Source organism: Labeo rohita, chromosome 11 (genome assembly GCF_022985175.1).
Source record: "Labeo rohita strain BAU-BD-2019 chromosome 11, IGBB_LRoh.1.0, whole genome shotgun sequence".
Taxonomy (NCBI): domain Eukaryota; kingdom Metazoa; phylum Chordata; class Actinopteri; order Cypriniformes; family Cyprinidae; genus Labeo; species Labeo rohita.
The window spans coordinates 7096375-7168463 of record NC_066879.1 but is presented as its reverse complement, the minus strand read 5'-3'; the positions used below and the strand labels follow the sequence as shown (position 1 = coordinate 7168463).

Below are 72089 nucleotides of genomic sequence, written 5' to 3'. Positions count from 1 at the left end.
TTTCAGATTGTTATTGTTGCATGCTTGTTTGGAAAAAAGGATTAATCAGAATATGGACTTCATTTGGAAAACTTGCTTGTAAACATGGCCATTGTTCTCTGAATGGCCCCTGAATGGATTCATTTAAATACAGCATGAGGTTTAGCTCTCCAGGCCCGTCTGCACCTGTTCTCTGATTTGCTGTGTGTGGTCAGTCCTGTTCTCCTCAATAAAGCCTTTGCCATCAATGCAAAACAGCGAACTCTGTGGTTTGTGCATTTACTTCTATTGTTGTGGATGAGAAGGAACAGGGATACAGACAGTGTTTCCAGGATGTTGTTAAATAAGGACCGGTGACTCAGAGGGTAGAGTCTGATCCTGGACTCATAAGGAAAACGTTATGAGGAGAAATAAGAAATGTGTTCCTGTTTTGCGAAGATATTCTGAAAAACAATATACTGATTATGTGAGCAGTCATAGTACAATATGAACAATACAAAATTCTGTGCAGTCAGCTGTTGTTGTGAAACACTAGATTTGGTAATAAACCAAGAATAGGTTTGGTTCTGAATTGAACATTTATAAATACAATTTGTAATAGATTTCTTGAACCATATGGTACTTCTAGTAACACTTTACAATAAAGTTCATTAGTAAACATTGGTTAACTACATTAGTTAAAATGAACTAAGAATAAACTATGCTTCTACAGCATTAGTTAATGTTAATTTCAACATTTACTAATGCATTATTAAAATTGTTTTTGTTTGTTAAAATTAGTTAATGCACTATGAATTAACATGAACAAACAATAAACGACTGTATTTTTATTACCTAACATTAACCAAGAATAAACAAATAGTGTAATAAATGTATTGTCCATTGTTCATTCATTAATACATTAATAATGTTAACAAATGACACCTTATTGTAGTGTTAACGGTTTCATTTGTGAACATTAATTTTCTATATTATTGAACATGAACAATATTTATATAGTATTTATTAATTTGAGTTAACATTAAGTTAAAAACGTATTAATACCTTATTCAAATTTAAAGTTTATTTGTTAGCATTAGTTAATGTACCGTGAACTAACGTGAACATAAATGTTTTTAATATCTAACATTAACCTAGATTAATAAATTCTGTAAAAATGTATTGTTCATTGTTAGTTCATGTTAGTTAATGCATTAACTAATGTAAACAAATGAGACATTATTGTAAAGTGTTACCTCCAGTCTTTTTATTTTTTCTGAAAATCACTAAAGGTAAATCATAATCTTTTCAAAAATGTTTTTTTAATAGAATAAAATAAAATAAAATCTCTCTTGCTAAGTCTAATTTCATAAGTAGTACTATTCTAAATGCACACAATAAAATATTATGATACTTACCTTATTTTTAATAATCAGTCATGCTTTCACTGTCCTTACTGTAATTTCTTGGAAGAAAAAAGATTATGATGCATTTTTATTTTTTAAATCTGTAAAAATCAGTCTCTGGGACAAGAAATAAATAAAACATATACATAAACACCATGAAAAGTAGCAAGTTATGAAGGCATGCAAAAGTTTCCAAGGCAGTTTTAATACGACTGTCATATAGTTAAAAAAAAAAGTGTGTTAGTTTAAATAAAAATGAACGCTTAGGGCAAAAGCCAGTGATGTTATGCAGGTGTCACACTGTGTCACAAAATCATTAAATGAATGATTCAATCATCACTGAGTACTATTATCAAATTAATGAAGCACTGCCATTTAAAAATGGCTTTAATAATCATCAAAACCATCACAAGTGTCCAACCATTCATAAGTGTAAAATAAACGATTAGATTAAATTAATCAGTAAATCTGATTGTTTCCATAAATTAATCAGAGCCATTTGATTAAATTGACCTGGCAGTGGTGAGACTGCTTTTAGCTGTATTAGCTGCAAAGTGCCGGCTCACAGATTGCCTCTCTTTATTCTCTCTCTCTCTCTCTCTCTCTCTCCCACCCACTCCTCATACTCCACCCTCCCTTTCTCTCTGCTCAGAAAGTCGTCTCAGTGCACAAGACTGTCGACAGAGTGAGCAGAACAAGACAGGGCAACCTTGAGCAGGTGTAAAGGACACTTTGAAGAAGGACACAGGCTCCTGTGTGTGACCTATCGTCTGTCGCCCCGGGAGAGCGGCTCTGCTTTCGGCCAATGCGGAGATCATCTATCAGTTGCTGTAAGTAGCTCTAGAGTTCTTTTATGCAGCTCTCAGCTGTTCTTATGTCCTGTTATGGGACCCTCAGTTGTGCTTCAACCTGCTGCCTTGTTACTATAGATGTTTATGGAATATGACACAAATGGACATGACATCTTTGGTGCAGTCTGTATGGTGTCCAACCATTGTTAGAGAGACCGTAGAAGCCCTTAATAGAAAGGAGACAGGAAGTAAGTGTGTTGTCTTCTGGTGCTAAACTGATATCAGTTCACAGCAAAATGTGATATATCATTGTTTGTTTACAGGTTTTTGTGTTTTAATTACACAAGATTATGATACAAAAAAGACATTCAAATTCACAGTGTAAGACAATGCAATACATATAACATTAGAACTATGTAAGTGACTATTTAGGGACTTCTGCGAATACCATATATCATAATATATAGCAATATCTCTTCAGAGATTTGCATGCTGTTATAATAAGATGTTTGTCACAGCATTGTGTAATAAAGGATGTTAAATAATCCAAGGACTGTGCTTTAAAGATTTAAAAATAAAGGGGGAAAAAGTATTTTTTCATAATGACAGTTCACCCAAAAATGGAAATTCTGCCATAGCCAAACCTGTTGTTCCAAACCTCTCGTTTTTCTGCCAAAAACACAAACAGATATTTAGAGAAATATTTATAACCAAACATTGGTGCCTACTGATTTCATTGTTCGCTTTGCAAAAAATGTTTATGTTCCAAAGAAAAAAGAAAATGTATATATTTTGAGTTTTTAACAACCTGTCCCTTGAAGACTTAAGGTATAAGTCATGTTAAGTCATATGTCTGCCAGCTTGCCCATTACCTCCAATTAAAATGACCGGATATTTGGACAAATTTAAAGTCAAAGGGCAAGAAAGTGCACATCTACTGCTGTGTGGCAAAATTTACATTTGTTGCTATCAGAGTAGGCCGCATTAGACAATGTGCTGGTTTTTGTTTTTAGAATTTTGCATTTTCTTTGTGTCATGTGCAAAATGTTTAAAAAAACCCATGGGTACTAAAATGAGTGATAAACATTAAGGACTTTGTTCAATTTGACAAGTGGCATCTTGTGATGATGCATTAAATTGATCAAAAGTTCTTTTGAACTTTATCTTAGTCTTAGAACTTATCTTCCACAAAAAGCACAACTGTTTTCAACATTGATAATAAGCACTAGATTTGATTTTTGAAGTGTCATGTGACACTGAAGACTGGAGTAATGATGCAATTCAGCTTTGTTATCACAGGTATAAATTACATTATAAAATATAATAAAATTGAAAACAGTTGTTTGTAGAAGTTGCAATAGTTATGTGGCTTTGTTTATCCAACTGTACCGAAAGCAAAAGTTACCTGGAATATAACATTTATTTCCTTTTTTAGTAGACAACAGTAAAAGCAAAGCAGATCAGCTGATTACTTTTATAAATACTGATGTCATTTGATAACTTTGACCTTTTTAACATAGATCCCTGCCCAGCTTATCAGCACATATCGTGTTTTCTTTTTTAGCTACTGTATGATTGTTTATGTTTCTCATATTTCTGGTCTAATATCACTACATCATCTTTAAGAAAAAAGTTTAGAGGAAAAACTTTAATGAGCCACAATTTATAACCTTTTATTTGCAGAGCTCAGAAAAGTGCCTCAGTTCAGCAGCTAGGAGGTATTATTCATGTCCTTGGGTTAATGTGTAACATGCACCCAGTCCACTCTTTGTGAGGTATGATTTAGATTGAGGTAAAACCTGAACAAACCTCACATGGGAGAGAAAGGGAGTGGCTGGAGAGATAGAGATGATGTCATATTCACGACTCTCAGCCGTTTAGTCTTCAGATGGAGTTCAGAGCTGTGTGAAAAGTCAGTGTAGTGTTTTAAGCAAATGAACTTCATTGTGATCATCAAATCTTTTTACTTCTCAGAAATATATTACAGCAATTTAACTGAACGTAAGTGTAAAGGAACGGTTTGACCTCTTCCAATCCTTCCAAATCTGTATTCTGTGATGTTATAAGTAGAGATTTTTTTAAATAAGCTTAACACAGACATAGTCACTACACTGTAACTGTATGGAAAAAGTCACAAAGATACATCAACAGGGTTTCTGCAGGTCTTAAAGAGGTCTTAAAAGTCTTAATTCACCCTTCCACAACTTAAGGCCTTGAAAAAAGGCCTTAAATTTGAACAGAAGGTCTAAAATTCATAAAGTCATGACATTTAATGTTGCATGTACTGCATATGTTCCTCAGTATTTTGTTTTCTAATACAAATATCTAAACTTCCTTAAATCAAGGTACATTTACATAATCAAGGTTAAAAATGAGGATATGAAGTCTCAAAATGATGCAAGTACATGCTTAAAACAAGAACAAATATATCTCAGTGGGGTATGAAAAGATTTTTTTGAAGCCTGTAAGCGGATATTTCTCCTTTGTTTAATCAGAAAATAACTTAATTCTGTTTAAATTTCCCAGAAAGACTTTTCTTTTCAAGTTAATGCATCTTCTTGATTTAAGAATCATTTGCACAAGACAGAAATATGGAATAAGAATATAATTTTTTTTCACTTTTTTTTGCACAGTATCAGAATTTAAAGAAAGAGTTAGTTTCATATTTTAGTGGTTGGAAGCATTTTTTTCTACAACCTCTGTTAGAAGTTGTATTTTCACTCTCTGAAGTGTTGCTAACGCAACTAATTAAATAGACTTAGATATAGATGTGCTGTATTCCTTTTAGTTTATTCCTTAACATTTCTTTGCTTGGTCTTAAAATGTCTTAAACTTACCTTAATAAACCTCTGTTCATCTATTTCCACTTTTCCTTGTATAAAATAATAGCATGTTGGTTTGGATCAACAGGTTTCCGCAATGGTGCTTATTTCAACATCTTATTGCATGCATTGTAAAGGTTTATTCACTGTATATTGAGATCATAATCTTATTAATCCGGCTCAGGAGGCTGTTGTAGATTTATGATTTGTTTGTGCCTTTTTAGTCAGAGAGAGTGTGTGCAGGACTGCTCGTAGGCAATGGGGTTGTTTGTATAGTCGGCACACATGATCAGATACAGCGGCGATAGGAGAAACTTATCTATCACCTGAGGAACAGAGACAGAGGTTCTCTTTTAGATCCCTTTTGGAAACACCTAATCTTGTTTTTAAGAGCAAACTTAACATAACTTGCGACTATACAACATATTTGAAAAAAGGAAATTAGCTGTTTTCTTTTAAAGGTTGTGGAATATCAAGCAGAAGGTAATGCGTTTTTTAAGTTTGTGCATCTCTGCATGATGAAAGAGGGCTAAAGTCTAGTTCTTGACGAATGTATCTTTCGAAACTGTAATTTAATGTGATTTTAATTGTGCAGCCTTAATATTCTTATTATATCTGTATCCAATCACACCTTTGTTGGTCTGAGTCGTCATAGTTTATTGCCGGCAATCAACCTACCTGATCTGGCCGACCCAATTTATAGGAAAAGGTTCTTGTGACTGACAGTATTTTACAGAAATTGAGTTTATAGTTCCTTATTTTTCTGCACTGATCAATGACTCAGGTTTTTTAGAGATATGAAAAAATCTGTTTGACTTTCTTAGATATTGACAGATTGATAGGCCAGGCTGGTTAATTTGTTGACATTTGATCTTTTTTAGATGTTTGGCATTAGCCGATATGTCTGTTTAGTATATTGCCAAAAGTGTTACTTCTCCCAGTTACAAAAATCTATCAATAGCCTGTATAATACACATGCACTTTTTAAATAGGCCTATTTTTTGCCTGTTGTCATCAGCCATTGTATATCTGGATAATTTTAAAGAGTTTTTTTTGACAAATTATTCAAAAAGGCACTCATAACAAAAGGTACCCAGAGTGGATATAAATTTTAATATTATAATTATTCAAATATTTTATTTGTTTCTTTTGTCTTATATGCTATAATTAAATTGCATTATTGAAATACTGGCATGATATTAAGTGCGTGAGATATTGGCATCAGCACTGGCCACTGAAATCTCATATCAGTCAACTAATCTGTTACTGAAGGTGAAAGAGTAAGGGACAACTACATTAACCTTGACATGGTTTATCAGAAAAAACTGTGCATATGATGATTTTCCCATTGAACTGTGAGTATAATCTTCAGATGGCTGGTTCTCTTTGAACAGCTTGTAGGAAAGAACTGTTTTGTGGCTTATAGTTCAAGTGTGGTCTGTAGAGCGAAGAAAAAAAACTGAAAAAATAGATTAGGCTCAATTTCAAGTAGGAATTATGTTTATTTCAGAACTAATTCTTTGTGACTAAGGGAATTAGTGATAATCTGTTCTTTGTGATTTTTAATTACTACATTAATAAGAGTGAGAATTCAACACTGTAGGGGCATTTAAACTTTCTAAACTTTAAAAACAAGTTACTGGAGTTCAGTGGAACACTGTATACATGTATATAGACATCCGTGTGTACGTGTTTGCGTGAGCCCATGCCCATAAAAGCCCACTGACGGATGCATCATGTGACCAAGCCGCACGTTCACAGTCCTCAGGTCTCCTAGGAGACGACCGGTTCAGAGTGCATGTTTCTTTCAGCCGAGCACATGCTTTTTTGAACATTGAACTTGCCCCTCCCCCTGACTTAAGCTGTAATTCAAGTGTATCCATTCTGATAGGCTGAAAAAAGACTTTCTTTGTTCCTCCTGTCTCTCACTCCCACTTTCACTTGTTTTATCACTCTCTCTCTCTTTCTATTGGCCTCTCTCTTTCCCTGAGATGAGGAGAGCCCTAGAGGATATGTGAAAGGACACACGTAGGCACCTTGGTTGGCAGTGAGTCTGGTATTGTGTATAGTCACCTTGAGCTAGTTCAAAATCTCTGCCTGAAAGTAAGAGTGACTTAAGAACTTGGTCAATATTTAAAAACCAATAGCAAATATAGTGCTCAAATTTATTTTGGAATGCAAAGTGCTGTAGTGTTTAGAATTGTTTTTTTAGGCCAACACGGAAGCTAGCATCACCCTAGCTCCCTCGACAAAAACCCAATAGGATTTTTCCATTGGATTTTGGATTATTGAAGAAAGTAAGCTCTGTGACCAACAAAAGTTTACGTTTCTTACAAGCTTTGTAAGAATCAGTACAAATGCCAGAGGTAAAACAGAGGTAAAAAGCTAAAGATATTATATAACAATTATTGTTGAATTATCATTCCATATCTCTAATAAATATTATCAGCATGTCCAAATAAGGCTTATCTGTTCTCAGTGGCTGTGAAAGTTTGTGTTAGTCCAGTGCTGATTCATAATTTCTTTGTAGAGCAGATTTGTCATGTTTTTGTGTTTTTTCTTTGCAAAAAAAAAGAGGCAGATTAAATGCTTGGTAATTTGAAAACTTGATATATACATAAAGATATATATATATATAGAGTTCAGATGCAAAAGACTCTAAGTGCTGTCTGAAATTTTCTTCTAATATTAACATTTTTTAGAGGAGGCTGAGAAAAATGATAATTTTAGAAGAAAAATTCAGATGGCACTTAGATATATATATATATATACAGTGCCTTGCAAAAGTATTCAAACCCCCAATTTTTTTTTCCATGGTGTTATGTTTCAGCCTTATGTTAAACTGCTTTAAATAACTTTTTTCCACATCAGTCTAACCTCAGTACACCATAATGTCAAAGCAAAAAGATTTGTGACAACTTTGCAAATTGATTAAAAAACAAAAAAAACAAAAACTGAAATAAGTACATTGCATAACGTGGTACTTAGTTGGAGCACCTCCAACTAAGTCTTTTTGGGTAAGACGCGACAAGCTTTGCACATCTGCATTTGACAGTTATCTGCCATTCTTCTCCTCACCTCTTCACTTCTCAAGCTCTGTCAACTTGGATGGGAGTTGGCAGACATTTTCAAGCCCAGGCTGTGGCTGGGCCACTCAAGGACATTCACAGAATTGCCTATAAGCCACTCCTGCTGTGTGCTTAGCGTCATTGTCCTGTTGGAAGGTGAACCTTTTGCACGGTCTGAGGTTCTGAATGCTCTGGACTGGGTTTTTATTAATCTCTATATTTTGCTGTGTTGAACTTTCCTTCTACTCTGACGAGTCCCTCAGTCCAGAGTTGTTTTGGTGCTTTGCTGCAAATTTCAAGTTGGTTTTTATGTGTCTTCACTGAGGAGAGTATTGAGTTTGGTATGAATACTTATGCAATGGAATCATTTCAGTTTTTTAATTTTTTTATTTTTAATACATTTGCAAAGTTGTTACAAACATGGTTTTGTAGTTTGTAATTCTGGTGTATGGAGTGTAGTAGGTTAAAAGAGAAGTTCACTTCCAGAACAAACATTAACAGATAATTTTCCCACCTTGTCATCCAAGATGTTTGTGTCTTTCTTTCTTCAGCTGAAAAGAAATTATGTTTCTTGAGGAAAAAATTCAGGCTGCATACATAACAAAATGTGAAAAAAGAAGGAGTTTGAATACTTTTGCAAGGCACTTTATATATTACAGTTCTACATTTTGCTAAAAATCTGTTCACTGTTTACCAAAATCTTTAGTTCATTTGTATTGGATGTTCTATGACAAAACAACAGTAACCAAGAAAGCTGGGCTTAGCAACGGATTGTTACTGTTGAAGGATTGTTATTGGTTTAATTATATTTTAGCATAATATCACCTTTTATTATCATAACACATCCTGTATCCAAATATCCTTTTAAACATGTGATATATTCTCACCACAGAGTCTTTGCTTCAGAACAGGTCATGAAAAGTCATGGATGATTTTATATTCCACCAGCTGAATTATTGAAACATGTATCATAACATTTGATACCGGATCTGATAAGCATTTTCACTGCAAGACATTAAGCTGAAAGTAACACTGCTGTAGTTACGTGAAGGTGTATCTAGTTTCACATCAGTAGCACAATATCAATGGCCTGCTTTCAACAAACAGTCTGTATCCTGAGCATCAATGTGTCTTTTTCATTTAACTAGAAACTGATAGTGGAGTTTCCGTAATACAAAAAAACTTTTTTTCTGTCCCAACTAGGTCACATGAGGACGTGTGTCTGCCTATTCTGTACCCATTCTTTAATCCAGCAGGGTGCAGCACATCCGTCTGCTGAAGGCCTCAAGCATCCATCACCCTGAACCCCAGCAGGCTTGTCACACTGTCTCCTTCCCCTGATTCTACCTCTTCTCCTCCTGTGCGCACCCCTAAGCCCTCTCTGGAGACCCCAGGCCACCTCATCCTCAATGGAGAGCAGGGAGAGGGATGCAAGACCCTCGCCCAGGAGAACTGCCTCACTCCTGGGAACGTGACGGAGGATCCTCTGCCAGCACAGGGCTTTCATGATGTCTCAACTCTCACAGGTAAAAAAATGGTTTTGTTGGTGTGTGATTGTTCCCAGCAAACATTGATATCTCGGTTCACTGTATGGGCGTCTATATGCTAAAGCACTCTAGCAGATACACTCCTGTTCAAAAGTTTGAGATCAGTAAGATTTTTCTTTTAGAAAATTGGGTTTTATTTCCAAAAATACTGGTAACTCATCTTGCATTAAGATTTTGTCCAATTAAATGCTCTCTATAGTTTATACTAACTTAAATAGTAGTTTGTTCTCTTTCTCAGACATAGGTTGGTAGCTATTTTTGTATTTCAAACTGCCAAAATTTGCTAAGTGAGGTTACTATTGTTCACAAGTAGCCTTCTACATTTGTTCTTTACCACCTGCAGTTCACTGATATGAGTTTGTTGTGTTACCTTCATAACAGAACAGAAAGCAGACAAAGGCAGGAAAGGTGGAACAAACCACATTAGCTAAGGAAGTACCTATATGTGTGCTGCTTTCTAATTATACTCCATCCTAAAAGCTCAGAATATGCATTGGAGATTCATTAATAGCATTCAAAACTCGGATATCTTTCGTAACTACCAGACATAACCTTTTTTAGTAATAACTGACTGATTAATAACAAAATTCTGGCTTGTTAACTTGAAAATACATCTTGCATATAATTCTGTGGCTGTTTTGGACATGTTTTAATGTTCACGCTGTGTGATTTTAGTTTTTAGTTATTACATTAATGAATGTGAGCTTCTACATGATGATATATATTTTCAGATCATATGTTTAACATTTAGAGCAGTGACAGTGAATGGTTCTCTTTGTGTTTATCACACACAGACCTGTGCTACAGTGTGGATCTGCCAGAGGTTGAGATCTTCAGTTTGCTTTCAGAAGAATTGCCCAAATACACTCTGCGGGCGGACCATGTGTTTGGGTACGAGCATGACGACTGGCTGCACACACCTCTGCTGCCACCAGAGGCCGCTTTCGGACTTACACAGGAGCAGATCGAGGAGACACTCAAGTACTTCTGTAAGTCCACACGGTTCAATCTAACTATACAGCTTGGACGTTTCTGTTAAATCCAACCACTTTCAAACTTTGCAAAAGCTTGGGAGTGAAAAGAAAACAATGAGTTAAAGAGGATTTTTATACAAAATCGATAGTTTCACAAACTATATGTGACCCTGGACAACAAAACCAGTCTTAAGTAGCACAGATATATTTGTAGCAATAGCTAACAATACATTGTATGGGTCAAAATGATCTTTTTTTCTTTTATGCCAAAAATCATTAGGATATTAAGTAAAGATCATGTTCCATGAAGATATTTTGTAAATGTCCTACCGTAAATATATCAAAACATATTTTTTAATTAGTAATATGCATGATATGCCTCAGATTTCAGATTTTCAGATAGTTGTATCTCAGCCAAATATTGTCCTGTCCCAACAAACCATACATCAATGGAAATCTTATTTATTCAGCTTTCAGATTGATGTATAAATGTCAATTTCAGAAAATTGACCCTTATGACTGGCTTTGTGGTCCAGGGTCACATATATCAGTGGTGTTTTGAAATGTGGAGGCAAAGTCCTCAAAGTTTTAACAATATATTTTATTTGTGAACTTACGTTCAGCTATTGCTCTTAATAGTTAATTTTTAACTAAGTAAATCTACAGACACAGAGATTTACTTTTAATTTCACCAAACTGATTACTCACTAAAAACTCCCACAGATTATGTTTTCATGTCATTTTAAGTTGTAACAAAGTGGTTATATCTAAGTGTGTAAGTTGTTTACTTACTTTTTTAAATTAGTCTTCCCATTAACGCAATTATATTGTTTATTCAGACAAAAGCGGAACAAGCACAAGAAGCAGGATTTATCGCATGAACCAATCACAGCCGAATATAACTAGTCATATCCAATCATATCATAGTGGCGTTGTTTTATTTTTGTACTACTTTTTTCTCATCTAATATTTTGAGGAGGCACTGCCTTCCTTGCCTCCTCAGAGGATACACCCACACATCTGTATGTACACATCTACCCTATAATGATAAAAATCCATGCAGTGGTTTTTAATTAAAAATAACTGTAAAAATAATATCCCCTTTGGCGTCACACTGACAGAGGCCGCTCCCATAATAGTTGATTGACATGAGCGTCTTGCCTCAGATCAGCTGTAACAGTCTGACCTCCATTGTTTCGATGCTGGAGCAGGGATGTAAGTTAGACAAGAATATGTCCGATTGAGCGATTGAGGTGTTGTGTTGCTGGATGTAATAATGAACATAGTGGTCGTCATTTACTCCAGACATCTGAGCCGCTGAAGATGCAGTGAATTACGTTTGTTTGTGAATGGAATGCACCTCCCGATCTACATACAGTCATGTGAAAAAGTTAGGACACCCTATTGAATTTCATGGTTTTGTGTATCAGGACATAATAAAAAATGATCTGGTCCTTGGCAGGTCTTAAAATTTGGAAAATAAATCCTCAGATAAACATCATCACATGACATATCACACTGTGTCATTATTTATTTAACAAAAATAAGGCCAAGAGGGAAAGGCCATGTGTGACAATGTTAGGACACTCTATGAGTCCGTTGCCTGTAGATCCACTTTTAGCAGCAATAACTTGAAGCATTAATTTTCTGTGTGACTTTATCAGTCTCTCACATCGCTCTGGAGGAATTTAGACCACTCTTCTTTTCAATGTTGCTCCAGTTTATTGAGGTTTGTGGGCATTTGCTTATGCAGCTCTCACCACAGCATTTGAGTCAGGATGAGCTCTGGACTTGGACTGGGCTATTGCAACACCTTGATTCTTTTCTTTTCAGCCATTCTGTTGTAGATTTGCTGGTGTCCTTGGGATCATTGTCCTGTTGCATGACTCAATTTTGGCCCAACTTTAGATGTCGGACAGATGCCCTCGCATTTGACTGTAGAATACTTTGATACACAGAGGAGTTCATGGCCAACTCAATGACTGTGAGGTGCCCAGGTCCTGTGGCTACAAAACAAGCCCAAAATGATCAGCCCCCCTTCAGCATGCTTGTCTTTTGGTATGCTGCTTGTGCTGATATGCTCTTTAGGTTTTCACCAAACTTGGCACTGTGCATTATGGCCAAACATCTCCACTTTGGTCTCGTCTGTTCAAAGGACATTATTCTAGAAGACTTGTGTTTCGTTCGGATGCAACTTTGCAGACCTAAACTGTGCTGCAATGTTTTTTTAGACAGCCTTCCAAAAGAGGCATATTTTTCTTCTGCCAAGCCTTCCAAACATGCCATTTTTGTCCCATATTTTTCTAATGGTATTGTCATGAACTTTATAATTTAACATGTTAACTGAGGCCTGTAGAGAGCACACCAGCAAACTGCCAAATGTTATGCTTTTATAGAGGTGCTCAGACTTGCTGATGATCAGTTAATCAAAGGTATTTGATTAGCAGTGCTTGACTGTTATTTATCCTCTTAATTTCAATGTTAACAGTAAGGGTGTCCTAACTTTGTCACACATGGTTTTTCCATTTTGGCTTTATTTTTGTTCAGTAAATAATGACACGGCACAATTTATCATGTGTTGTTGTTCATCTGAGGTTTTATTTTTGAAATTTTAAGACCAGCCAGGGACCATTTTTTTTAATGATGTCCTGATACAGAAAACCATGTAATTCAATAGGGTGTCCTAACTTTTTCACATGACTGTAAATGCGTCTATGTTCACACGAATCATTCGTGATCCAGCTTCACTTACAGCAGAAGTGAGTATAAGGGTTTTTTTATGAATCTTTGTGATCGTCTTTCCTAATAATGTGCTAGTTAGCAAGTTTAACGGCGAAATGCGGCTAAATGCGGCTAAAGTAAACAGGCTCATCACTCCACAGAGAGAAGAGAGGGGCGGGGCGAGCAGAGCTCATTAACATTTAAAGCAACCTCGACCAGAACAGAATGATTTTTGCAGAGCATATTTTGACAAGGTAAAAAGGGTGTTGTTTTACACTACCATTGAGAATTTTTAGCCAAAGTATATTATAGACTCTTCATTAAGACCCTAAAGAATCATATCAACTTGTGGAAAATGTGCATTCGATGACCCCTTTAAAAGGGATAGTTTTAGAATAGTTTGCAAGATTACTTATTATGTATTTATATTACTTATATTACTGTATATTACTTATGTATTTTTTTCTGTAGAATAAAACATTAAAATGTCTTGAGCTGGTGTTATCACAGACCCATTGAGTTCAGGTTGTGGAACCGAAAGTGCTAAAATGCTAAGTTGTTTCTGGGTTCTGGTCTACAAAAATACGTCATGCCTGCATCACTCTATTTAAGATGGTTATTTCATTTAGGAAGCAACATTATATATGAATATATTAATTATATATGAAATGTGTGGCAGTAAGTAGCCTCACTGTACTAGTTACTGGCTCGAGTGCCACTGTTGACCCTGCCAGAGAGCAATACTGTAATCCCAGCCACTTCCTTTCCTCTTAGAGCACAGATGCAAATGCCATCAAGAGGATTAGCTCCCCGTGGCTTAAGGATAATGAGACATTCTGCTGTTCTCAGTGGCTTCTTTCTGTGGCCTGGCAGGCAGTCAGCCACTCTGACGTTTAGACCAGCACTAGAGTATCTGTCTGCTGCTCAGATTGACTAAACTTGGGTCACTGCAGTTTTGGGAGTGTGTTTATGGATTGTCTAACAGGTGCTCCTTGAGATTTAACAGGACTGAAAAGAACAGTTGTTAAAGTTTGTTTCTTGGCAGTGATTTTGTGGCATCATAAAACTATCAATGATTGATCACAAAAACCTGCAGGACTAAATAAAGGCATTAACTCATACTTACACTACTGTTCTTAAAATTGATAATTTGTATTGACACTTTTATTCTGCAAAGATGCATTAAATTGGTCAAAAGTGACAGTAAAGACGTTCATAATGTTACAAAATATTTCTATTAATAAATGCTATTCTTTTGAACTTTCTAATGATCAAAGGATCCCAAATATATCAAGGTTGCACAACAACTGTTTTCAGCGGTGATAATCATAAGAAATGTTTCTTGAGCAGCATATTAGAATGATTTCTGAAGGATCATGTGACACTGAAGACTGTAGTAATGATGCTAAAAAAATCATCAAATGAATATTTTAACTTTAAAATATATCAAATAGAAAATTATTATTTTTAAATTGTAATAATATTTCACAATATTCCTGTTTTTAGCATATTTTTGATCAAATAATCGCAGCCTTAGTGTGCATAAGATACTTTTTTATTTGACTGACCCCAATAGTGCAATCAACCAATGTTTATTTTGCAGTTTTGAAATGATGGAAAAAAGGAAACAGATCACTGTGTGACCGCTCTGATTGACTTACAGTGGTTCTAATTTAGTTCTAATCCGCTTGGCATGCAAACATGTTCTCATACCTGCATTAATCTCTTTACGTGGGCTGTAGCCCAAACACAGCTGTTATTTCTAGCCTAAATATCCCAACACATGCACTTCTAGTTTGTATTCTATGAGAGTTTAAATTTTTTGTTGTTTGTTGTCCTTCTTGGTTCACTGAATCTGCCATTTTGTTGTGGTCATCATTTCATTCTGAAAACAGATTAGGGATATTTGCAGTAAATGATTGGCTTGGTGTATCTGTGTAACTTTAGATAATTGTGTATCATTCTGAGGCAGAAAGCCATCTAGCATTAGACAATTGTTTAGTACATTTAGATTATTTCTTATTTCTGTCATCATTGTCTTAAGCAAAACTGAATAGTTTACATTAGTTAAATTAGAATCTGTTGGCTTTTGTCCAGTCTGGAAACTATTGTGTGTTTAGTTGCACCTGGTTTATTAATTAGAAAATAACTTGCGGCAGATATGAGGAAATGGTGATTTCTGCCTATAATAGTAATCTTGGTGAAGTTTCCTCATTCTTTCTGGTCTTTTTGAGCTCTAAGTTGTATCAGTCCCAGTGTTTTGTAGGTGATATTTTAACACACTATACCAGTGCATGCAGTGATGTGACCTGCAGTCCACTGGCCACAAATGAAAAATTTACACGGGTGTAGTTTAATATTTGATAGACCCCTTCAGAATTTGGCTAGGAAGCAGTTGTGGCCTACATTATTTTAGCATGTCTAAAAAAGAAAGACTAAAGATGTGGCTTTGTATTCAATATAGCAAAAACAATTCAATATACCAACAACAATTCGTATATTACCAACTAACATACAAATTTTTAAAATTAATTTAATTTAATTTAATTTACTTACTACTAGTATTTATTGTTTTAATTTTTTTTTAAATTTTAATTTAATATTTTGTTTTTATATTATATAAAACTTTACAAATTTTTGTCATTGTCATTGTTATTATTTATTTATTTATTTATTTTTACAAAATATATCTGCTTTAATCAATTTTCATTAGCTTTAATCAATTTTCATTTCAGTTTTAGTATTTTTTGTACTTTAATGTATTTATTTCACTTAGTTGCTAAGGCAAAGTATCTAATTTTTCTTACGTTTTTTAAGTATAGGTTTTTTTTTAAATATCTAGAATGTATCTTTTATGTTATTTCAGTCTTATTTTAAATAACCAAAAATGATTTTAATAATTTTTTTAGTTAACAATAATACAACTGATTCTGACACTATATTTATATACTAATATTTAAATTTTACTAGTATTGAAGTTTTATTTTATATTATATAAAACATTTTATATATATTTTTAGTTTTCATTTTAGTACTTCCACTGAAACTTATTTCAGTTAGTTCCTAAGGCAAACTCTCTACTACTATTTAGATTATGTAATATTAAGATGTTTAGCTTCATTTCAATGATTTTAATAGTTTTTGTTAACAATAACAACACTGATGGGGTTCTGTGATTGTGGGAGTGTCTGTCTGTTGTGCTGCAGCAGTATTATGACATTAATCTGGAAGGTACCATATTGTGCTTGAACACGGGGGTGTCCCATCACACAATAACACAAAAACACAAGCTGTTTCAATCGAATCAGCAAAAGTGATTCATAAGTAAACATGATCTAAATCTCCAAATGCCTACAGTAACACAAACAAATCCCCTGGCCTATCATCCCCCCCTAAATTTCCTTCAGCCATCGTCCCCTCTCCTCCTCTGGCTCAGAGCAGCCAGGTGAGTCTGGGCTGCCATCAGGCATGAGCTGCAGTGACACACACTCTCAGAAGATTCAATAACAACGTCAGCATGCGCAGTCTGGGAGCTTACAGGTGCATTAGTGAGCAGAAAGCCTAGGGGACGGCAGTGCTGACTGGCAGCAGACAGACGGGCTGTGTCATAAATAAGCCTGGCACAGTGGAGAGAGAGAGAGAGAGACTCGAGACAGACCGCATTGCAGGGCAGACAGACATAGCAAAGCATGAGTGCAGAAATGGAGGAATGGAGCAGTTCAGGAATGGATGAGAGCGAGAGAGACAGCAGCACCAGTCACGATGAAAATGATGAAGAACCAGAGGACGAAGAGGAACCCGACACTGAGGGACTGTGCAGGGAGCTGGTGCAAGGTAACAGAAAGATAAAGAGACAAACTGTGTAAGAGAGAAGTTATTTGTAAAGGAGAACTAAAAGAAAGAAAGACATACAGTGAGGGAGGAGAAGAGAAAGTGTGAAGTGAATCGTGAGGGTCTTTATTAGATGACAGCATGTCAATAAATCCTCGTTATCATCTGCTGAAGAATTGTTTTGCTGTTTTCCGAATGCTGTTTCATCTCCAACATGTGGTTACAGTCTCTTTGTACCTGCATGATTTGTTATTTTTGTCATAGTGATGGAATCACATGATATTGTGGAGTGACCGTGTGAGGGGGTTTGACCTTGTTGAAATGTGAGTTCAGAATATGGAGTGTAGATGGATATATTGCAGATATTAACTAAAATTTTTATTAACATTATGCAATTTCACATGAATTTATTTTGTTCATAAAGTCTCTGTCTATGTATATATATTTATAGATCTGAATATATATAAAAATAAATTGTATATTAAAAAACAGTAAAAAATATATTAGTGTAAATATTAGGGCAGTCGGTCGAGTAAAATTATTAATCTAATTAATTGCATATTAATAGAAAAATACATTTGACTGTGAAAATACCCACAAAAGATTATTTAAAGCTATTTTTGTGCTACTTTCTAATGAGAAAGTAGCAAGTAAACATTACAAATTGTAGCTTTAGAAAGAAATATTTTAGTTGATTCAGCATAAAATTTATTACACAAACATTAAGGTTGCAACAGCCTAATGTGAACTATGGAGCATTAAAGAAGATCATTTGAGAAACATGTCTGTATTTTTTGTTCATACAATTCTGCAGTGGCTTCAAAGGTAATATGTTCTCTGCAAAATTGAGCAAAAGCACATGATATAATGTTTAAAATATAACAATATCAACTTCATATTTACTGAACTGTTGTATAAAATCACATTTAAGCTCATGATAGATCAGGACAAAATCAGCACACGGTCTTGCTGCCTGTGTGATACGTGATAAATATAAATATAAGACAAAACACATACAGGGGCATTTTTTGCACCAATATTTTTAATTTTAGGGCATGACTGCATTTATGGAATTGTTGCCCTGCATCATATTTGTCAACAGTCAACTGTAGGAACTATAAGATGACGTACAGGTCTGGGGGCGGGAGCCATGCAGTGCGTTACCTGCGTTAAAATATTTTAATCACTTTGTTTTTCCATAACTAATTAATTAAGTTACGCGTTAAACGGACAGCCCTAATAAATATATATGTCAAAATATATATATATATATATATATATATATATACATACATACACATGGTAGTAAACATTTGAAGTGGATCAAAATATTTTATTAAAGTTTTCCTAAAACGAAAAATCAATATCTGTTCTTATCTTAGGACAATTTTGATTAACTTTTTTGATCCACTTCAAATGTTGACTACTGTATTGTCAAGGTCATTTATTTGTTTAAAAAAATTCTATACCATTTTTGTATCTAGTCTGTGTATTAATCCTGAAAAAAAAAAAAAAAAAAAAATTATAAATTAATCACTGTTTCCTACTTGGCCCATTGAAGGATATAGGATTCATTACCAGCTCCACAACAGATAAATCACTTTAGTCTGTCCAGTCAGTTTATCCTGCTCGTAGAAGCTCAGTCCAATTTCACATGATACGGGATACTGTCTTACTGTATTTAGTGTCCTTAATTCTCTCAGTGACGCAAATCGCAGAAGAACTGTACTCTTTTTCAGGCCAGGTGAGCAGATTTAGCAGCGGCTCTGTCACTGGTTAGGACATGTAAAGGAATGAATGAAGGGACACATGCTGACACTAATCGTTGTGTACTATCTACTACTACTCTGGGTTTGCTTCAGGTTTCAGATTTGATGTTGGACATCAATAATACAGTTGTTTATTGTATTAGAAAGTAAACAAAATGATAGTTTCATTTTCCGAACATCTTGAATTGCAGTGGTTTCATGTTCTTGGCAGGCAAAACACACTGGGGTTTGTGCAAATCAAGATCGTCTTCATTCCAGCGAACTTGAATGTAATTACGTTTGGACTGTGTTTTTGTTGTCTGTTTCATATTTCTTTTTTGACACTTCCTCGATGGTTTTCAAAACACTGTAGAGTTTCATTGGATGCACAAAAACAACAAAAAGATTTTTTAAACCTTTATTTCAAACAGCTGTTTTGTGTGGAACCTCAGAGATGATTTTTGAACAGGTCTTTGTTTTTTGACTTGCTATCGCCATTTCTGCAGTGCATCTGAGTGTCTGTAGTGCACAAGGTTAAAGCTTTATTAATGTGGTCTCTGCTGAGCTAAGCCGTCGTTTGCGGAGCTGGGAAACGCTGCCAAGCTCTTATTTTAGCAAAGTCAAACACGTCTCATTCCAGCTGAAATTTGATTACGCCTCAAGGAAAGTCATGAACCAACCAAGTGCAAAAACCTGTCCTGAAAACAGCAGAAAAATTTAATGTACTTATGCAGAGGGTAGTTCTCTACAAAGATTATTTAAAAAGTATAAATAATAGAAAGCAGTGTCCATGTTTGAACTGAATATTATTTAGTAAATTTATAAATCTTGCACACATTTGTTTGTTTTCTGTCTTTTAAATACAATAAAACTGATTAAAAACAATGTAAACAATATATAACAATTTAATATGAAAAACCTTCATTTTATAGTTCTACTTAAATATTTTTTAATAGTTTATAATAGTATATTTTAGTATTTCATAAAATAGAAATGTACCCTCTGAAACCTGCATGGAAAAAGCTGTTCATAAACTGCTTTTACAATAAAAGTCTTTAAAGATTTGTCAAACAAGACACAGTTAATAATATAATAATCCATGATATTTTATGTGTAAAATATTGTAATAATTAAATATTTTCATGAATATTTTAATATTTGTATTTTTTTTGTTTTATTAAAAATAAATTGATTTAAAATTAGAGTAATTTTTTAAATTATATTTTATATTTATCTATTTATTTATTTGTTTGTTTATTTATATTCTATTAATTATTTATATGTTCGTTTTTCATAACAGAAAAATGTGCCTTCTGCAACTTGCTTGAAAAGTATCTCTGGTTGTGAATCACTGGTCTAGAAGATGTTTGTAAATGCAGGCCTGATCAGTATTTATGAGTAGGGATGAAAATGAGAGAATTAACCCTTAATGAGGATCAGGGTAAGAAGCGCTTGTTCTTGACTGCACAGACGTCTCAGTTTACCTGTCTGGTCATGGTTGGGTCACATTGGCTTTACAGTGCTGTATAATGCAGATCACACTTTTTTTGACACATGCAGTGACATTATATTGACATCTACTACTGTTTTTATTAGATTTTGTTTCATGATCCCATTAGCCATCCTTCAACAGCCTAATTCTCACGTTTCTCCTCTCAATGTCTTTTTTCCTCTGCAGTGCTGTGTTCAGAGAGAGTTGGTCAAATCACAAAGACGTATCATGACATTGAGGCAGTCACACATTTGCTTGAGGAGGTAAGAGACATAGCATGTCTTGCTTCACAGTCTAGTTAGCATAAATTATACTACTGTCCTTCCATTGATGCTTCAGTGCTGACATTATAAAAGTCCCACACATGCTTGTCTTCCTCCACAGAAAGAGCGGGATCTGGAATTGGCAGCCCGGATTGGCCAATCACTGCTCAAGCAGAATAAAGCCCTGACTGAACGCAACAAACTACTGGATGAACATCTGGAAATTGCTAAGGAAGAGGTGATTATTGTTAAAGAAAAATACTTTCACTTGTTTAAAAAGTCTTTCGTTCAATCTATCTGTTTGTCTATCTATCTATCTATCTATCTATTGTTCAGTCTGTTTCTCTATCGTTCTATCTGTCGTTCTATCTATTGTTTTATTGTTCTATCATTCTGTATCTCTCTCTCTCTATCATCTATCTATCGGTTTGTCGTTCTGTTGTTCTATCTGTCATTCTGTAGTTCTATCTATCTATCTATCTGTCATTCTATCTATCAGTCTATATATCTATCTTTCTATCATATTTTTCTATCATGTTATTCTATCTAAAAAAAATCTATCTCTGTCGTTCTGTCATTCTATCTATCGTTTTATCATTCTATCTATCATTTTATCTATTTTATCCATCGTTCCAGATATCATTCTGTCTGTCTGTCCGTCCTTTCATCTATATCTACCTGTCTATTGTTCTATCTATCATTCTGTCTGTCCGTCCATTCATCCGCCTGTCTATCTATTGTTCTATCTATTGTTTTATTGTTCTATCATTCTGTATCTCTCTCTCTCTATCTATCATCTATCTATCGGTTTGTCATTCTGTTGTTCTATCTGTCATTCTGTCTGTCATTCTGTAGTTCTATCTATCTATCTATCTGTCATTCTATCTATCGTTCTATCTATCAGTCTATATATCTATCGTTCTATCATATTTTTCTATCATGTTATTCTATCTAAAAAAATCTATCTCTGTCGTTCTGTCATTCTATCTATCGTTTTATCATTCTATCTATCATTTTATCTATTTTATCCATCGTTCCAGATATCATTCTGTCTGTCTGTCCGTCCATCCATCTATATCTACCTGTCTATTGTTCTATCTATCATTCTGTCTGTCCGTACATTCATCCGCCTGTCTATCTATTGTTCTATCTATTGTTTTATTGTTCTATCATTCTGTATCTCTCTCTCTCTATCATCTATCTATCGGTTTGTCGTTCTGTTGTTCTATCTGTCATTCTGTCTGTCATTCTGTAGTTCTATCTATCTATCTATCTGTCATTCTATCTATCGTTCTATATATTGTCACGGGGTGAAGAATCACTCGACAAGGGTGGCTTCGTGAAACAATGCCCCGGAGGGTGGATTTATTTACAGTGCAAGAAATTAACAGAAAAAGGTGAGCCGGTGCAGGGTGGCTGGTGCTCCAAGTGCTGCGTGTTCAACTCCGAGTGAAAGTGGATGTCCGTTCGTGCTCCAAAACCAAAGGTGGGCTGATCGGTCACTCGCTGCTTTCTAGGAAGAACAAGAGAATAGGAGTTAGTCCAGAGATGCATTCGGCTCGAGACCAGAGTCTGTCTGTGTGCTCCAGCACGCGCTGCTTAAACAGGCTGTGGTTGATTAGAATCAGCTGTGACCGATCAGCCTGTGGAGAGTGCGTGCAGGTGCCTTTGGTTGGTTGCCAGGGCGACGCTGATTCCTTTGTGGAAGCTCGTCACACTCCCCCCCCCTAAGCGTCGTCCTGGTCCTGTGGAGAAAGGGAGACAGTAGGGGTGAAGTAAGGGGAGGGTGGGAAATGACCCCCGACAGACCTGCATAAGCTGTCCATAATCGTGAGAGGCCATCGGCGTTCGCGTTGGCAGCCCCGGCTCGGTGTCGTACTTCAAAGTGGAAGTCTTGGAGCGCTAGGAACCAGCGAGTCACCCTGGCGTTGGTATCTTTGGCGCGGGCCATCCACTGAAGGGGCGCGTGGTCAGTGACCAGGGTGAACTTGCGGCCTAGGAGATAGTACCTGAGCTCCAAGACTGCCCATTTGATGGCCAGGGCCTCCTTCTCCACGGCGGCGTACTTCCTCTCGGCCGTGGACAGCTTCCTGCTAATGTAAATGATCGGATGCTCCTCACCTTCCTGGATTTGGGACAGGACGGCTCCCAGCCCTGTGTCGGATGCATCCGTCTGCAGCAGGAAGGGGCAGCTAAAGTCTGGGGCACGGAGGACGGGAGAGGACGTAAGGGCCGTCTTGATCTGGGCAAAAGCCTCCTCCGTGGATGGGGTCCAGCATACTTTCTCCGGCTGCCCCTTCCTGGTCAGGTCTGTCAGGGGGGCGGCTAAAGAGGAGAAGTTGGGGATAAAGCATCGGTAATAACCCGCCAACCCCAAAAAAGCTCGTACCTGGGTCTTGGTTGCTGGTCTCGGGCGGAGTGGATGGCCTCTACCTTCTTCTCCTGTGGCCGGATGAGACCACGGCCCACCTGGAATCCCAGGTACTTGGCTTCCGAAAGGGCAAGATGGCATTTGCGGGGGTTGGCGGTGAGTCCAGCCCGCCGGAGCTCCGAGAGCACCCTCCGTAGCCGATCCAGATGTTCGTCCCATGCCTCGGAGTGGACCACTACATCATCTATGTAGGCGGCTGCATACGCCTGGTGGGGCCGCAAGATGATGTCCATCATTCGTTGAAAAGTGGCTGGGGCCCCGTGTAAGCCGAAGGGAAGGGTCCGGTACTGCCAATGGCCACTGGGGGTTGAAAAGGCAGTTTTTGGTTTGGCCGACGCGGTTAAAGGTACCTGCCAGTAGCCTTTGGTGAGGTCGAGAGTGCTGATGTACCGGGCCCTTCCCAGGCGGTCCAGCAGTTCGTCGACCCGAGGCATGGGGTACCCGTCGAATTCGGAGACTTCGTTCAGGCGGCGGAAGTCATTGCAAAAACGGAGGGTGCCATCCGGCTTTGGGACCATTACTATCGGGCTGGACCATGGACTCCGAGATGGTTCTATTACCCCCAACTTCAGCATTTGTTGGATTTCTTCCTCAATAGCCTGCCGACGAGCTTCCGGGATTCGGTAGGGCCGTTGCCGGACGATGACTCCGGTGGGTGTTTTGATATCGTGGTGTACCACATTGGTCTGCCCGGGCTGGGAGGAGAACACATCCTGGAACTGACTGACCAGGTGCTGCAGCTCCGCCTTCTGGGCAGCCGCGAGATTGGGGTTGACATCAACAACCACGGGTTCGGTGAGACTCAATGCAGCTACTTGGTCCCGGGTCCCTACCCATTTCTTCAACAGGTTGATGTGGTACAACTGCTCCGCCTGCCGACGACCAGGTTGTCTTAACCGATACGTGACTGGCCCGATCTTCTCTACCACTGTGTAGGGTCCTTGCCAGGCAGCAAGGAATTTGCAGGCGGAGCTGGGGACCAGGACCATGACGCGATCTCCCGGCTGGAATTCCCGTGGTTGGGCTGCCCGGTTGTAGTGGCGTTGCTGCGCTTGCTGTGCCTTGCTCAGGTGCTCCCGGACTAATGGCATCACTCGATCGATGCGCTCCCTCATCTCACGTGTTCTGACGATGAGGGGCCGGCTGCTGCTGTCTGGCGACATCTAGGAGGCCGCGGGGTTGCTCAAAGGGGTGAAACCAGTTGAGGCCTGGGGGGATCCCGAAGAGCACTAGGGCAGAAGGAGCGTTTATCCTCCGCTGTAACACGTCTTAACATTTGCTTAAGGGTCTGATTAAATCTCTCCACCAATCCGTCCGTCTGTGGGTGGTAAACTGTGGTCCTCAACTGTTTCACCCGCAGCAACCGGCAGAGATCCGCCATCAGCCGGGACATAAAGGGAGTTCCCTGGTCAGTCAGTATCTCCGAGGGGAGGCCGACTCGGCTGGCCAGTAGAAACAGCTCCTGGGCGATGGACTTGGCGGTAGCTTTCCTCAAGGGGACTGCCTCTGGGTACCGGGTGGCGTAATCGACGATGACCAGGATGTGTTCATGGCCACGGGCAGACCTTGGCAACGGCCCTATGATGTCCATTCCAATCCGCTCGAAGGGCACCTCTATAATGGGCAGCGGAATGAGCGGGCTGGGGGGAGGGGTCCTGGGTGACGTGATCTGGCAGGTCGGGCAGGCCTGGCAGAATCCTCGTACTTCAGCCTCCATACCGGGCCAATGAAAGCGATCGCGGATGCGTTGTGTGGTATTGGCTGCCCCGAGGTGACCTGCCATGGGGTGTGAATGGGCCAACTCCAGGACTGTCTCGGTTTTTCCTCTTGGCACCACCAACAACTTTTTCTCCTCCCCCCTCCTCTGCGCGACACAGTACAGCAGTCCCTTCTCAACGACGAAATACGGGAGAGTATGGGGCCGTGGGAGGACGTCCTTTCCGTCCACGACTCGCACTTGAGTCCAGCAGTGCTTTAGTCGGTCGTCCTCCCGCTGTTCCTTGGCGAAAGAGCCCCCTCCGGTAGCCTGTTGATACACATCAAAAAACAGATTAGAATTTTGGGAGGGGGACTCACCATCTCTCCCGCTGTCGGAGGCGAGCAGGACCGGGCGGCGGCGGCGTCCAAGTGGCCGCCTCCGTCTTCGACGATCCCCCCTGGGGCTGACAGGCTGTGTAGCGGCGGTGAGCAGCTGGTCGAATCCGGGCCAGTCCCTTCCCAGGAGTACAGCCACCGGCAGATCTTTCATTAGGCCAGCCTCCACCGGCCAGGTACCTTGGGGTGTTGAGATGGTGACTGTACGGGCCGGCACTTGGCGAGTGTCTCCATGCACGCAGGTGATCGGTAGGAAGGTCTTTTGGCTCCTTTTTGGATCACACAGCCGCGACTGGATAAGGGTGACCGCACTGCCTGAGTCCAGCAAGGCCCGGAAACGTTTTCCATCCACCGTCACGTCGGCTTCGGGGGCTCCTGATGGCACACGCTGATGAACGATGCAGCCTGCCAGCCACGCCCGCGGAGGTGGCGGTGGTTCAGCACTGGGCATGGGCTCGTCTCGCGGTGGGGGAATCGTCGGCCTGCTGACTGGTCGCGGGGTGCCTTCGAGCGGGCGCCGCTCCTGGACCACCCTCCGGGGGAACGGCAGCACTCGGTCCCCGGCCTCGCGGTGATGTACCGCATCCGCCAGTTCGATCGCCTCCACGAGCTCCTGGGTGGTGGTCGGATTCCTCATCCCGACGGCTTGCCGGTGGGCGCGGGGAAGTGCGCGGAGGAGGCGATCGACTACCACTCGTTCCGCTACCTGAGCTGCAGTGGGGTTTCCCTCCAAGAGCCAGTGCTGTGCGATTCGGTTGAGCTCGGCGGCTTGGGCACGGGCTGGCACGCGGGGCTTAAACTCCCACTCGTGAAACTGTTGCGCCGCGCAGATGGGTGAGAGGCCGAGTCTCGCTAAGATCTCCCGCTTGACTTCATAGTATTCTTCAGCGACGGTCAAGGGGAGCGAGAAATAAGCTCGCTGGGCTTCACCGGTGAGAAGGGGTGCCAGCGCGCGTGCCCATTCCTCTTCTGGCCATGATTCCCGATGTGCTGTATTTTCGAATACCTGGAGGAACGCTTCCACATCATCATCTGCCGTCATTTTTGGTAGCAGGCGCGTGGCTTGAGCGCGAGTGTCAGGCAGCGGAACGCGCTGGGCGGCGGAGAGCTGGATGGCCGTGATTTCCTCCTCCGTCCGGCCCACGCGAGTGGCAAGATGTTCAGCGATCTGTTGCTGGCGGATGCTGACTTCGGCGAGGCATTTTAGTACTTCTTCCATGGCCGGGACGAGCGTGCCGCCTTCCGATCCTGGGTGCACAAACAGAGAAAAAAATAATTAGGGCTGGGCGGTGAACTTGCCGGTGATTCTTCACAAATCTGCCCGCATTCTCCACCACTTTGTCACGGGGTGAAGAATCACTCGACAAGGGTGGCTTCGTGAAACAATGCCCCGGAGGGTGGATTTATTTACAGTGCAAGAAATTAACAGAAAAAGGTGAGCCGGTGCAGGGTGGCTGGTGCTCCAAGTGCTGCGTGTTCAACTCCGAGTGAAAGTGGATGTCCGTTCGTGCTCCAAAACCAAAGGTGGGCTGATCGGTCACTCGCTGCTTTCTAGGAAGAACAAGAGAATAGGAGTTAGTCCAGAGATGCATTCGGCTCGAGACCAGAGTCTGTCTGTGTGCTCCAGCACGCGCTGCTTAAACAGGCTGTGGTTGATTAGAATCAGCTGTGACCGATCAGCCTGTGGAGAGTGCGTGCAGGTGCCTTTGGTTGGTTGCCAGGGCGACGCTGATTCCTTTGTGGAAGCTCGTCACAATATCTATCGTTCTATCATATTTTTCTATCATGTTATTCTATCTAAAAAAATCTATCTCTGTCGTTCTGTCATTCTATCTATCGTTTTATCATTCTATCTATCATTTTATCTATTTTATCCATCGTTCCAGATATCATTCTGTCTGTCTGTCCGTCCATCCATCTATATCTACCTGTCTATTGTTCTATCTATCATTCTGTCTGTCCGTACATTCATCCGCCTGTCTATCTATTGTTCTATCTATTGTTTTATTGTTCTATCATTCTGTATCTCTCTCTCTCTATCATCTATCTATCGGTTTGTCGTTCTGTTGTTCTATCTGTCATTCTGTCTGTCATTCTGTAGTTCTATCTATCTATCTATCTGTCATTCTATCTATCGTTCTATATATCTATCGTTCTATCATATTTTTCTATCATGTTATTCTATCTAAAAAAATCTATCTCTGTCGTTCTGTCATTCTATCTATCGTTTTATCATTCTATCTATCATTCTATCTATCATTTTATCTATTTTATCCATCGTTCCAGATATCATTCTGTCTGTCTGTCCGTCCATCCATCTATATCTACCTGTCTATTGTTCTATCTATCATTCTGTCTGTCCGTACATTCATCCGCCTGTCTATCTATTGTTCTATCTATTGTTTTATTGTTCTATCATTCTGTATCATATTTCTCTATCATGTTATCATCTATCTATCGGTTTGTCGTTCTGTTGTTCTATCTGTCATTCTGTCTGTCATTCTGTAGTTCTATCTATCTATCTATCTGTCATTCTATCTATCGTTCTATATATCTATCGTTCTATCATATTTTTCTATCATGTTATTCTATCTAAAAAAATCTATCTCTGTCGTTCTGTCATTCTATCTATCGTTTTATCATTCTATCTATCATTCTATCTATCATTTTATCTATTTTATCCATCGTTCCAGATATCATTCTGTCTGTCTGTCCGTCCATCCATCTATATCTACCTGTCTATTGTTCTATCTATCATTCTGTCTGTCCGTACATTCATCCGCCTGTCTATCTATTGTTCTATCTATTTTTTTATCTGTCGATCTATCTATCTATCGTTCTGTCGATCGTTCTATCATATTTTTCTATCATGTTATTCTAGCTAAAAAATCTCTATCTGTCGTTCTATCATTCTGTCTGTCACTCTATTGTTCTATCTGTCATTCTATCTGTTCTATCTATCTATCTATCGTTCTGTCGTTCTATCTATTGTTCTGTTGTTCTATCTATCAAGCTTTACATACATTAGTCACTGAGTAAAGAGTCTTCAACAATATTAGTTTTTTCAAATGAAATAATAAAAGCTTTCTATTTTGAAAATAAGTGAGAATGAGTAAAAAATGACAATATTTTCATTTTTGTGCGAACTATTCCTTTAAACAGTTGGATTGCTATTATGTCATCTAATGCTGAATTGAATGAAAATATTTTATATATTTTATGCTTAATGATATAGTAAATGTTAATGCACTCAGTGTTTTGTGTTGTATGGATGCTAACGCTGACTCTGGGTCTATTCTCACAGATTGCCCAGCTGCGTCATGAGCTCTCCATGAGAGACGATCTCCTGCACTTTTATGCCAGCACTGAAGATATAGAGCATGCATCAGAAACACTGTGAGTTCACGTCTCTCACACTCACACACAGAGTGATCAACAACTTAATCCTACAATACTGATAAGTGTTTCATCCTCCTTCAGGCTTATACGGAATGATTCGTCCTCATCTCTCAGCAACTACGTCAATTACGACTTTCCTGCAACAGAAACTCAAGGGTTTAGAAGAGGAAAACTTCAAACTGCGCACAGAGGTGTGTTTAAATGCACACTTGAATTCACAAAAAAAAAAAAAAGTTGTGCTACAACTAGGTGTTTTCACACACATAACCCTTTTATTTTTTTAGGCTAATGAGTTAACATTTGAGACCAGTAATTATGAGGAACAAGAGCAGCAGCTTATGATGGTGTGTGTGGATGAACTCAGTGAGTAAATTACCAATGATGCCTAGCTCTTCTTTTAGTATTTCAGAGTTTTCATGATAACAGACTAAAGTGTCCTCCTCTTTTTTTCTCTCACTAGCGACAGCGAATAAGCAGGTCGTATCTCTATCAGAGGAATTGGCCCGGAAGGTGGAAGACTCGCTAAGACAACAAGAGGAGATTAGCACCCTCCTGGGGCAGATTGTTGACCTGGAACAGCGCTGCAAAGGGGTTAGAAACACAAACACACCCACGCATACTTCCTGTTTCTTTTTCACACCATTTTGAGAATGCATTTTTATAAACAAATGCATACAATTTGCTTTCAAATTCAGCTCACCACTGAGAACGAGGAATTGACGCAACATCTAAATGCGTCCCGGGAATCCCAGTCCCAGCTTAAAACAGAGGTACAGTCCTCACAATGTCAATACTACAGTGTGACCTCTAGCGTTCTCTTTCTGATTTGTTTTAAATAAATGGCTTTTTCCTTGAGTGTCAATTGATGATGTTCTGTCTTCCTCTGGTGGCAGTTGAAGGAACTGCAGGAGAGGTACTCAGAATGTGAGGACATGCTCCATGAAGCCAGAGAGGACATTAAAAACCTGCGCAATAAGAGTCTGCCCAACAGCACCGTGCAGCGTTATAGCACCCTGGCATCGGTCGTCCCAATGGATTCACTCGCTGCTGAGATTGAAGGAACCTTCCGGAAAGGCCTAGACAGCCCAGCGCCCACTGAATACAAGTTAGTCACCTCAGTACATATAGCAGCTGTTCATAGCCTACCAAATAAAATGTAATCAGCGTTTAGATTTATAATAAAACAACTAAATATCTGTGAAACAAAAAAAAATATTTTTTTAAATTATTAAAGGGATAAATCCATCATAATTTACTCACCCTCAAGTTATCCTAGGTGTATATGACTTTCTTTTTTTTGACAAATACAGTTAGAGTCATATTAAAAAATGGCTCTTCCAAGCTTTATAGTTTTAGTGAATGATGGTCGAGATTTAGAAGTAAAATAAAGTGCATAAATCCATCATAAAAATTTTTGTAAGAAAAATATCCATATTTAAAACTTTATAACCCATAAAGTCGCTTACTATCATACGCATTCACGAGAGTTGCGCTCCAGTGTATGACATAGGACGTAGCCGTAGCATAAGCTTCGGTGAGAATATGCTGGACTCATGAGAACCAAGTTTTGTTTACAGCAAAGAAAAAACAGTCTTCTCTTGGCTTGTATCAAATCCTCGTTTGAACTTCTAATTTCCGATTGTGTTTTGTTTTGCTCTCTCCTCTGCACTTCTGCGTTCGCCACTTCTCACCAGAGCTTACTGTACACATACGTCATCGGCTGGAATGCCACTCTCTCTTTAACAAGCAGGGTTATATAATACTAAATAAACCTGGACTGCAATGTAATGTGGTTCTCTTGAATTTTCTGTGCAGGAATCATCCGTTGCGGGTGTTTGAGACCGTGAAGGTGGCCAATCAGGTGGCTCGGCTACGTTCTCAGATTCAGTCTCCGCAGGTTCTGGGTTCAAGCCCTGCATCGTTACGCTCTAGTCGGATTAGTACACCACGGACCAGTTGTTATGAATCGGACAATATTAGTGTCAACATGGAGGATAAGCACTCCCCACCGACGCACACACAGGATCACGGGTCAGTGGCTGTTTATTTCACAAAAATGACTTTGACTGTTTAAGGGATAGTTCCCCCAAAAACAATTCTGTCATTAATTACTCACCCTCATGTCGTTCCAAACCCGTAAGACCCTTTGTTCTTCTTTGGAACACAAATTAAGATATTTTTAATGTAATCCGAGAGCTTTCTGACCCTGCACAGACAGCAAGGGTACTACCACGGTCAAGTGGTTAAACTGTAATTTTATGAAGCTACTAAAATACTTTTTTGTGCGCAAAGACAACAAAATAACACCTTTATTCAACATTTATTCTTCTTCTCTTCACCGTAAGAGTACTAAGATTTGTTGAATAAAGTTGTTATTTTCGTTTTCTTTGCACACAGAAAGTATTCTCGTAGCTTCATAGCATTACAGTTGAAACACTGATGTCACATGGACTATTTTAACAACGCCCTTACTGCGTTTCTGTGCCTTGACCGTGGTAGTACCCATGCTGTCTGTGGAGGGTCAGAGAGCTCTTGGGTTTCATCAATAATAGTAATGAATAATACTATTTTTCCTGCATAGGTTTCTGGAGTCGAAGCGTTTGGGCCAGCCTGGTACGCCAGGTGGGCAGGATCTAGAGGAAGCGCTACGGTCTCTCTCAGAGCGTCAGGAGAGCCACACATCAGAGCGGCCGTTCTTCGATGTGGAGAGAGAAAGGAAACTGCGTGCCCTGCAGAGTGGAAGCAGCGGCAGTGCTGACGGCTCCAGTGGCTTCCTGACGCCCAATGGCAGCGTTGCATCCACAGGGACTAACTACTCTGGCACCTCCACGCATTCCTCAGGCACAGGCTCCTCCCGCTCATACCTGCCTGAACGGCTGCAGATAGTCAAGCCACTGGAGGGTCAGTAGATATGCACACATGTAGCTTAAAGGGTTAGTTCACCCAAAAATGAAAATTCTGTTATTAATTACTCACCTTCATGTCGTTCCAAACCCGTAAAACCCGTAAAAAAAAAAAAAAAAAAGATATTTTGGATGAAAATTTGAGAGCTTTCTGACCCTGAATAGACAGCAACACAACTGACGCTCAAAAAGGTAGTAAGGACATCGTAAAAATAGTCATGTCAATGTGACATCAGTGGTTCGACAATAATATTTTTGTACTGGCCTGTGTGTAATCAGACACATAGCAAAACATTCCTGACAGTTTCATTTTTGTTCTGTATGCGTGCTCTGCTGCTACACTGGAGCGCACTCGCCACCAACTGGACAGGGGTGGGAATTACAGTTAGAAGTTACAATAGATCACACTCAGTGTAATCTGTCAAAGTGACGGACCGCCTTCAGATTTTTCTGTCACTGGTAACAAAAAAAAAAAAAAATCCGTCAATGACGGACAAATTTTGGATAACATGATCTCTGGTCCTTACTACCTCTCTGGGTCTTGAACATGCCCGTTGTAATGCTGTTTATGCAGGGTCAGAAAGCTCTCAGATTTTATCAAAAATATCTTAATTTGTCTTCCGAAGATGAACGAAGGTCATACGGGTTTGAAACGACATGAGGGTGAGTAATCAGTGACAGAATTTTCATTTTTGGGTGAACTGTCCCTTTAGGAATTCCTTTTTTATAAAAAGAATTTTAATATTAGGACAGTTGTACCATCCTGAGACTTATGGCATCCTGAAAATATCAGAATGAATATTAAGCGATCAAAACCACAATTTACTGTCAATTTTACTTTATCTTTCCATTGTCCACAGGCTCAGTGACTCTGCACCAGTGGCAGCAGCTTGCCAAGCCCAATCTTGGAGGCATCCTGCACCCACGGCCAGGTGTCCTCACCAAAGACTTCAGAGAGCTGGATGTGGATTTTCAGCATGTCTACAGCCTCAATGACCTCGAGGAGGACGAGCCTGATCTGTCCAAATTCCCCAACCTCCTAAACGGCACTGTGGGTAAGCATAACACTTCAGATCCAAAAGATTCTAGATTTTAGTACATTCCTCCCTGCCTTCCTTGTAGTGCTGTTGGTAACCGTCATGCATAGCTGAGGATTAGCATGTGTTTGTGTTTCCTTACATAAATGCAGTCTCTTCATCCGGACCTACCATCCCTCAGACCTCACCCTCACCCCTGACCACTAGCGGTCAGAACCTTCATCCCTCAGCCCTCCTGTCCTCCTTTTCCACCAGGTAAGACGCTGATGCCCACACAGTGCTTACTGTAGAACTGTCAATTATCCATCAAAATTCTCTTGTTTTTTCTTTTTACTCGGGTTTATGTATAAAGCCAGTCAATAGGTTTCATTTTTACTAGGTCTGGCAAGAATTTTAATAGGCTACACTGCGCAGTTCAGTCGTCATCCTGTGTAATGTTAACACGTTAAATCTACAGCCCTAATTCTTGCATTTCAAAACAGTTTAATTGAGGAACACTAGAAATGTCTTAGTTTTTACTTGCTTATTTTCCCTCCTTCCATTTGTAACAGGAAGCGTTGGAACCGGCTCTTTGTACAGTTATAAAACCGCCCTCCATAAAGTAAGAAGTGTCAGGCATGGTCTTTTTTAACCCTTTACTAGGATCATCCGTTAAATTCCGAAATCCATCCACTAACTTTCTTTCGCTCTAACCTTAGGTTTCATTCATGAGCTAACAAAACATGGTAGCATAACAGCATCAGGACATTTTGCTACTAATTTTGTCATCTCTCTTATACAGATATATGTTTAGGTATGCGTGCTGTTATGTGTTGCACATCTGTTTTAACAACATTTTTCTGCTAAGGTCATGTTTTACTGGGGGAAATTAAAGGTGCAATAGGACACCTTGGAAAATTCTAACTTTAGCCTGATAGCACTGAAAGCGAACGTCCCTCCCTCCCGGCAAATCATCGTCCAAAGCCACGCCTGCCGAATCCATGAATGCACACAGACTAGACGACCAGACACTTGTAACACTGAGTTAAAATGTTAAACAGCCAAATAGGAAAATTGTGTGGTTCTAATAATGCATGGGAGATGAGAAGATGGCAGATTTTTCCCGTTTAATAAAACACTAGGAAAAATGTACACAAGCATGCATTCAACTCAAATCACACACAGAAAGGAAATATATAAAATAAAGAGAGACAGATGCCGGTAGAGCGAGTCATCTTTTCATCCTTTCAGAACATACAGACACACGTTATGCACATGCGCAGTTGTCAGTCTGCCACAAAACTACCATAAATGCTCTAGCGGCCTTTAAAACATCACATGTCATTAACCGTGAGAACACTTTATAGTACAGTTAGTAAAAGTATTACAATACCAGGAAGGAAGATCAGGTTTTTGATGCTTGCCTGCCGTTCTTGCTCTGTTTGCATAGCGTATGTGAAGGCGCTGATGACGTATGCTGTCTGCACGAACGGGGTGTGCAGAGGTATGCAAATACATATGTTGACAGGCAGGTACGTCAGCCTATCGTAATGTTCGGACCGAGCATAAATACACTTAACTTAATGATTGCTATCGGCTTGTGAAGAGACTTTCAACCAGCATAACAAAAAATGTTTCTGAAGACACTCACCTATTGCACCTTTAATGTAGTATGATCATTCTCAAAAATGATGAAGTTATGAATTTGAAAGTTATGAATTCTCCCATAAAAGTTGGTGTTAAGTACTTATTATTGTCTTGATAATATGGACTATTTTATTTTATTTTATTGAAACATGGATTAGAACACCAGTGACAAATTGTCATAAAAGCACATTTATATAAATCTAAATTCATTTTACTGCTAAAATATTATTTTGCATCAATGAAATGTAAATAAACCAAGTAAAAAAAATTAAAGGTTTATAATTTTTTTAGCATCATGAGAAAATGCCTTTGCACATTTTACCATAGTACAAAATAAATAAATATTTTGTAAGACAAAAGTTATATATATATATATATATATATATACACACACACACACACACACACACATACATATAATTTTCATCTTATGCTTACTTATATGTGTGTGTGTGTGTGTGCGCACATGTTTTTGTGACATATCAGGACACAAATTTGTATAATGACATGGGTATGACATAGGTATTACAAAGGGAAGGTGAATTATGAGAACATTTTTAGTGTCCCCATAATTCAAAAGGCTTTTAAAACATACAGAATGAGTTGTTTTGAGAAAGTAAAAATGCGCACAGTTTCCTGTGAGGGCAAGGTTTAGGTGTAGGGTTGGTGTAGGGCGATAGAAAATATGGTTTGTACAGTATACAGTATAAAAAACAATAGAAGTCTATGGAAAGTCCCCACAATTCATAAAAACAATACACACACACACACATTCAAAATACACCAGTAAGATTAAATAAGAATTTAATATATAGATTTTTAAAATTATTTCTATTTATTTTTATTATTATTAATACATTTAATTTCGTTTTACCTTTTTTACACTTGTTAGACTTTCAATAATGCTTCAGCTAAATATATATATATATATATATATATATTTTTTTTTTTTTTTTAAATTATTTATTTATTTAAAATCTAATTTAAGTGATATACTGTACCAGATGAAGAGAAGAAAAAATTTCATGTTTGATGGATATAATGCATGTAAATTATATAGATTCAAAACTGTTTTATATTTGTCATGTTATAGGTTACAGAATGAAAAACCCCTTCTTATATGGGGTTACCTAAATATTTGAAATCTTTTATCATGACTGAAATATTACGTATTTTGAGAATGAATCACTAACACTAGACTAGACTGCATGTTACATTCATGTCAAGTCTAAATGCTGTTATGACATCATCATGAACATTCATCGTCATGAAAAAAAGCTTTCACTAACACTTCTGTCCTGTTTATTTTTGGTGTGGGTTGGCACACTAAAACATCCCATGGAGCATCTGACGCTGATCTTCCTTGTTCTCTCCCCAGCCTTCGTCCCCGCAGTGCATCCGCTTGTGGGAGCTGTGAGCACGTGAGGACGTCATCAGGCCTCCAGTGCGTCTCTGGGTCCACATCGCACCTCCACCCGACCTCCTCCCTCAGTCTGCTACAACTTGTATCAGAGCGTGGCATCTCAGCTACAGTTCATCCCAACTCCCTTTTCATTCACAGAGCCACCGCATCCTCAGAGGAAAGACAACGGCACTCTGCTGGAAATGAAAAGGAACAGCAGGGAAACATTTTCAGCGTCAATCTTGTGGAAAAACTCAGAAGCCTGGGCTTGTACAAAGTGGTGGCCAGAGGCTTTGTGGATTCAAAAAGAAAAACCAGCAACCCGTGAATCACAAAAAGCCGCTCACCATTAAAGGTGCCATTTTGTGCATCACTGTCATCGTGGCATGCAGCTAAACTTTTCCCATTTCTAATGGGACATTCCGAAAGCCATATCAAGTTTGCGTTTCTGTAGTCACTTCTTATTGACACTGGGAATTTTACGCATGGACTGCACCTCAAAAGATTTCATTATGAAGTCATCTGTTTTTTCTATCATTGTATTTGTAGGGTGTTTCAAACAGAAGGGAATCGCTGTACATTTGTGGACTTTTTAACATGTCCTCTTTTGTTGAGACTTTGTCTTGTCACTATCAGTCTTGAAATCACTCTTTTATTGTTATGAAATTATTCTTGTGTAGCAGCACTACAGAAAAATGCGCTACGTGGCCTCAGTTTTTGCTTGATGCCGACCAAGCATCGGTGTCAGTAGTGCGTTTTGCTTCCTGAGGAATACATTTGTTCATAATAGCACTTTTCAGGGCATTCAGATCCCTTTTCCTAGGGAATGCAGGGTACATTATGTGAGGTTATGTACTGTACCTGCAGTCTAAACACTGTAAAATGAGAAGCTGTATTTATGATGACTGTTGGTGGACAATTTAGGAAACATTATACAGTCAAAGTGATCTTGTGCTTTATTTTCACTGTGCTTTAATGCAAGAACACCTCATGTGATGGTACACCATGCACACACACATGCATGTCATGCAACTTTAACGTCACAGACACGTTTTCACTGTAATGTTTTTTAATGTATATAATTTTTAAGTTTTGCCAGAATCAGGGATGCAGTAATAAAGTTGATGCAGGTGTTGCTGCAGTTAAGAGCTTCAGAGCCGTAAATAGTAAATACACTCTAATGTAGAGTCATGTAGGGCTGAATTTGTATCACAGGATTATTCACTGAACACAGCTTTTGTTTTCTTCTCCTCTCCACCAGCATCTTCCATCGTGTCCACTTTGTGTTTGTCAACCAAGTGAAGAGAAATATAGTAATATATCTATATATGTAGAAAGCCTTGTATGCATTTGAAATTTTCAAAGGGGCATGATGAAGTGTAGTATTTACTGATCTAAAGTCTCAGACAAAGTGGTTATTTAAAAAGTAATATATTTAAATAAAAATGTCTACCTGAAATACCACTCTGTGTAAAACACGATGCCTGGTCACCAGTTTTGTAGAATATGTAAAGAGTTGTTTAAAAAAAAAGTAAAAAATGATATAAAGAATGGTAATTTACACAAGGATGAGATGTTAAAAGTTGAGAAACTGTATTTTTACATTAGAACAATGTTTAGACTCACAATGAATAAAAAGCCCCTGAGTTCACCAAGTAACTGTTTCAGGCACTGATATTGTGTTATAGGCAATAAAGATTTCAGTGTATTTTCGACCTGTACGTTTATGTTTGTGTGTTTATGCGTGAACCTGTTTTTCTTTACATAAGAAAAAAAAAAGAAAATCCTACATTTTTACATAGCAAAGAGAGTAGACCTTTTTCCTGAGTAAAGAATTTTAACTTTCGATTGGATGCTCTTCTGTTTCAGTCTCCATAGAAACCCATTCAAATAGCGCCCATCTGTTTTTAATGTAGCTAACGTCGGCAGCTTTGTGTCATTTACACACTCATTAAACATTTACACACTCATTGCGACATAAATGATGGGGCTATGAAGCTATGTGCTTTCGAAAAAAACATTTTAATAGGTTTCACATTAGATTATCAACTTGGAATTTAATTTGATTAGAAACACTCGAGACTGGAAATGCAAAGCATCCTTCAGGTTAAGAGTCAAGTGAGACTTCTGCATTCAGGAAGAACATCTATAAAATTGTATAAAACGTAACCGTGTGAATAATTCACTGACGTTTAAGTAAGCAGTTAAAGGGATAGTTCACTCTAAAATAAAAATTACCCCATGATTTACTCACCCAAAGGCCATCCGAGCTGTATATGGTGTTCTTCTTTTATACGAATACATTATATATTATATATATTAAAAAATGTTCTGGCTCTTCCAAGCTTTATAATGGCATTGAATGGGTTTTAATATTCAATAGTCCAATTGAAGTCCAATAACATGCATCCATCCATCATAAAACATACCCCACACGGCTCTGGGGGGTGGGTGGGCGGGTTAATAAAGGCCTCCTGAAGCGAATCGATGTTTTTTGTAAGAAAAATATCCACATGTAAAACTTCATAAACTGTAATCTGATCTCTAGTATCCACTGACTGTCGTATGTGCATACACAAGAGAGTAAAATATGTATATTTTTCTTACACAGATGCATCGATTTGCTTCAGGAGGCCTTTAATAACCCCTCAGAGCTGTGTGGAGTACTTTTTATGATGGATGGATGCACTTTGTTGGACTTAAAAATCTCAACAGCCATTCACTGCCATTATGAAGCTTGGAAGAGCCAGGACAATTTTTAATATATGGTAGAAAGGGGTAAAATGCTCGCCACTACTGTTTTTCCCAAAATGACCACAAGATGAAATCAAGGAAACTTTTTATTGTAACTATGGACTACGTTAACAAGAGTGATGCAAAAGTTTTCACCATGGAGCTGGTGATGTACCGGAGAGAAAACAAATTTCACAGTAAATTATCTAATTTTCAGCAGTAAGAAAAAAAGTTATATATCATATGAGAAGAGCATGGCCTGCAGATAAGAAGTATGTGTTATTTAATAAAAATATAATTATATTTTCAGACATAATTTTTTTTTCAAACATTGTCAGTGCGGTAAAATACCCCCCCGGGGCAATTACTGTAGTTATTCTGTTGTGAACATCAAATCCTTTGTTTTGTTTCCATTAAATGAACTCTAACTAGTTGGTTGAATAAAAATATTTATATTTTAAAAATTACCTCAAGTTAGCATCAGGTAGCTAGTTAGCTAGCTAGTTGGCATCAGCTAACAAAATGTTTCAAATAGGCTATAATAATTTTATAATTCATAATTACTGATTATTTTCTTTTTAATTTTAAGATAAAACTGCCCGTACTCTGATTTTGCTGTAAATGTTTAAAGCAAATTGCTTTGTCAGACTGGGGGGCATTTCATAGATGGGGTAAAATGCCCCCTTAGTACAAATTTATTTTTTTTAAATTTTAAACTCTGGACATTTTTGATACTTTGTTTATAATTTATGCCATTGTCACTAAAACTATGACAACTTTTCTGAACACATTTAACTTTTGTTTCACAGAAAAAAATGACATAGTCCTTAGCGTTTCACCCCCACTCCACCCTAACTCTGACTGTATTTGTCTAATAGAAGAAAGTCATACACCTAGGATGGCTTGAGCAAATCATGGGATAGCCTAATTTTTATTTTTGGTTTAACTATCCCTTTAAAAGCCGGTTGAAGTATCTAATTATTTAGGTTGAGGCTTGTCGTCTTGTATACGTCGTTATACACTGACATCTAGTGGTGTGAATGCAATATCACACAAGACAAGTTTTCAGTCACCACTTCCATTGTAGAACTGTGCTAGTTTTGCAGTCAGTCATTATTAATTTTTATCAAAAGTTCTTGAGATGGAGTTACTAGCATTTGGTTCGGTTGGTTGATTTCAACATTGCTGCCCCCATGTGGTGACCCGCTTCATGTACAACAACAACAGCTTTTCTATGACTATCTTCATTTTTATCTCGAGTGAGTGAAATTAATTCGCACCCAGATGACACAAACACTTATAGTTGCAAATATATTTAATGACAAAAATCATAGTACAGAGTTTGACTACTTCGCAGACAGTTACATCTCAGTCTGTACTTCGGCGCCCAAAATCTACCCAGCCTTGATAATCTGTAACGCAGTCCTCCCGTTGGATGATTTCTGCCAAAAACACGAAGAACAGCAAGTAAGGGTGAGGCTTCGTTTCTTCTAATGCTTCTACCTCCACAGACACGCACCTGATAGTGCCTGTAAGAGCTGCCGGGACATGAGCTCACGCTGATCCTCAGATATCTGCACGGAGCGCCTCACACGGTTCTCCAGTCTCCCGGGGGTCTCAGGTGGTCTCTCCGGAAGCCGTTCCGTCGCCTTTGTGGTCGCAGTTGTGTCTTTGGACAGAGGAGAGGCCACACATGCCACCGCCAGCATCGCTACAGCGGTCAATACAACACACTTGGCCATCATTTCTGTGAAAAACAAGTGTTTAAAATAAGTGTTTGCGTCAAATTAAGTAAATTCCCTGGTGAAATAAACCAGCTAAGGACCAGCATAAACCAGCAAAGGACCAGCTTTAAACCAGCATCAAAACCTACCTAACCAGCATCCCAGCATCAAAACATACCTAGCAGCATATGCTGTTTTTTTCACCAGGGAAATAATAATAATAAAGATGCCCACACTAGTGCTGGAAATCCAACTTAAGATATTAGCATAAAACAAATTGGGAAAATGTTAGATGGTTTCAAGCTGGTTATTAACCATTTCAACCAGCTTAAATGATAGCTTGTGTATTGCTGGCCCAACTCAAGACCAGTTCCTGCTATTGACCAGCTAGAAACATTTCAAGTTGATTTCTTCAATATGAAATATTAGAAAAAAACAGATTTACCTGAATAGTGCTGAGCCAGAAGGGCTTTGAACAGTGTAAAAAATGAAATCTGTTAATGCAAAATAACAGCTCAGTCCCTTTATATTTAATTTTCAGGTAAAAAAAAAAGCATGAATCGATGGAATCAGGTAATTATTGTTCAGGAGGAGGAGCATGTTTAAACAGAATACGTCAGACACGACAGTAAACCGAACATGGGAAATTCAATAGTTATTTCTAAGAATTTAACATAGCAAACGTTACGAAACCAAAAGTTCAGGAAAGTCACTGAATTAATAACTTAAAGCACTTAATTAATGGGAAACAGCGTTAGAATTAATCTGACCTCTGCAATAGAATTAGCAGTGGATTTTTTATTCATGTTAGCATCCGAGTTTTCATCTAATCAATTGTCCGAATGTAATATTATACAATGTGCCATCAATAAGTGTGACCTTTTTTAAAACTGTCTTATTGATTCAAATGAACTGATGGAGAAAGGTTGTGACGCAGAGGTTTGAGTTTATTGCTGAGGAGGAGTCTGTTGCTTCCTTTCAGGACCATTAGATTTATGTACTTAAAGATTTTACTCAAGAACACAATCCTGTCATGTGAGTCTGAGGTGAACAAACAACCGCCAGTCCACCACTGAATGCATAGCCTGTAAGGTATATGACATCAGATGCTGCTCGATTCGATGTGTTGCATCCTTCTTTATTTCCACTTTCAACCTTTCCATATCTTTTGCATCGGTTACTGATGACATAATGGCAATCACATTTTGTCCAATCTGCTAGTTTGTGGAAAACACATTAAACATCCAAACAAACCATTTCTATGACGAGCATGTTTTTAATTTCTGAAATTTCATTTGAATTCTAAATTTAATTAAATTTTTTAGTTTTTACATAAAGTAATCATCATTAAATGAAAAGCCTTATTACGAGAATGAAACAATTAAAAAGAACATCCACAAATGGGTAGTTCACTCATTATCTACTTAACCTTTAAGGCTGATGATACATGGGACAACGTTTTGAGCAATGCTGCCAGGCAACTTTTTGCAGCATTGCTAGCAACATTGCACAAAAAGTTTCCCTGTGTATCATCAGCCTTATGTTGGTCCAAACCAGTATGACAAAAGAAAATTTCTGAAAAATACGGTGACCAAACCTTTTTGGTTACCACTGAACTTCATTGTGTGGCATAATAACCTCCAAATATTTTCTTTAATTACTTAATTAACTTCCAGAGAAGAAACAATGTCATACAGGTTTGCTGACATGAGGGGGAATAAACAACAGCTGCATTTCCATAACCCTTCAAATGGTGCAAATCGATATTCCAAATTGAAAATACATGCAATGGGGTTTCACTTTATTTTGATGGTCCATTTAACACCTTCTGTTGACTATAAGTAATGTTGCATCTACATGTCTACTAACTCTCACTAGAGTGTTAGTGGAGTATTAGTGGTAGGTTTAGAGTTAGATTAAGTTGACATGTACTTGTAAGTTACTTATAATCAGTAGAATATATGTTAGACCATCACAATAAAGAGTTACCAGATATTAAGCAGACAGATCGAAAAGGGGCACATCACCGACGGCTGTGTCGGAGCCATAATGCTGCAGACGTGTGCATTAGAGTATTATTATTACCCCTTATTATTACTGCCAAATTATTACCCCCTCTCATTAAAATCGCTACCTGATTGCCTAATCTCAACCCTTCCCCCACCCCAACCCTAAACCTACCAATACTAGAAGGGTAGTAATCTGGCAAGGGTCAGAATTGGGCACATCGTGACTTATCACGAGAGGAAAAATTCCATTTTAGTTGCATAACATCGGTTAATGAAAAATGCTGTCAGTTTATAAAATATCGCAAAAGTTTTGTGGAAATATGTAATGAAAATGCACCTATATTGACAGAATTTTGATTTAGGTTAACTATTCAGAAAAAATACTTAAACAAAACTGCTTCTCAATTAATATTTCCCAAACCAATGTAGTACAAGCAACATGGAAAGATTTATAAAAGAAAAAAAGAAATTCTGTTGTATATTTTTGCATCAATGATGTCATCAATATTTATTAAAGCCATGTATGAATCTCATTAGATTAGTATTTTAGGCATTTTACATTTATTCCAAAATGATAACTTAAGGCAGTGACAATTTAAACAAATAATAGTTAACTTTTAACTATTTTTGAATTTTCATCAAAGGTAAATATTGGTCACATACATGGACATTCACCAAGCTGTTATATACAGGTGCATCTCAATAAATTAGAATGTTGTGGAAAAGTTTATTTATTTCAGTAATACAACTCAAATTGTGAAACTTGTGTATTAAATAAAATAAGTGCACACAGACTGAAGTAGTTTAAGTCTTTGGTTCTTTTAATTGTGATGATTTTGGCTCATTTAACAAAAACCCAGCAATTCACTATCTCAACAAATTAGAATACTTCATAAGACTAATAAAAAAACATTTTTAGTGAATTGTTGGCCTTCTGGAAAGTATGTTCATTTACTATATATGTACTTAATACTTGGTAGGGGCCCCTTTTGCTTTAATTACTGCCTCAATTTGGCGTGGCATGGAGGAAATCAGTCTGTGGCACTGCTGAGGTGGTATGGAAGCCCAGGTTTCTTTGACAGTGGCCTTCAGCTCATCTGCATTTTTTGGTCTCTTGTTTCTCATTTTCCTCTTGACAATAACCCATAGATTCTCTATGGGGTTCAGGTCTGGTGATTTTTCTGGCCAGTCAAGCACACCAACACCATGGTCATTTAACCAACTTTTGGTGCTTTTGGCAGTGTGGGCAGGTGCCAAATCCTGCTGGAAAATGAAATCAGTATCTGTAAAAAGCTGGCCAGCAGAAGGAAGCATGAAGTGCTCTAAAATTTCTTGGTAAACGGGTGCAGTGACTTTCAAAAAACACAGTGGACCAACACCAGCAGATGACATTGCCTTGACCTCAGCCTCAATCCATTCCTTGTGAAATTCTTGAATCGATTTTGCTTGACAAGCCTCTCAAGGCTGCGGTTCTCTTGGTTGGTTGTGGATCTTTTTCTTCCACACTTTTTCCTTCCACTCAACTTCCTGTTAACATGCTTGGATGCAGCACTCTGTGAACAGCCAGCTTCTTTGGCAATGAATGTTTGTGGCTTACCCTCCTTGTGAAGGGTGTCAATGATTGTCTTCTGGACAACTGTCAGATCAGCAGCTTCCCCATGATTGTGTAGCCTAGTGAACCAAACTGAAATAAATGAACTTTTCCACGACATTCTAATTTATTGAGATGCAATGTATATATATATTGTAATATAAATTTTTTTTCTCATCCAATATTTTAAGGAGGCACTGCCTTACTTGCCTCCTTGGACGAAACACCCCTGATATATAAGCAATATTACACAAATAGGCGTGAGATATGGCTGTATATCGTCATGCCTGTAATTCAGGTCGAGTGCTGTATAGGTAATCTCTGCGTGCCGATATACAGCCATATCTCACGACTACGAGTGTGATATTGCGTTTATACAACAGTTCGACGACACGAGTGTGTTAATACATTAGAAACAACAACGGAGTGTCTTTAAAAACCCTCTTTTGTGCAGAACCACTTCCACCATGGATTCAAATCTCTGTTTGACAGTTAAACAGCTGAGCCCAAGCCTCTGTTACTAACTCGAAAACGTCACTTTAGAACTAGTAATGGAGCAAAAGCTTATTGTATGCTATACCTGTATTAAAAATAGTGTATTATGTGTAGTAGAGTATTATGAGAGAAAGATGGTCTGATCTTATTATTCAAAATAAAACATTAATTTAAAAGTCCGCTGAGATACCTTTGTCATACTATCCTTTCATCTGTTAAGGGTGATTTCTAATGACAGCGCTGCTCAGTGCATTTGTTGGTCACGTCTTACAAGCTGTTGTTGAAAGTAAAAATAACGTCCTCTTTTACAACAGTGTGGCTGAGGTCTCTGTACTCTCAGTCTCTTTCAATATAAAAGTCTTTTGTACTAGGGATGGGCGATACCTCTTATTTTATTTTCAATCCAATACCGATGTTTTCAAGCCTAGTATCATCCATATCAATACCGATACCTCTAAACTAAACTGATCTTTTAAATTATTAAAAGAATAAAATCAGCAATTATACTCACTTAACATTATATTTTAAAGTCTGTAAATGAAATGTACTAAAATTGTATTTTAGCTCTTTACTGGCGCAGTAACCTCAAAGGTGCACCTTCTCTAACCAGGTGGTAGAGACCCACCTTCTCTAAGCCAGGAAGCATACTAATACCATACAAGTACACACGCATTAAGGGTAGATAAGGTACAAAGGTGTACCTTTGAGGGTACCTGATGAAAAACAACCATGGTGTTACATAAGTACTAAAATGTATAATAATAATAATAATTATAATTATCATTACTAATTATTTTTACCATGGTTTTTGCCACAAATATTAAGGTAAAATAATGTTCCTGTAGTGTTAACCATGGTAAAAGGAAGTAAGCTGAAAGAGAGAGAGAGAGTGTTAACCATGGTAAATTTGTTGTTACTGCAGTTTTACTGCAAATATGTGGAAGGTGTGGTTACTGTAGTAAAACCATGGTTATTTTTTTGTAAAAGGCTGCCAGGCTGTTGTACCCCTAAAGGTGAAACTTTAGCAAAAATAGTTAACTAATATTAAATAAATATTTCATGTACACTATACTGTTCAAAAGTTTGAGGTCAGCAGGATTTTGTAATGTATCTTTAATTATGCTAACCAAGGCTGCACTTATTTTAACAAAAATACAGTAACAACAGCAAAAAAAATGATACAACATCAGCATCGAAAATATCGATACTTCAGGATCCATCTGCCCATCCCTAACAAGTACATTCTTGTCTAAAAAAAGTCTTTAAACCACATTCCGTGACACAGAACAATATTATTTTTAAAATTCTAGTGCATTTGGGTGTCCGCCAATGACACTGGCTATGAGAAAAACAAGAGTGCAAGCAAGCAGAGTGATACAAACGATGAAACGTTTGGAGTTCGAGTTATCACTCGAATATCACACTTTTATCAGCCATATCAGATTTATGGATTTAATAATTATGATTATTCACATTAAAAAATATGTTTAAAGCATTTTTGAAATAGCACTCTAGACAAATGTTTTTCATTACACAAAAGGAAGATGCATATAAGTGACAGATTGTGGAACTCTACCAAAGATCATACATGCTTTAACAAGTAAAAATGCACTGGAAAAAAGATTTTCTTCAGAATGGGTCGGGCCTTGTGAGTTTCCATGCAAGTTTTGACAGTAGAAGTCAAAATAGTTTGACAACATGATTGATTCTGTACGAATTTCACCATTCACTCAACTGTAAAAAGTCAACAGGTATATCCCCTTAATGTCAACTGCACCAGCTAATTTGTTTTATCAGGGCTCACATTTGTACATTTAAAGAGATGGTGATTTGGCATTAGGCCACTGATGGAGAAAAATGCATATAAGAAATGTGTTTTTACTTCATTCTGACACATGAATCCATTCGTCATGTTTGTTGGTTATTGTTCAGGTTACATGATATTTGAGTGTGTTTTCTTTCCAAGCTTGAGAAAGAACAATGTTTGTCATATTACGTAAACGGAAAAGCAAACCTGATGAATGTTGCGGTGAATACACAAAATAAACAAGCATCTGAAAATTAGTTTATGATGTAGTCTTAAATACTGTCACATGTATGTGTATAATTAATGGTTGCGTTTAAAAGGTTTTTTTATAAAAGCCACTGGTAATATTTGAACTGGCACATGTCCAATGCAAACAATCAGCTTGTACAATAGTAAAACAGTTAAAGATGTAATCTTTCTAAGCCACAAATCATTTTACAGGTTTTTAAAAGGTCAAGGGTGTGATAGCAGGTTTTTAAAGTCAATGGTTTTAATCTGCGTCTGGGCACAGGCGGGTCTCGCTCACATTCCGTCTATTCACTGGAACTGGAAATCTGACACCGTGTGAGATGCAAAAGGGGTATATAAGAAATCTTTAGTGCAAATTAGTTTAGATGTTTCGTTTCGACATTGAAGAACATCCTAACTTCCACTGAACTTCTCACTCAGCCATGTCGGTCCGTCGTAGTAGTAAGACGTTCACCTCTCGGAGTGTGGTCGGGTCATCTAACCTAAGTTCCTCTGGTGGACTGGTGATGAACAGATTGGGGAATTCAGGAGCCTCTTTGTCTTTTGGTGCTCAAAATTATGGCAACGCTGGAGGCTTTGGTGCTCGCATCTCCAGATCTTTGTCCACTACATCCTTGTTGACGGCTGGTTATGAGGTCTCATTGCATAGCAATGAGAAGCAGACAATGCAAAACCTCAATGACCGCCTGGCATCTTACCTGGAGCGGGTAACACACCTTTTATTAGTTGACTTAAAAATGTAACAGAAAAAACATGAAAAAAAAATCTTCTTCTAATGAATACTAAGGAATGTTTTTTTAAAAAACAAAAAAAAAAAACATTTTTTACGATTAGTTTATAAAGTCAAAAACATGTTTTTTTTCAGTTTATATATTAACGTGAAAAATAAAACTATGAAACTATTTATTTTACTTAATAAATGTTATCTTGCAAAAATTAGACTAAAATCCCTAAAAATCCTCAATTATTTTTAAATAAATATTCTCTGTTATGGACCAATGCATGTATTCATTGGTCACTTATATTCTTAGTCTTATTAATTTCATCGCATTAGTTTTTTGTTTTTTAAGAAAAAATTAAATAGTAAATTTAGAGATGTTCATTTGAATAATTAGTAACGTTGGAATGCATTTGGGTTACTGTATGTGGATATACTTTTTTTTTTTTTTTTTCCCCATATTTTCATATAATCATTGTAGTAATTATATGATTAGATAATGGTTTTACTATAAATATTTGGGTTTGATAAAAAAAATCAAATGCTTTTATTTCTGTAATCAGTTCTAAATCATATCTGTATTTTTGTATTTCTTGAGACCAAAAGATACAAGACTAAACATTACAAATTCAGCTACGGTCATCTTTAAGATTTCATCTAGTATTGTCTTTAATGATTTTCTGAAGATCCGCGCATGTGTTTTGTGTTTCAGGTGCACTCTTTGGAGAAAGCCAACAAGAAACTTGAGCTGCAAATTAAGGAGTTTTATGACAACAAGAGGCCAATGCAGAGCAAAGACTTAAGTGCTTATTACAAAACCATTTCAGAGCTCCGCGCACAGGTAAAGCCGCTGTCATTCATCGGAAAGATCACACCCATGAAATGACTGAGATAGCATGAGGTGAACGTTGCCTCACCTTATGCCATGCTTTGTGTTTCAAATACCACAAATACTGCAAGGCAATCCTGTTCACACATCGTTTAGCATGCATTTATAATACACCAAAATATGTTTAATTTCAGAGTAATTTTTTTATGCACGCATAATGTTGTTATTCCAATTTGAAGGATATATCAACATCTCTTAATTAACCACACATTACAATTTGTTCAAAGATTAACAGCCGCTTTGTGGAGAACGCTGGGCTCCGTCTGAAGCTGGACAATATCAAGCTTGCAGCTGAAGATTTCCATCTAAAGTATGTGATGTTTAAACCAACACTTTCACATTTTCAGATGGCAGATTTCTTTCAATTTTGAGTAGAATACCGCATTTTCAATGTTGGTTGCGTCATCTTCAGGACCATTTCTTGTGAAATAGCATATACTCGTTTTTCTCCTTGGCTGTGGCAGGTATGAAACTGAAATGAACCTGCGTATGGTTGTGGAAGCAGATACGGCTCGACTGCGGGGGGTTCTGGGAGAGATCAAACTTTCCATTGGAGATCTAGAGAACCAGCTTACTGGATTGAAAGAGGAATTGCAGTACCTCAAGAAGAACCATGAAGAGGTAACATTACCATTTCACAGCAACCTTCGAAATTTATTAAAGGGGTCCAATTATGCTCTTTTACAAAGTCTTGATTTTGCTTTAGGGGTGTACCAGAACATGCTTTCATGCTTGGTGGTTCAAAAAACGCATTATTTTTAACATAATTTACATTATTACAATACACTTCTCCCAGGTTGGGACTCGATTAGCTCTGGGTTTAATGAAGGCCTGCCTTCCGAAAAACAAAATGTGTTGTGATTGGTTAGCTCTCCCACTGAGTTGTGATTGGCGACCAGCTTAGACGGTGTTTCAGTACAGCTCTGAAGCGGCCACTCTAGTCAATGCTTGTGTTTATACCCACCACGCTGTGGCTCGTTGAAGTGGTTCTCCGCGCTGCATCGCTAAAATTAGGCTAATCCTCCACCTCGTCCCTACCCTCCCTCCAGCAATTCGAATTTCCGTGGGCGGGATTTATTTTAATTATATTCTAATGGACCGTGTTGTGACATCATTGCATGCGGAAAACAAACGTTGTAGTCCAAAGGAGCCGTTCGTTGTAGTTCCTGAAAAGGGATTTTAAAAAAATAAAATATCTCCTTTTGGAGTGGACTATAAGATTTGTAACTTTGTAGATCTTTTTTATGCCCAAAGATACACACCACACACTGACTAAAGTTCAAAAAGTGAAAAAGCATTTTTTCACCAATTTTTTCATGAAAGGCTTGAAGAAGAATTATCACTTAATTCTCTCCTCTTCTTTTCAACAGGATCTGCTTTTGTTGCGAGAGCAGCATAGCGGCTCTGTTAACGTTGAGATGGACTGTGCATCTCCGGCAGACCTTAATAAGGAGCTGGAGGAGATGAGAGCTCAGTATGAAATGCTGATTGAGAAAAACCGCAAGGAGGCTGAAAGATGGTTCCAGAGCAAGGTGAGCCTGCAGGACAAGTCCACGTCTTCACTTTCAAGAAAACAATATGTTAGACCTAGCGGAGGCGGGTGAACATTTCACTTAAAGGTCACAGATAAAAGATAAGAAAGAGTGGAATGCAATTCATTGTCACAATGTTTTTTTTTTCAAAAACACTGAACTAGAAAAAAAGAAATGTGACTGTGATATTCAAGTAATCGTTAAAGTCTTTCTGCTGTCATAATTTCCTAATATTTTGTTTTTGTCTGGCTTTTAGACAAATGTTGGTGCAGGAACTGCTATAGTAAAAATATTTTAACGAAGAAAGTCAGACTAATAATGACTGAGATGCCATCTCTCTGATGGTATGCTTTAGAACAATGGACTAGAAAAAGGAATGTGATAGTGATATTCAAGTAATCGTTAACTCAATCTGTACTTTAACTCAGTCTGTTAAAAGGTCAGGCAACATACTTTCATGGGAAATGATAACAAGTTATGATATGTAGGCGAATTGGTAGCAAATTTGTATGAATTCACATGATTGCATCTGTACACTTTTGCATGATCTGCTTACATCTCACTGAGGCTTAGATTTTGTAGTGGACCTTCACGGTTAGTTATTTTCTAAACATTTTACATTTTCATCAGTCATACTCAAATCATTCAAACCACACCAATGAAAATAAAATTAGCCAAATATGCCAAAATGAAAAATGGTTTCCTCATGAGACCGGGTTGGGTCATCTGTTTATTCTGTATCAATACAACAGTTATGAACTCAAATGTAGACATACAGAGCAGGTGATATTTAGAATATACAGGTTACATATTCTAATTGACCAGATCTGATCATGTATTCCTCATTACTGTGTCTGTATTTTCAGGCAGAGACATTGCAAACTCAGGTGACTTCCAGCTATAAAGAAATCCAGACATCTCAGACTGAGATCACTGATCTGAAGAGAACTTACCAGAGCCTGGAGATAGAACTACAGGGGGTTCTCACAATGGTATATTCTCTTTTTATTTATAACAGTTAGTTTTGGTTCTCAAATATGATTGGCTGAGCAGCACTCCAAAAGCACTGATATAAGCACTGTGACTTTTTACTGTTTGTATTAATATGCTTTGCATATTCCAGACAGAAATGCAGCCACATTTAAGGTGCAGTCACATCTGACATTGTTTGGTCAATTTTCGCAGGTAAAATCCAGTAATTTTATAAGAAACCAACACCTTCAGGAATATCTTGTGAGGTGAAAGAGTTCCCCAAGTAGATTTCTCAACAGGTTCAAGTTGATTGTGTACATTTTACATACTGCTCAAGGATGCGGAAATGTTAAATGTTAAAAAGTCTATCATTAATTACTCACCCTTATGTCGTTCATCTTTAGAACACAAATTAAGATACATTTGATGAAATCTGAGAGCTTTCTGACCCTGCATAGACAAGCAACTGACACATTCAAGGCCCAGAAAGGTAGTAAGGACATCATTACAATCAGTGGTTCATTCATAATTTTATGAAGCTACGAGAATACTTTTTGTGCTCAAAGAAAACAAAAACAACCATTATATTTAACAGTTTCTTCTCTTCCGTGTTTTTCTTTGACACACGTTCATGAGAGTACCACGATGCATGCATCCGGGAGCGGGCTTAGAACCTGGATGCACTGTGCCTTGTTTACCCAAAAAGCATTCTTGTAGCTTCATAAAATTAAGGTTGATCCAGTGATGTCACATGGACTATATTAATGATGTCTTTACTACCTTTCTGGGCCTTGAACGTGTCAGTTGCGCTGCTGTCTATGCAGGGTCAGAAAGCTCTCGGATTTCATAAAAAATATCTTTATTTGTGTTCCATAGTAAAAACGAAGGTCTTACGGGTTTGAAATGACATGAGGGTGAGTAATTAATGTTAGAATTTTCATTTTTGGGTGAACAAACCCTTTAATGGTTCTGCATCTCTGAGCACTATGTAAAATTTACATGTGAAAATTGACCAATTGAGAATGCCACATGTGACCGCACCTTAATAAATGTAACCTGAAAGAAATGTCTTGAAATATGTAGTGGACTTAAAAGAGAAGTCCACTTTCAAAATAAGGATTCACATATAATGTACTCACCCCCTTGTCATCCAAGATGTTCATGTCTTTCTTTCTTCAGTTGTAAAGAAAGTATGTATATTGAGTAAAACATTTTAGGATTTTTCTCCATGGACTGCTATGGTGCCCCGAGTATGGAATTCCAAAATGCAGTTTAAATGCGGCTTCAAACGATCCAAAATGCGGTTGTAAGCCGAGGAAGAAGGGTCTTACCTAGCGAAATGATCGGTTATTTTCATTAAAATAATACAATTTAAATACTTTTTAATCTCAAATGCTCGTGTTGCCTTGCTCTTCCTGAACTCTGTGTATTCTGCCTCAAGACAGTTAGGGTATGTCGAAAAACTCCAATCATATTTTCTCCCTTAACTTCAAAAATAATTTCAAAACCATCCTACATCACTGCAGAAGTACCGACCCAGTCTTTGCAAAGTGAACATGCAAAGAAGATCAAACACTCTCAACATGGAGGTAAAACAGTGATATAGCACGATTTTGAAGTTGAGGGAGAACACGAGATGGGAGTTTTTTGGCATACCCTAACTGTCATGAACCGGAACAAAAACAGTCCAGGCAGAGTAAGACCAGACGAGCGTTTGACATTAAAAAGTATAAAATTTTTTATTATTTTTAAGAAAATAACAATCGTTTCGCTAGATAAGACCCTAAATTTCTCAGCTCATTTACAACCGCATTTGGGATCGTTTGAAGCCGCATTTAAACTGCGTCTTGGAAGTTCAAAATCGGGGCACCATATCAGTCCATTATATGGAGAAAAATGCTGAAATGTTTTCCTGAAAAAACATAATTTCTTTACAACTGAAGAAAGAAAGACATGAACATCTTGGATGACAAGGGAATGAAAACATTATATTTGAATCTTTGTTTTGGAAGTGGACTTCTCCTTTAATATGAGTTATAATATGTTATTTGCACTTAAGGATTTCATTTACATACTATATTTATACTCATTCTGCACAGAAACAAAACCTGGAGGCGAGTTTGGCTGATGTAGGTATGCGCTACTCGGGCCAGCTAAGTCAGCTGCAGTTGCGCATAGATCACCTGCAGCAGGAGCTACAGAAAATCAATGCCAACATTCAACAACAGGCTACAGAGTACCAGCTACTGCTGGACATCAAGATGAGGCTGGAGATGGAGATCGCTGAGTACCGGAGGCTGCTGGAAGGAGAAGCTCACACGTATGTAGAACAGACATGCTTTACATGCTTTGCTATTTTCAATAAGGCATGAATGTCAGCTTATGCACTGTATCAGCTTTTAGACCCAAAAGTGTGTTGTGTTGTTGTGTCCTGTAGGACCGTCATAAGCAGATCTGAATCTTCCATGACTAAAACTGTGAAAGAGACAGAAACTGTGACCACCAAAATGATGGAGATAGAGGAAGAGGAAGGTGAGTGAAATGAAATTCTCTCCACTGGTCCTTTCATTCAGCAAATGAAGTGTAGAAATGAATGAAACCAGACAGTAATACATATGTGTCTGTTGACCCTTTATAGTGCATAACCCTCACCTCCAGCGCAGAGTGAAGGTCATTGTGGAGGAGCTTGTGGATGGTAAAGTCATATCTTCTTCTGTTGAGGAGAACGTCCAAGAAGTTAGCTGAGAAGATAATGCAACAGCAGCAACAATCTTACGTGTAAACCATAAAGACAAATGTTAATGCTAAGGTGACCATACATGCTCTTTCACCCTTGCTGGGATTTCTAAATTGCCTAACATTTTCTGGGTTTCGCTTTGTTGTCCTGTTGTTTTTGATAATTGAATTTGATAATTGAAAAGTAGTTTGGCCAGTAGCGTGCAGGCATTGCACATATTTAACCAATCTTGGTACAGTAACACAGTAAACAATTCTGTGGCAGTAAGTTGGGATTGTTGGAATTGGTCTTTTTTCTTGCACTAAGAATAAAATGTGTTTATAATTAAAAGTGTAAGTTTAGTGTTCTTATTTTGTCATCCAGTCACTTGTCAGAGTTAGAATTTTCGTGGTGTTTATTTTGGTGTGTTTTGGATACTAGTCACTAGGTGTCGCAATACATCAACTTTTTTTTTCCACATTACAGGATTTTTCTCAATTTAATGGACTTAAATGGGAGTCAACAGGTTTAAGGTCCAAATTACAGTTCCAATGCAGCTTCAAAGGGCTCTACATGATCCCACTGAGGAATAAGGGTCTTATCTAGCAAAACCATCAGTCATTTTCACAAAAAAAAAAAAAAAAAAAAAAATTAATTATATACTTTTTAACCACAAATGCTCATTTTGCACTAGTTTGACCTACTAATTCAATTACGTAATCACGTTGGAAAGGTCACGGTTGACATAGGTGGAGGTACTGAGTGTTTATAAAGTTAACATGCAAAGAAAGTTTATAAAAAAGGTAAACCAATGATGTTGGATGGTTTTTCCCTACCCTGCCTTTTTGAACCGGAGTACACAAGTGAAGAACCAACCACGTGTGACCTTTCCAGTATGACCATGTTATGCATGAAGTTGTGCATGTGCATCACAGAGCTAGTGCAAGACAAGCATTTGTGGTTAAAAAGTATAGAAATGTTTTTTTTTTTTTAGGCAATGACAGATTGTTTTGCCAGATAAGACGCTTATTCCTCGGATTTTGTAGAGCCCTTTGAAGCTGCAAAGAAATGGCAGTTTGGTCCTTCAACCCATTGAAACTCCTGTAATGTTTTCCTCAAAAACTTAAATTCTTTTTGACTGAAGAAAGAAAGACACGAACATCCTGGATTATATGGGGGTGAGAAAAATATTAGGAAATGTTAATTCTGGAAGGAACTAATCCTTTACATAAAGTAAAATAAATCACATAAAAACCATTTAAATGAGTTTTTATGAAATAAAAACGAAAATAAAACAAAGCTTTTTAAGCAACATATCTAAATATCTTAGTGTTCTCTGTGAATGCACGATACTGTCCACTAGGTGTCATAGTACATCCAGTGTATGTGATGTGATAAATGTCATTCCTGTTAAGCAGTACATTTTCATATCCATATTATATATCAAATGCTCAATATGCAATTTGTAAAGACAGAAATAACAGTATCATAATTAATTGAACAAAGCTGAATTAAAAGAAAATCACTATGTTATTTTGAGTACATGTTGCCATTTTTGTGCCATATTTGAATACTATAAAAAAGTGATCATTTATTAATTAATATTTATTATAATTAATATCCAGCTTGTAACCTAACTGGAGGATAGTTCACTTAAAATGAAACTTCTCTCATCATTTACTCACCCTCAAGGTGTTCCAAACCTGTAGTTTCTTTCTTTTGTTGAACACAAAACAAGATATTTTGAAGAATATGGGTAACCAAACAGTTGGTGGATCCTGCTGACTTTCATAGTATGGAAAGAAATACAGTGGAAGTAAATAGGGACCAGAAAATGTTTGGTTATCTTCTTTTGTGTTTTGTGGGGCTATACCTTTATGAAATCTGTATTATGTTATTGAAATCTCAAAAGATGGAAAAAAAAATCAACATTAAACTGACACCCTCATGCCAGCTTAACGTTAATCGCATATTGAGCAATTACTGAAGTACCTGATCTTGACTAATGCATTTCTGCTAAACATTTATATATATATATATATATATATATATATTAATTACAATGCCATTTTAAATTAAAATCAAACGAATAAAAAATGTTTAATTTTAAAACATAATGCCAAACACATTCTGAGGCATATAATTAAGCCATGTAATTTATAGCATTACCTTAAATGATGTAATAGTAATTGGGTAAATTAATTAATTACCTTTTAAACCCACAGTCTTTTAATGTTTTACAGATTAAGGAATTAAGCCCAAAGGACAACACAGCGATAAAGGGTTTGGTTAAGTGTTAAATAACTTTTAAACTGGTTTAAAATAACATGCCTTATACAATACCTCTGGATGTGTGATAGAGCTGAACCAGGTTTCATTTTGCCAGAAATTCTTTTTTTTTGATAAATGATAAACTGAATCTTGGGCGATATTCAAACTAACAGTTTTTAAGATTCATTAAGAGGCTCCTATAGAAGGCATAAAAGGTCTCTTGTGACTATTATTTATCTAATTTCTGATTTATGCATTTTTAAACATTATTGGGCATGTTTGGCCGTGGCCTGCTTTATTTTGTTATATAATCTGGGTGTAGACAGATATTTGAGGCCAGATGTCAAAGTCCTTTCCGATTTTTTTTTTTTTTTTTTTTTTTTGACAATGAACTTGGTTGTGAAGAAGAATTAAGTCTTGAGGTTAACATTTTGAAAAGATCTCATCTTTATGAATTCTTTTTAATTACTTGACATAATTGAAAATCAGTTCACTATTTTCAGGCCCTTGGCTAAAAAGCTGGCATGAGGTGGCATCAGATTAATAACTGAGTCAACAGTGAGAACTAGTTTTGTCAAGCTGATTCAAGCTCTCACACTAGGAGGTAAAAGTCACACCCATGACAGATCCACTACCAACACAGCTGCTCTGCCTCACAGACAAGCCAACATGATCTATGCAGCAATGGAATTTTCTCAAAGTCCTCAAAGATCAGTCAGTTCAGAATGGAAATCAATCAATCTGGTTTCTTTGTGTAGGTCATAGGCAACAGAATGAGCAGTATTTACAGAATACATACTGCAAGACTGGGAATCATTCCAACATTTTATATAGATAGTTCTATCTGAAGGCAGCAAATCACTTCTCTCTCACTTTTCTCTGATTTTTTTGTGTTTCTGAAATAAGTCTCTCTTATTTTCACCAAGGCTGCATGTATTTGATCGAAAATACACTATGTGTGCAGAATTATTAGGCATGTTGATAATCTGGTCATATTTTTTTACCAAGCACATTTTACCAATTCCAAACCACAACAATCTTAATAACTACTATTAATTTTGTATTTAATCATTTGTAAGTGATATATAACTGTCCGTGAAGGCTGGAAGTGAAAAACTCCTTATATTCAGGTGTGCATAATTATTAGGCATGTTTTCTTTTACAGATAAAATGAGCCAAAAAAGATATTTAACCCAGACTGAAAAGTCCAAATTATTAAATGCCCATGAGAAGAATGCAATACTAATGCATTACAAGAATTTGCAAAGTTAAGGCTTGACCATTGGACAGCGAAGTGCTTGTTGAGTCTGCATGGTCAGAAAAAACAGGTGGAGAAGAAAAGATGCATGTTAACTACAAAAGAATTAGGAATTAAGGTGAAGAATTAGGTGTGACACCATCAGGAACCATTTAGTCTCCAGCGCCACCATTTTCCAGAACTGCAACCTACTTGGAGTCTTCAGAAGTACAATGTGTCAGTTTCTCAGAGACTTTGCTTGGTAAGAAATCCTAAAATAATGCCCCTGACTTAATAAGAATAGCAAGCTGACGTGTTGTGAAATACATGAAGACAGTTTTTTTTTTATTTTTTTTATAGGCTTTATAGACCGATAAGTTGAGAGTGACTCTTGAAGGACAAGCATCACATCCTCTTGTACCTCTGATTCAAGAATTTATCTTCCAAAATCTGGCAGTAAGTTTTGGGAGTTCATTTTAGTCCATCTCTGCAAGTCAGACTTTGAGACTAAACATGTCTTCATGTATTTCACAACACGTCAGCTTGTTATTCTTATTAAGTCAGGGGCATTTTTTTTTTAGGATTTTTTACCAAGCAAAGTCTCTGAGGACCTGACACATTATACTTCTGAAGACTCCAGGTAGGTTGCAGTTCTGGAAAATGGTGGTGCTGGAGACTAAACGGTTCCTGATGGTGTCACACCTAATTCTTCACCTTAATTCCTAATTCTTTTGCAGTTAACATGCATCTTTTCTTCTCCACCTGTTTTTTCTGACCATGCAGACTCAACAAGCATTTTGCTGTCCAATGGTCAAGCCTTAACTTTGCAAATTCTTGTAATGCATTAGTATTGCATTCTTCTCATGGGCATTTAATAATTTGGACTTTTCAGTCTGGGTTAAATATCTTTTTTGGCTCATTTTATCTGTAAAAGAAAACATGCCTAATAATTATGCACACCTGAATATAAGGAGTTTTTCACTTCCAGTCTTCACGGACAGTTATATATCACTTACAAATGATTAAATACAAAATTAATAGTAGTTATTAAGATTGTTGTGGTTTGGAATTGGTAAAATGTGCTTGGTAAAAAAATATGACCAGATTATCAACATGCCTAATAATTCTGCACACAGTGTAAACAGTAATATGGTGAAATATTATTATCATTTAAGATAATTGTTTTCTATTTTAATGCATTTCAAAATGTAATTTATTGTGATGGTAAATCCTTCAAAATTAATTTTAAGATGCTAATTTGGTGTCAAGAAACATTTCTTATTATTATCAGTGCTTAGAACAGATTTTACTGATTAATATATTCGTGGAAACCATGCTTCATTTTTTTCTTAGAATTCTTTAATTAATAGAAAGATCAAAAGAACAGCATTTATTTGAAATATAAATATTTTATAACATTATAAATGTCTTAATTGTCTTAATTTGTGATAAATTTAATGCATCCTTGCTGAAAAAAAAAAATTATATATATATATATATATATATATATATAATATGATGTCTTACAGTATCCAGAAAAATATTAAACAGCAAAACTGGTCCAAGAATAATTCACAATATAACAGTAATATTTCACAATATTACTATATTCTTACATATTTCTGTAAACCATGCTACATTTCTTAGCATTCTATAATGAATAGAATCATCAAAAGAACAGCATTTATTTGAAATCTTAATACTTTATAATATTATAAATGTCTTTACTGTTACTTGTGATAAATTTAATGCATCCTTGCTGGAAACACACACACACACACACACACACATATATATATATATATATATATATATATATGTATGTATGTATGTATGTATATACACAGTATCCAGAAAAATGATTTCACAATATTACTATATTCTCAAATAAATGCAGCCTTTATGATCTTAACAGACTTTCAAAAACATTAATATTGTTAAAAGAAGTCTCTTATGCTCACCAAGGCTGCTTTTATTTGATAAGAAATACAGTAACAACGTACTTTTTTTATTAATTATTAAAAAGATGCACACTGTCATTTTCTCAATTCAGTCCTTTTCATTTAATTGATATAATCTTGCTTAATAATTAATTTGTTATTTATTTTAATACTTATCAATTTATTTCTTTATCATAGCCATAACCATAACCATTTGAACCAACTCATTACAAATTATCTGCTGTTTAATCATCTATGACAATAATAATCACTGAACAATTAATCCTTGCAACAACAGAATCCACCCATGATTCTAGAGTTGTGCTTCTGCGTGACAGGTTAAATCTTTGACGAAACATGATTGGATCATGAGAAATCTAAATTATCACAGAAGGTGTGTAATATCATGTCTTTATATTGCAGTTGTCAAACCAAGATTATGTGGACACCCTCTCTAATTGACGGTATGGTTCAGGCTCTTAATTCAAGTGTAAACAAATCTTAATGCTAGCAAATACAATGTCATTCAGTGCTTCTAACTGTCAACATTTTGGTTCACAAAGCAAAGTTTCTTAAGTCAGAAAGAGCTTGCCTGGCCTACATCTGAACCCCATTGATCACCTTTGGGATGAAATGGAACGCTGACCGTGGGCCAGATGCTGTCAGCAAAAACACTGTCACGAAAACCAGTGCCTGACTTACACTGCTTATGTGTCTAAATAGGAGCAAATCCCTGCATCCATGTTCCAACAGTGTAAAGCCTCTCCAGAAGACAGAAATTGAGGAGCAACTCCCCGTAACAGCTATGTGTTGAAATCAAATGCTCAAAAAGAAGATAGAAGGGTGTGGTGAATGGATATCCTGGCCATACAGTGTATCTCTAAATGAATCTTTGATTCAGATTCTTAATGAGCACTTAAAGGAAGGTGGTGATGGTAAATTGATGGGAGGAAAATGTTATTTCAAAAGTTTTGCGTTCGCTTTTGTGTTTGGTCCCAAACTTTTGTGAAAATAAAGAGGTGGAAGAAAAAATATTATAGTGCTTTTACAATTGAATGCTCAGGAGAATATTAGTGTGAGAGAATGCAATTGTTTTCTGCAAGTGAACGCAAAAGTTTAGCGAGAGGCAAATGTTTTTTTTTTTTTTCTAGGGAACACAAGACTTTTGTAAGAGAACACAAATGTTTTGCGAGCAAACGTAACATTTCTCTGGGGAACACAACAGGTCAACGAGAGAATGCAAATGTTTTACAAGTGACTGCAAAGTTTCTTGGGGGAACACAATAGTTTAGCAAGAGAACACAAACGTTTGAAGAGAGAACGCATCGTGGTTCGTGAACGATTCTGAGATTTTCTAATTTAGTTTTTAATCACACACTTAAATGCTCACGAACAAAAGCGTCATGTAACTTATGTAATTGCATGGCTCAAAATGCTTTTATGACACAAGATTAATGTAAACACAGCCTAAACACAGCCTTGTAATTCGCTTAAGCCCCTTTCACACTGCCAGCGATTTTCCGTTGCATGTCGCTAGACTGTACTGTGAAGACGCTTGTGAGCGATCCCAGTGCTGACACTCTAATGTTATTGGTAGACTACATGTCTGGACATTTATTTAGAAAATGCAATCACAAACTATATCTAATGATGGTAAAACTAAGATATCACTCTATTTTGACTAGGAATTAGACTATAGAGAAATAAAAATAGCATTCTGCTGTTGGAGATAAACATTAAATCATTAACCAGTGCTAAACTGCTCACTGCATTATATAATTAACAACTTGAACCATCAGTGTATGAATCAAACTCAACAGTTTATTTTCTATGCATATATATTTTTTTATAACCATGTATGTGGTTACAGCACAGACTGTAAAAAATGTGGACGTAGTGTCCGTGACGTCACCTGTAGGTTTCTGAAAAGCATTTTTGAAGCTCTTAGTAGGCACGAATCGGCCCTTCCATCTTGGAAACGCGTCACTGCACGTCACTCTCGGATAATCGAAAATGGGCAAAGAGGCAGGACGTGGGTGGAGCTAGTTGCTGAAACCACGCCCGCCTAGCGCGACGGTGGTGCCAGCAGCGGCAATACACCTGTCACTCAAGTGGCCACGGCCGCTGTTGCTTGTGTCGCCGGAAGTCGCCAGCTCTCCACTGAAAATGAATGGGATCATGTCTGATGGTGTTTTCCAAACGGGATTTATCCAAACGGACTGAAAACAGTGATGGCCGCCATCCTGATTTGTCGTTCCAAATCGAAGTGCTCAAAACTAGCCACTTCAAAGGATCTTTTGGAATAAAGGATTTCGAAGAGTACAACTGATGGGCCCTCATGATCCTCTGCGCAGATTCTTTGCATGATGATGGTGCCTCTTTATGGGCACGGTATGCTGACGCAGAAGGGCACTTCAAAAAACAGTTGTTTTGGTCCCCTACACTCTTCAACCCTTCAAATTCTTTGAAGGGATTAGGGCATAGGGATGAGCCCTTCTGAATGGAACGCAGGGAGAGATTTTCTTACTATATTGCTGTGCGTCGCTGGCAGTGTGAAGGGGGCTTTAAAGGCATGCAGCGCCACCTACTGTTAAAAACTAAGCTTAGAATCGATTCGAGAGACAATCGCGATTAGGGTTGGAACGGTAACCGGTTTGACGATAAATCATGATAATATTTCCCACAGTTACCGTTTTATATTTTAATTATCATTAAAACCGTATTCGATTACCGCGACTATCCAGCATGAAGCACTGTTCAAATAACAGTCTCAAGTCTGCACAGCACGCAGAGTAGTTTCGTTTTGTATGAAATCATGGCGAAAAGCTGGTTTTAAAAGGGTGCTGAGGGAATTATACAAGTGAATATATAAATGAAATAATTAAATGAATATACCTCTGAATGTTCTGACTGTCTTCAGAAAAGATTCAGTGGCATTTTGTTTTCATCTTCGCTCCATGTAATACATAAAAAAGTCGTGTTCTTAAATGCAATGTTGCTTTGTTCCACGGAGGTTACGGGTGAAACAGCTGAACTTTGCTTTTCCATAAGCAGACCGAATTTGCATGCCCTGCTGTCAATTTTAACCGGTAGATGAAAAACAAGCATTTAAACAGTGTTGGGGAGTAACTAGTTACATGTAACGGAATTACGTAATTTAATTACAAAAAAAATGTAATTGTAATTAGTTACAGTTACTGAGAAAAAATGTGTAATTAAATTACAGTTACTTTTGAAAAATGCCAGTGATTACAAAGGGGATTACATCTGAATTTTTTTCACATACCCACCCCCACTTACAGATTCAGTTGACTTCTTTCATAAATTGCATTGACTGCTCTAAAATGAGACACCAATGTTTCAGGAGTTTAGGACACAGAATAGGACACATGCTTATTTGATAACTGTTTTATTTCCTATCTGGGTTTATGCATAAACTTTATTTTTTAAGATTGTTTTTTCCAAGGCATTGTTAGATGCTAGTGTTTTCTGTCATAACTATTCAAACATTTGATTTCAAACCCAGTATCATAGCTATTAAACTATTTTTTGTTATGATTTCAAATCTGTATTTAACCTCTCAATGATCTCAAAATAAATAAGAGTCTGAATATAATAAGTCTGAATTTGTGGCGTCGGTGCCTCGTGGTTAGCGTGCTGACATACAGTGCAACTGTGCTCACGGTGACCCGAGTTTGATTCCCGTCTCAAGGCCCATTTGCCGATCCCGCTCTGCTCTTTCCTGTCATCTCTCTACTGTCATATCACAATAAAAAGAAAAAAAAAAAAAACTGAATTTGTGTGGTTGTGCTTGATAACAACTGGTAAAAGCTAATAACTCAGACTCATTCAGGGCAACTTAAGTCAGTGCTATATTCTTGATAGTTTTTCTTGGTGGAAGCTTTGCATTTGGTTAGATAATAAAATATTAAAGCTTAATTCAATATTATGTGGACAATTTCTTAATTCCGTCATCTTGGTATTGTGGAATCACTGTATTGTTTCATACAAACGCAGCAGCTGCCATTTTTTTATTTATTTTCTTTGTACACTGTAATGGAAAATAAGATAACTAACAAACTAGTACTACTACTAAATTATTTATGTGGTGAAATGTTGTGTAAGAAAAGTGGTATGACCGCACTGTATCCCTAAAATGTCTAGTTTGAACTTGCCGTTTGCTAGCAACTGATTTCTTCATTGAAGCTTTGCGTTCAAATATTTTAACTCAGATCAGTGTTTCGTGTCTAATTATTTTGACACGAAACATCTAAATAATCTATTAAGCAGCTGTGTAATAAGTGAGATAATGTACATCCAGCCAGTTGTTATCGCAAAATAAAGATGTATGTTATCCCTTACTTATAATCTTAATTCAAGTGTTTTGAAAGGATTTTGAAAGTCTGACAGTAATCAGTGTTAAGTGATACTGTAAGGTTAACTCTGCCTGGTTTAAATGTTTCAAAATGATTAACAGTTAAAAAAATTAGCAATTTAGAAAAGTAATCAAAAAGTAATTAAAAGTAATAGGTTACATTACTTTAATAAAGTAATTGAAAATTACACTACTTATTACATTTTAAATCAAGTAACTTGTAATCTGTAACCTATTACATTTCCAAAGTAACCTTCACTGCATTTAAACAATTTGGCTAAGGTATCTAGAATTATTTATGGAGCAGATAAAATGCATATAATCATTTATTAATTTTTTACTTAACCCTTTTTTTATTTAAAGGCTAAAATGTGAGGTTTACCATTTTATGAAACCTTTTCAAAGCTTTATTTGAACATTTCGAACAAGTTAGTAGATAAACTGTTGTCAGTCATGTTGTCATTTAAAATGCGGACATCATTGGTAATGTTAAAGGTTTAGTGTTTGTGCGAACAAAAAGAAAATTTATTTGTTGTTTGTTGATTTTAAATCTAAAACTTGGTGAAACGATTTATGTGTCAGTACTTTTTGAAACATTTCCAGCACATTTGAACAATATCGTGATAATACTGTTAACCGTGATAATTTTGGTCACTTAATCGTGATAAGAAATGTTCATACTGTTACATCCCTAATGCATTTGGAAAATCTCAGAATCGATGCAGAATCATTTCTTGATTCGCGATGCATCGATTTAGGGTGAAGTCAGCTAAAATGGGCCATGTTTTGGTAAAAGACTTACAATACCATCAAATAAGCATGTGTGTGTATGCAAGCATGTATGTGTGTACACTGTAAAAAACAATTTGTTGAGTCAACTTAAAATAATCTGTAACCTGGCTGCCTTAAAATTTTAAGTTCAGTCAACTCAAAAAAAGTTTATTCAACTTGAAATGTTAAATTATACTAAGTGACAACTTAGATATTTGAGTTGAATCAACTTAAAATTTTAAGGCAGCTGGGTTTCTTACCCATCTGATAATTTTAGCAAACTGTTTCCTTTCTTTGTTTGTCCTCCTGCCATACTGTCTGCAATGCAAATGTTTTTTAAGACTGTTAGCATTTTGTATGGATACATATCTAGGCCTATAAAACCCATTTTCACTCTCAACTGCTGTGTAAAATTTTAGCTTAACCAGCCATTTTTTAACCTAAAATAACATTTTTCCCAAAAATCAAGGTTTCTTTTTTAAATTAAACATTTTCATTCAAAAGAGCATGTTAAAACATTGTTCATAAACCTTTGCTTTATTGGTAAGATTACTTTAAATATGCTTTAGTACCCTTATTAGTGATGAATGAAACTTTCTATGTCAGGCTCACTTACCTTACAATTTCTCTGACAAGCTTCATATAACACTGTCCTGCCCGCCTTAAAAAACTCAGACCATTCAAAATTATTGTGTTGAAGCAACAATGCAAGATCAGTTATTGTGATTGCCTGTAAAAATGTAAAGAGATATGACACTACAACCTTATTTGGCCCATTTTACCTGATAGCCCACGTTAGCTGACTTCGCCCTATCGTCGCAACCCTACTAGGGATTTATGCCTGCGTTGGTAATGTCTTATATTTATCCTACAGATGAACTGTAATAATGTGATGCCCTCAGCAATGTGATGTTTAGGAGCCCAGCATTCACTTTGACACAAAAGCTTGCTCTAGCAATTTTTATAGTGTATGATGATTATACCTTTCATGCCATACTCAGTAACCACCATGTGTGTGATTCAACCCTCAAGATCTCAAGTTTTTGACCGCCGATTTGGATATGACATGAATTCGCACAGATGTCTGCCAGTGCTGCAGAGAACAACGAGTATTGGCACGAACTGGGTGAACAAAACAGGAAGCCTGATACCGCGGTGAGTCATGAACCGGCATCCTGCAGGCGATAACAGGGTGGATACCTCAACAAAAGACAGAGCTGTCATTCAAACCTCTGAATCCTAGATAGGTGTAATTCAAGGCACTTGTGCTTCATTCAGGGCAGGGCAGAAAGAGAGTCATATTTCTTACTGCACTCTTAGAAGAGATATTTTAGCTTTACAAAGATCTTTAATCCTGTTTTCTGACCTATAGTAACAGTTTGTGAGCCTATTTCCAACTGGCATATACAAGATAGAACAATCACACAACTTTCTTACCACACCTAATATGTGTTTAATCTAGAAAAATGTAGGTGCAGATTTTAACCTTGCAATTTAAATCTTTTCATTTTATTAAATGCCGTTTTCACAAATGTATAAGTAGGGCTGTCAGTCGATTAAAAATTTGAATCTAATTAATTACGTGATGTTTTGATTAATTAATCTAATTAATCACAAAATAATTTTGACTGTGAAAATACCCACAAAAGACTATTTAAAGCTATTTCGTGTTAAATAAGAAAGTATCAAGCAGATATTACAAATTGTAGCTTTAGAAAGAAATATTTTATTTGATTGAACAGAATTTATTACACATAAACATTTAGGCTGCAACAGCCTAACGTAAACTATGAAACTATGGAAAAGAAGTAATTTGAGAAACATCTCTCATTTTTTGTTCATGCAATGAAAGTCATTGGTAAGTCATAGGTGTAACCCCCGCCCCCACACCCATCTGAGGGTTGCCCCCCCCTAAAACGTCATTACAAGCAACTCTTTGTATTGTAAATAATGTAATGGACATATATTGTTTTGAGTCCCCCCTCCCTTGCCTCACAGCGGTTTGTTCCACTGCCTGCTTTCCCCCTTTACTGGGTAAAGGCTAGAAGGAATAGATCTCTGGCTACTGGGCATGTGCACATCAATCTAACGTTATTGTTGTCACACTGTACAACAATAATACTGTTTTTATATTGTAGTAAGGGCTAAGTTATGGTTGGGGTAGGTCTGAGCTGTATCCCCTCTAGCCACAACCTTTACCGATACACAACACACACGAGTCCGGTGGGAGAGATCAAAGTTGTTCAGTAGTTATGTGTAAGTAACTAAGCTGTCAGACAGGATATGCCTGTGTGTGAATTGATATTAGGCTAATATTTTAGATCTACCGATGTGTTGGGTTTTGCTGGCAGATCAGTGGCAGATCAGTGGGCTTGCTGCGGTATAACATCTAAATATAAGATCAGTCCCAGACAAAACAAAAATTATAATATGACGGCGTGGTGAACCTATGAACCGAACTCATATTTAAACACGATCTCCATGCTATCTACACATGCGGTGTATACATATGTATCCTTGCAAGTACAATTTTGTGTGTATTATTGTGTCCCCTTCAAAAATTGCTCTTGAGAAATTTTGTTTATCGTCCCCCCCTACTGTTAGATGAAATATACAATATATCAATACCTTCTTTTATGTTCCACAAAAGAACATGAGGGTGAGTAATGATGACAATTAATTTTTTTTGGTGAACTATTCCTTTAATGTTTTTCTTCTTCTTCTTCTTCTTCATCTTCTTTTTTTAATGATGAAATGATAGAATAAATAAACTAAATCTGCCAGAAGATGGCGGTAAATGTCTTTGAGTCATTCACTCATTCGATTCGATTCAATTTATAAATGGGCCTTTGAATCATTGATTCACACGATTCATTCAAAACACAGATTCATTCGGAAACTAAACACCGCTGTGCTGCTCGAAGACTGCTACGGCTTCAAAGGTAATATGTTCTCTTTAAAAACACATAATATTGTGTTTAAAATATAACACAATATCAGCTTCTTATTTATTGAACTGTTGTATAAAATTACATTTAAGCTCATAATAGATCGGGACCAAATTAGCACTCTTGTCATATTGCTCTTACTGCTCGTGTGATATGGTGTTAAATGTGAATTATGAGACAAAACACATACAGGGGCATTTTTGCACCAATCTTGGAGGAATTTTAGGGCATAACTGCATTTGTGGAGTTTTTGCCCTGTATCATATTTGTCATCAGTCAACTATATGAAATATAAGATGACGTACAGGTCTGGAGGCAGGCCCAGTGCTTTAACTGTGTTAAAATATTTTAATCGCATTATATTTCATAACTAATTATATTTCATAACTAATGTGCAAAAGTTTAAGTTTTTGCAAACTTTCAGCGTACAGCAGGATAGACTTTAAAGGACTTTGTAAATGAGAGTTCATAGCAGAGGGCATGTAAAAGGCACATGAAACAATACATTGTTCTTTTATAGAGTCCCTGGACTCTATTATTTTACTACAAGACAAGAAAAACCAGTTTGATCTTTAAAGTTTGAGTTTCGACGGATCCCTTTTTGTGTAGTGACAGTGTTTACATTGTATGTGAAACAATGACTGTTTATGTAAGTTCTAGCATCCCATATATGACTAAAAGAGCACGTAATTGCTTTCCTTTATTCAGATATCAATATATTTCAAAGACAACATGAAGTATTATTCTATTTTAGATAGCAAACAAGTGTTAAATTAGTCAAATAAAGAGTATGCAGAAATAAGAAAAATGGAAAAGTGTCTGATAATAGTGATGCTGCTATCTAAAATATGGATCGGATTTATTACTGTGCCACACCCAGTACAAAGAAACACAGTGAGTAACACATTTAGTCAGCAGCAAAGAAACGAACCCTGTTAGAAAGTCTGTTAAAAAGAAAAAAATGATTGAATTGGGAAAGAATAAGATGTACACTACTCTATTCACAGTTTTTGATTAAAAGTGTTTGGTTCAGTACATGTATTAGTACTTGCATTATATTCCAATGTTTTGCGTTCATTCGGAAAGTTTTGCATTCTTTAAGAATCTTACTAAACCGACAAAGGGACAGTGTGATAGAAATCAAATACGAAATGTAAGGAAAATTAAATTTCTGTGTTGTGTTTGTTTGCAAAAGTTTGTGTTCCCCTGAGAAACTTTGCATTTCCTTGCAAAAGTGTTGCATTACTCTGAGAAACTTCACAAAATGATGATGGAATATGATACAGAGCCCTTAAGGGGACATGGTGATAGTATAAATTTGAGGTGGGAGGAAAAAATATTTCATAGTTTTTGCAGTGTCTCGATCATCGTATCACTATCACAGCAGTTCGCTTCTTTTATCAGTAGTAAATTCTCACTGTGAAAGTAAAAGGCTCGCTAAGACTAGAGTCATTATTAGATTAACTCCCGCATGGCATGCTCACAAAAGCGTGCACATACATATGTCATTTAAATCAGGAATCTAGCGGTCTTGCAGTAACAAGGTGATCTTTTAATCCATCGAAAACATTCTCTGAATTTATGATGAAAAATAGAGCAAGTAGGAGCTTGTTTGGAAACAGCACATATGGACCAAATAAATCTTGTCATTCATTATCTCATAAAATTCACACCATTCTACACCTTCTAACCGCAGGCACAATCACTCAGTTACACTTGATGAATCACTTGATATACAGCCTACATTAAAATGCTTGTTCAGTTATCTTAGCGCCATTGTTTTCATTGATTGTGTAATGACTGCTATACAAAAGTACAATGTAACCTTCATAAATGTGTTCAAACTAGCAATTACGCTACTGATGTACATCTTCATGCAACAGCCTTTTTATTGACTCTTAAGCAGCCTAACTGCTGATAGAAATAAACCAGTCGAATTGCATGGTCATGCTTTCCAAAGCAAAGCTTAGAGTTTCTTACGCATAAGAGAATTTTCTGAGCTAAAAGTAAAGCCTTCTGGAGTGGCGTATCTGAGTCATGGCTGTCTGAAAAAGAATGTTACGTAAGACGAACAGAACCATGCTAGTACGTCTCCAGATGGCTCTTGTGCAATTTAAAAGTTCACTTTGGAAAATGTTTCTCTCTCTTGCTATTTTTTTGTTCTGTTCATGTTTGAAAAGACAAAGGGAGGTCTGTTCTGGGGAAGCTGGCAGCATTCCACGTGCAAGAGCCCATTTCACTGTGTGGTTTTAGCTTGCTGTTTATAAGTGTTTATCACATCCAGCACTCAGTTGTCTTGGAAACCCCGCTGGCAGGCGCAGGTCATCCTGTCAGCACACTTGTTATGAAGCCTGTAACACAGACCGTATGGCAGTAACATGAGACCCTATGCAGGCATGCATGGGAAAATCAAGTCCTACATATCAAAACAATCACATTCTGTGAAAAATGTTGCAGGTTATATATGCATGCATATTTTGAGATAGGATGTGTGTATGTTCTTGGTGTTTCTTGTCTTTTGCACATAACCCTGGGCTATGGGCTCTCACTCAGAGCTCATTCCAACAAATCATGTCATTTTACCTGCCAGATCCTCTGCCTCTGGGCATGTTTTGGGCGGAGAGTGAAGTTTTGAGTTCATATTCTCCCCTCTCCCCCTCCTCCATCTCTACCTCCACCCACCCCTTACCTCATCCCACAAACATATAAAAATCAATCAGCCACGTCTGTGCACCACATTCCCTCTCCTTCCAGCAAAAAGACTCTCGCTTCTGCACCCCAGCAATGACGTCCTTCAGCAGCCATAGTTTTAGGTCTTCTGGAGGGGCATTCGGTGGAGGCTCCATGCAGGGTGCCTCTCTAGGAAGGTCATCCATCATGGGTGGCGGAGTCGGTGGCCAAATAAGATCCATGCGTTCTGGCAGCGTGTATGGGGGTGCAGGAGGCAGAGGGGTCAAAATCTCCACTGCATCGAGCCTCTTTTCAGCTGGTGGCGGCGGTGGTGGTGGAGCAGGCTTTGGCTTTGGTGGTGGAGCAGGGCTTGGCTTTGGTGGTGGCGCTGGAGGTGGAGCAGGATTTGGCTTTGGTGGTGGTGCTGGAGGAGGCTTTGGGGGAGGCGATACGGACCTCAACGTGACCATCAATGAGAAAGCAACCATGCAGAACCTGAACGACCGTCTGGCATCTTACCTGGACAAGGTGCGCTCTCTGGAGAAGGCCAATGCAGATCTCGAGCTGAAGATCAGACAGTTTCTGGAGAACAAAACCTCACCTGCTGCGAGAGATTACTCTGCCTATCAGGCCACAATCAGCGACCTTCAGGATAAGGTACTGCTACTGTAATCTCATGCACACGATATTGTTTTCATAGCTGCAGGATTAAGGGTGTGGTCATGTTTTCATTGACTTTTTTGCGCATCAGAATGAAACCAAGCCATGCATTTGTACTGTTATGTATGTCACCTCCCAAAATGGGTGCAACAGACAATGTTTTGCATGTGTATGCACATTTAGAAGCTATGCATTTTGCAAAAACATCATTTGAAGCATCTCTTGCCTCTGACAGATCCAAGATGCCACCCGTGTCAATGGAGGAGTCTACCTAGCCATTGATAATGCAAAATTGGCCGCTGACGACTTCAAAAACAAGTAAGTCCAACCCTACAGTGTATGAAATATCTTACTTAACAGACAAGTTGCTAATAAGCTGCTCTGTTTTGATTCATTCAGGTATGAGAACGAGCTGGCCTTGCGCCAATCTGTAGAAGCAGATATTGCTGGGCTGAAGAGACTCCTTGATGAGCTGACATTGGCAAGATCCGACCTGGAGATGCAGATTGAAGGCTTAAAGGAGGAACTTATCTTCCTCAAGAAGAATCACGAGGAGGTAAAAACCTGTCCAACTCAATCATATTGCTGTTTGATTGTTATCAACATAGATCTTGCCAAAACAGACATGTTCCTCAGACAATAAAAAGAACTGACATAGCAGTGAAATGTAAAACTAATAAGCATTTTAAAAATGTGCCTCAGGGGTCATAGATCATGTCAAATTCTAATGCTCTTCGTAGGAACTGGCAGCCATGCGCGGTCAGATGACTGGTTCAGTGAACGTAGAGGTGGACGCAGCTCCTCAGGAGGATCTGAGCCGTGTGATGGCTGAAATCCGTGAGCAGTATGAGGGAGTTGCTGCCAAAAACCAACGTGACTTAGAGGCCTGGTTCCAAACAAAGGTAGAAGAGGGCTAATAAATCTGAACTAGCCAAAAATGGAGTGATTCATCCTGCTTAACTAAACTCTCAATGTTATTTATATGCAGTCAGAGACACTGACTAAGGAGGTTGTGGCCAGTACAGAGACCCTACAAGTGTCCAAGACTGAAATCACTGAGCTTAGACGCACCCTTCAAGGCCTGGAGATCGAGTTACAATCTGAACTCAGTAAAGTAAGTGTGTTAGGATACATCTGTACCAATATGGTAACTTTTTAACAGCTGCTGAAATACACATTTTAAACTATTCTAAGCAGGTTTTAGCTGGTCTACATTGCTCTAACTGGTCTCCAAGCTGGTATTCTGCTTGTAGATATTTGTGAAACCAGCAAAACAGATAATCCTGACCATGCTGATTAGAACAGCAATTTCATCCTAGATTGTGATAAGTTGTTTAAAACAACTTCTTCTAATTTAAACCCAACATATATGTGCTACCACTTTACCATATTCACTCTATTTTACAGAAAGCGTCTCTTGAGGGAACTCTTAAGGACACAGAAGCACAGTACTCCATGCAGCTGACTCAACTGCAGGTTCGTGTAACAAGTCTGGAGGAGCAGATCGTTCAGCTCAGAGCTGACATGGACAGACAAGGTCAGGAGTACAAAATGCTGTTGGACATCAAGACCCGGCTGGAGATGGAGATCGCGGAGTACAGGAGACTGCTGGATGGAGAAGCAGGCAGGTAGGACATGTTGGAAGATGGATAGTGAAACTGAGTGTGTGTGTGTTTGTGTTTCTGATTGGGTTCTGAAAAACACATATCAATATTTTCTCTCTTTGTCAGCATTTCCACTTCTGGAGGAGGAGGAGGAGGAGGAGGAGTAGGAGTAGGAGGCGGAGTGGTCTCTAACAAAAGCATCATGATAAAGACCATTGTGGAAGACATAGTTGATGGGGAAGTGGTGTCAACTACTACAAAATAAACACCAAATTTCAGAATACACTGCCCATCTACACCTGTCACATCAGTCCTAAGACCTTGTAATCCACGGTTTTCAGAATAAAATAAGTGATGCCACAGAAACATGATTGTGATTTGTCTTGTGTTATAGCAGTTTACTGTTTTGAGTCGATATCAAAGCATTGTTTCTGAAAGGATGATGATACATTTTGAGATTTGTGCTTGCAGTACATCAGGCACATGTGAATGTCATTTAACAGAGAGCTAGAAATCAGGTTTGCACAGAAAAAAAAAAAAATTCACATTCAGATAATGATGTTCATAATCAAGTAAAGGTAAACTTTTAATTGATTTTTTTTTTTAAGTTATATTTATGGGCTTTTTACACCTTTATTGTGAGAGGACAGTGGAGAGCTGACAGG

General features: G+C 37.6%; 5 protein-coding genes across 5 annotated transcripts in view; 3 read left to right on the top strand and 2 right to left on the bottom strand.

Moving 5' to 3' along the window:
- Nucleotides 1-16723: 16723 nt before the first annotated feature.
- Nucleotides 16724-37228, top strand: hap1 (huntingtin associated protein 1). Its single transcript, XM_051121977.1, is given in 15 exon segments — nt 16724-17121; nt 20545-20621; nt 20743-20859; nt 28451-28542; nt 28627-28678; nt 28680-28736; nt 28830-28908; nt 29006-29136; nt 29241-29315; nt 29439-29650; nt 30361-30576; nt 31127-31446; nt 32309-32503; nt 32638-32740; nt 35490-37228. Coding segments are annotated over 15 exon segments (2349 nt in total). The 5' UTR covers nt 16724-16976; the 3' UTR covers nt 35968-37228.
- A 2370-nt stretch (nt 37229-39598) lies between these two features.
- Nucleotides 39599-40451, bottom strand: LOC127172667 (gastrin/cholecystokinin-like peptide). Its single transcript, XM_051121996.1, has 3 exons — nt 40416-40451; nt 39766-39993; nt 39599-39688 (listed from the first exon to the last, which is right to left on the bottom strand). Exons 2-3 carry the CDS (start codon nt 39989-39991, stop codon nt 39615-39617), a joined length of 300 nt encoding a protein of 99 aa, XP_050977953.1. The 5' UTR covers nt 39992-39993; nt 40416-40451; the 3' UTR covers nt 39599-39614.
- Nucleotides 40452-46412: 5961 nt separating this feature from the next.
- On the top strand, nt 46413-53300 carry krt99 (keratin 99). The gene is made up of 9 exons (XM_051121985.1): nt 46413-46828; nt 47552-47680; nt 47956-48038; nt 48193-48349; nt 49099-49260; nt 50127-50252; nt 52332-52552; nt 52670-52764; nt 52871-53300. The coding sequence occupies exons 1-9, from the start codon at nt 46544-46546 to the stop codon at nt 52975-52977; spliced, it is 1365 nt and encodes a 454-aa protein (XP_050977942.1). The 5' UTR covers nt 46413-46543; the 3' UTR covers nt 52978-53300.
- Nucleotides 53301-69208: 15908 nt separating this feature from the next.
- On the top strand, nt 69209-71790 carry krt15 (keratin 15). The gene is made up of 7 exons (XM_051121984.1): nt 69209-69817; nt 70056-70138; nt 70220-70376; nt 70561-70722; nt 70809-70934; nt 71228-71448; nt 71551-71790. The coding sequence occupies exons 1-7, from the start codon at nt 69275-69277 to the stop codon at nt 71687-71689; spliced, it is 1431 nt and encodes a 476-aa protein (XP_050977941.1). The 5' UTR covers nt 69209-69274; the 3' UTR covers nt 71690-71790.
- Nucleotides 71791-71795: 5 nt separating this feature from the next.
- The window catches only part of krt98 (keratin 98), a 6640-nt gene continuing 6346 nt past the window's right edge, over nt 71796-72089 (bottom strand). The window contains exon 8 of the mRNA XM_051121991.1: nt 71796-72089. This exon is cut by the window's right edge and continues 323 nt beyond it. The gene's annotated coding sequence lies outside the window, so the exon portion shown is untranslated.

What these genes read in the sequence shown, in the direction of transcription:
- krt99 (XM_051121985.1), top strand. Translation starts at nt 46,544, where the DNA reads ATGTCGGTCCGTCGTAGTAGTAAGACGTTCACCTCTCGGAGTGTGGTC. An exon ending in TCAAGAAGAACCATGAAGAG is followed by an intron (nt 48,350 to 49,098) that starts GTAACATTACCA and finishes TCTTTTCAACAG; the next exon opens with GATCTGCTTTTGTTGCGAGA. An exon ending in AAAGATGGTTCCAGAGCAAG is followed by an intron (nt 49,261 to 50,126) that starts GTGAGCCTGCAG and finishes CTGTATTTTCAG; the next exon opens with GCAGAGACATTGCAAACTCA.
- krt15 (XM_051121984.1), top strand. Translation starts at nt 69,275, where the DNA reads ATGACGTCCTTCAGCAGCCATAGTTTTAGGTCTTCTGGAGGGGCATTC. An exon ending in GCTGACGACTTCAAAAACAA is followed by an intron (nt 70,139 to 70,219) that starts GTAAGTCCAACC and finishes TGATTCATTCAG; the next exon opens with GTATGAGAACGAGCTGGCCT. An exon ending in AGGCCTGGTTCCAAACAAAG is followed by an intron (nt 70,723 to 70,808) that starts GTAGAAGAGGGC and finishes ATTTATATGCAG; the next exon opens with TCAGAGACACTGACTAAGGA.
- LOC127172667 (XM_051121996.1), bottom strand. Translation starts at nt 39,991, where the DNA reads ATGATGGCCAAGTGTGTTGTATTGACCGCTGTAGCGATGCTGGCGGTG. An exon ending in GCTCTTACAGGCACTATCAG is followed by an intron (nt 39,689 to 39,765) that starts GTGCGTGTCTGT and finishes TGTTTTTGGCAG; the next exon opens with AAATCATCCAACGGGAGGAC.